The 72089-nt window shown below is 37.3% G+C and overlaps 3 protein-coding genes across 4 annotated transcripts; all 3 read right to left on the bottom strand.

The window, feature by feature from the left end:
- Positions 1 to 37418: 37418 nt before the first annotated feature.
- On the bottom strand, positions 37419 to 41109 carry LOC113311577. The gene is made up of 3 exons (XM_026560404.1): positions 40489 to 41109; positions 38541 to 40365; positions 37419 to 38437 (listed from the first exon to the last, which is right to left on the bottom strand). Exons 1-3 carry the CDS (start codon positions 41107 to 41109, stop codon positions 37419 to 37421), a joined length of 3465 nt encoding a protein of 1154 aa, XP_026416189.1.
- Positions 41110 to 56311: 15202 nt separating this feature from the next.
- On the bottom strand, positions 56312 to 60226 carry LOC113310317 (protein disulfide isomerase-like 1-4). The gene is made up of 12 exons (XM_026558938.1): positions 59577 to 60226; positions 59210 to 59339; positions 58438 to 58603; positions 58222 to 58340; positions 58024 to 58104; positions 57838 to 57924; positions 57654 to 57728; positions 57424 to 57492; positions 57259 to 57339; positions 57023 to 57157; positions 56790 to 56846; positions 56312 to 56678 (listed from the first exon to the last, which is right to left on the bottom strand). The coding sequence occupies exons 1-12, from the start codon at positions 60161 to 60163 to the stop codon at positions 56526 to 56528; spliced, it is 1740 nt and encodes a 579-aa protein (XP_026414723.1). The 5' UTR covers positions 60164 to 60226; the 3' UTR covers positions 56312 to 56525.
- A 2343-nt stretch (positions 60227 to 62569) lies between these two features.
- Positions 62570 to 66275, bottom strand: LOC113308811 (110 kDa U5 small nuclear ribonucleoprotein component CLO-like). Of its 2 annotated transcripts, none has more exons than XM_026557264.1 (2): positions 66145 to 66275; positions 62570 to 65701 (listed from the first exon to the last, which is right to left on the bottom strand). In XM_026557264.1, exons 1-2 carry the CDS (start codon positions 66182 to 66184, stop codon positions 62724 to 62726), a joined length of 3018 nt encoding a protein of 1005 aa, XP_026413049.1. In that variant the 5' UTR covers positions 66185 to 66275; the 3' UTR covers positions 62570 to 62723. The 2 variants fall into 2 exon arrangements, with proteins under 2 accessions (XP_026413049.1, XP_026413050.1); XM_026557265.1 differs by having other exon boundaries at positions 62570 to 65299.
- Between the last annotated feature and the right edge of the window lie 5814 nt (positions 66276 to 72089).

Below are 72089 nucleotides of genomic sequence, written 5' to 3'. Positions count from 1 at the left end.
CTTTTTTATCTAGATTGAGTCTGACTGTCTAGTTGATTCTCTAGAAAGTATATTGGAGTTTTTCCATATAGATTTCTAAGCGAATTATTGGGTGTGGTTGTTGTACCCCCGCTTTTTCAATTGTTGTGTTTAACATGACATTTTCAGCATCTCATATGTTGTCATGGTATATTGATTCTAAATTTTCTAGTACCATGTATAGGTGTTTTGTTGCTTATATTGTTGGATGGAAATGAAATTGAAAGTGTTCAAAGGTGATAGGTGTTGTAAAAAACCTAGATTTATATCTATTGTTTATGCTTTCTTTGCGAGTTTCTTGTAAATTATGAATCTTATGTTTGCTTTTGAGTGTTATAGGTACTATGGAGTCATTATGAGCAAAATAAAGGAGAAAACGTCCATTTGGAGTGAAAAAGGGAAAAAGCATCATTTCATGTGCAATTGCTACTGGGAGCAGAGCGGAGCCAAGCTGGCGATATGAGATAAACACTGCAACTTAGTCTAGATAAGCAACGAACTGGCATCTTGGCATCCAATATATACTTAAGGGTGCATAAATCATCCTTGATTACCCCTTATCTACTTCACTTGGGTGGATATATACACTTCCATTCCTACAAAATACCTAAAATTCAGAGAAAAACAATTTCTCTCATCATCACCTACTTTGCCTGAAACCGAGATGGCGGCTCCTGTAGAACTAAAGAGAGGAGTGTGGCTGTTATTACAGCCGATCAAGAAAGAGAGGAAGATCTGAGAAAGGAATAGAAAATCCAGTGAAGCTATGTTGCTGTCATAGATTGATTGATAAAGAAATTCAGTTGGTGGAGGAATTTAAGGGTTTGAGATGAATCAGAAGTATAGGTTTGTCTCAGGTTCAGGGTTACATTGAGAATCAGTTGGTATTACTCTGAATTGAAGAAATTAATTCAAGGGTTTGTTGGTGTTGAAGAACTGAAGTTGAAACTGTAGGAATCGATAGGTTGTACAAGAAATTGGGTTTCTGTGGTATATGAGATTGAATTGGTGGTTTTGATTTCAGATGGGGGTTATGAGAAGAAGGCAATTACAGTGATGAATGAGGGTTTGAAGAGTTTGCAGGTGCTGCAATGAAGCCGAGATGAATGGAATTAGATGTATGTTTAGGTTATGGAGTTGCTGGTGGTGCTACTGATTCAAGAAGGTCGGTTAACTTGGATTTGAAATTCCAGTGGAATCAGCACTGAAGAACAAGGAGATGGTGTTGTTGGATGGCCTGAGAATCAGTTAGAAGTACAAATGGTGTTTGAGTTGAGGGTGAATGTGTTGCAGAAGCTACAACCCTGGGAAACTTAGGTTTCAGTCAGATTTGAATTTGCCAGAGATTGGTTTGGAGTTGATGTTGTCTTAATGGATGTGGTTGCTGAAATGGATCTGTTACGGTTTGTTACAAATGAACCTTACAGTTATGTTGGTGGATTTAGTTCAGCCGAGAAGCGCAGGAAGTGCAGTTGCAGTTTCTATTGCAGGTGAACATAAGATTCAAATGTAAATGGAGTTGTTTCCATGGAATTGTGATGATTGAGATAATGGGTATTGGTGGTACCTGAGATGGAGGCAGGCAGAGAAACTCAGGGTGAATTGTGTGAAAATGCTGATGCAATGGCTGAGTCAAAGCAGCTAAACTTGATATTGCAGAGAGAGAAAATGGAACTGAAGGTTCTGGTGCTGAGTTTGGTTGAACGGGTTGTGGTTATGCAATGGAAATGGGGTTCTTGCTTCACATAAGTTGGTTGTGAAGTTAAGTCAGAGCTACTGCAATGAGATGGATGTAAGATGAATGCAGAGTAGTTTGAAGCTGCCAATGGGGGTAACAGCTGATTTATAGGCGCAGCTGGAGTTTTGAGTTAATACTTGTCTTGACGATGTTTTGCAGTTCAAGCTGGTTGTGTGCTTGCATAGAATGAACTGAGTTGGATGTGCAGGCATTGTAGCATTGCAGCTGGAGCAGGAAAGAAGTGATAATGTGAAGAGCCAAGAAGAATCAACAGTGGGTTGCAGTGGATTGTTTGGAGTTGGATCCAAGTTGCAGGTGTCTTTGTGCCTTGACTGAAGTTTCAGAGAAGGAATGAAGTTGTGGGTTGATTGTTAGTAGATGGAATTGCAATGGATATGCTGCAATGAAGTGAAGTGGTTATGTAAAGACTGAGAAGAGGAGATTCTTGTGGTGCTGACATACAGAGAATGGTATTGCAGATACAGTTCAGATGGCGGGAAGTTATGCAGTGTTGATCTGAGGCTATTGGAAAATCTTAGATGAATGTGTAGGATGTTGCAGGTGGAGTTATAGTCAGATGATAAATGATGGTGTTTCTGCCATGTATGACTGAGCTGCAGTAGGATATGCAGGTATAGTGGTATGCAGGTGATGGTACTGTACTGTAGCATCTGGGATTGGCAGTTGAACATGGTGTTGTTGCCTATTCATCATGTATGAATGGTTGGAACTGATGATGATGAATGAATTGAATTGGCTTAATTGCAAGAAGCTACTGCAATGGATTGGTGGGTTAAGACTACATAAGGGAGGCAGCGTAGCTGAGTTAATTTGCATCAGTGATGAAGCGCAATCATGGTGCAACATCAGGTTGTGGCCTGTGCAGCACAGCTCTGGTTGTGCAAGACTATGGCCTAGAACCAAGTCAACTGAGTTAGCCTCTGACTCAGATTTGATGACTCTCTGACTCACCCGACTCTGACTCTCCATTGACTCAGTTGACTCGATCGTTTGACCGGTGACCGGGTGGACTTTTCCGGTCACCTGAGCTACTTTCCGGTCAACTTCCGGCCGATGATACCGGTTTCCCGGTGACCACTTTTGGGGCATATTTTCTACATGGGTATTCCTTACGTATGGGCTTGGTGGACATCTTTGTATTGGACTTTGGTCTTTGAAGACCTAGTTTTGGAAAGAGGAAAAGCTACAAAAAGAGAAAGTTTCTACTTCTTGACGGATGACATATTTTCTACTTGGAGTATTGGAGCGCGGAGACTAGGGTTTGCTTTTGTTTATTTTTCATCTTCTTCATTGCATTTTTTATTATGATTATGATGAACTCAAAAGGTATGAGTAGCTAAACAAATAATATTGGTTATGGGATAAAGTTGATTTCTCAAATGTGATATTTGCATCTATGAATTAATTTTATCTCCACTTTATTGTTTATGATTCATGGTTTATATTGTCATATGATTTGATTGTTTGTTTGCTTGAGTCCGGAATCAATCCGATTTGCATTCATTTCTAAAGTTATATTAGGGTTTTCAATATGAAAAAGTTGTTTATCCCTGATTCTAAGTAGCATAATTGTGGGTAGTGCTTGTAGTGATATATCCTACTAGTCACAAATGAATCATAACCTTGGTTAAATTGAATTAGTGCTTTTACACGTTTGAGTGCCTTGATTAGTCTTATTCCATAGAACTTAGTGCTTTTAGGGAGTTAAACTTAATTGTGCTTTTACACTTTAGGTTGCTTTCTAGGAAGAATTCACTTATGCATCTTTTAATGTGGTTGTGATGAAATCAGGGAATTAACGAGACATACTTGCGATCAAGGTATCCTAGGACTTTTAGTAAAAGAGAGTAAAATATCAATTCTAGTCATTGATGAAAATACATGTTTGTGAATGATACTATCCCGTGACCAATATGTTCTTCTATTGATTATTCCACTTATTCACTTTGCTGTCAATTATTTTTATTGCTTTGATAAGCAAAAATCCCCCCCCCCCCCGGTTACTTAAGAATCTGAAAATTGCATAACAACAATTGCCTCTCTGTGGAAACGAACTCTTTCTTATCACATAATTCATTTATTTTAGTTAAGTAAGAAAGTGAAATAAGTTTTGACGCATACGACTGCGATCAAATTTTGGCGCCGCTGCCGGGGAGGCATACGGCTTGTTATTAAGTTTTTAGTTTCTTATCATCATTTCTGCTTCCATATTTGCTTTTTGTTTCTTGTGTTTTTTCTCACTTGTTTGCGAGAATTGTTTTCAGGTACCTAATCCCTGGCTTCTAAAGATTGGAACTATCCAAGGTGCAGGATGGCTACTCGAAGAGGCACAATACTCCAACCAAATCAAGATACAACGGAAGAACAAGAGTTAGAAGTGGAAGAAGAGTTACAACTAGAAGAAGAACAAGAGGTTCCATTTGTAGAAGAACCACTAGTTGAAGAAGAAGAAGAAGAAGCAATGGGTGATGCAAATCGTACACTCAGGGACTTGGCTTCTCATAGGCTTGATGCACAACGGTGGTGTATTGAGACAAACTCAACCTTCGAGATCAAGCCGGGGTTGCTTAGAGAGTTACCAAAGTTCCATGGAATGGTGAATGAAGACCCAAACAAGCATCTTATGGAATTTCATGCCATTGTCAAGGCCATTCTTCCAGCGGAGACTGATGCCGATGGTGCAATGTTGAAAGTTTTTCCATTTTCTATGCCGGACAGCGCTAAGGATTGGTTGTACTGTTTGCCATCTGGAAGTGTCACTACATGGAATGGGTTGAAGAAACTCTTTCTAGAGAGGTATTTTCCTGCGTTAAAGGCTACCCAAATTCACAAAGAGATATGTGGGATAAAGCAAAATGTTGGAGAATTTTTGTATGAATGTTGGGAGCGATACAAGAGATTGGTGTCAAGATTTCCACACCACCAATTTAGTAACGCTATGATAATACAATACTTCTACGAAGGTCTCCAATCAAGTGATAGATATCTTCTTGATGCAGCGGGTGGTGGTGCACTAGTGAACAAGACTGGCCCAAGCTACCGAGTTGATTGAAAGCATGGCTGCAAACTCGCAACAATTCTACACAAGAGGTGAACCAATGGTTAGGCGAGTGCGTGAAGTTACGGATTCATCATCACACCGTGATTAGAGTATGGATAATATGGAGAAAATGATGGAAAAGATGGCTGCAGTTATTTTACCTTCATATGGTGAAGAGTTGGAGCAAGCTAGTGCGGTCTTTCCAAATCAACAAAGATGGTATGATCCCTATTCCAACACTTACAATCCAGGATGGATAGATCATCCAAATTTCATCTATGCCAACAAGCAAAGTGCAGTCCAAAAACCTACTTTCAACCGTCCGAGTGGATTTCAACCGCAACAACAACAATTTCATCAACCGCAACCACAACAATCAATGCAAAATCAAGGTTCTGATATCGATGTAAAGCTTCAAACTATGATGCAAGGCATTTCTACTATGTTTAAAGAAAGTCAGCAGGAAACTAAGAGTGCTATCAAGGATTTGCAGACACAAATGGGCTCCATGGCGATGGACATAAAAAAATTGAAGGCAAAAAATAGTGGGAAACTCCCTTATCAACCCATTAACCCAAAATAGGGTGTCAATGCTATTACGTTGAGAAGTGATACACAACTTGTGCAACCCAAGGTTACTGATTCGGGCAAGGTGGAAATACCAAAGGAACCGGTTTTGGAGGAAAAGAGGGATGAAATTCCACAACACCCGAGGTACATATTCTTAACTGTAAAACTATGGTTTCCACTTATGTTCCTCCTTTACCTTTCCGTCGCAGATTTGCAAACTCCAAGAAGGCGGAACTAAAAAAGGAGATTTTAGACGTTCTTAAAAAGATCCATGTGAACATACCACTCATTGATGCTATCAAGAAAGTTCCCAAGTATGCAAAAGTGTTGAAGGACTTGTGTACCAATAAGCAAAATCTCAAAGGTAATGAAGTTAAGTGTGGGGGAGAATGCTTCGGCAATCTTACAACACAAACTCCCACTGAAATGTAAGGATCCCGGTAGCTTTGACATTCCAGTCACAATTAGTAACACCACATTTAACAAAGATATGTTGGATTTAGGTGTATCCGTTAATGTTATGCCTGCATCTATGTACAATTCACTTGAGTTAGGTCCTCTTAAAAAGGATGGAATTGTATTGCAATTAGCTGACCGCTCTAATGTCTACCCAATGGGTATTGTTGAGGATGTTCTTGTGCAGGTTAATCAACTTGTATTTCCAGCTGACTTTTGCGTGTTAGAGATGAATGAAGGGTCACCGGACTCGTAGCTTCCATTGTTACTTGGGCGTCCCTTCATGAAAACGGCGAAAACCATTATTGATGTGGACAAGGGAACGCTAACTATGGAGTTTGATGGAGAAAAAATACGTTTCAACATTTTCGAGACGATGAGATATCCTAGTGATGTCCACTGTTGTTTGTCCATTGATGTTATGGATACATTGGCACAACAAGTATTCGAATTGAATGGTGATTATGCTTTGGAAACTGTTTTAACTACATCCATGGATAACGGTGTAGATTGTGGTAATGAAGTCAAGGAAGCCCTTGGTGATCTTAATTCACTACAAGGATGCCCGGAAACTCATAATATCTATTTTATTTCTTTATCATGCAGTGATGAAATGCCTGTACCTTCAATTGTTAAATCTCCAAAGTTAGAATTGAAACCTCTTCCCAATCACCTAAAGTACATGTACTTGGGTGACAAGGAGGACTTACCTGTGATTGTTTCTAACAAGCTTAGTGAATTACAAGAGAAAAACTTCTAAGGGTGCTAAGGAAGTACAAGACGGCCATAGGATGGACAATTGCTGATATCAAGGGTATAAGCGCTACCGTGTGTATGCACAAAATCCGTTTGGAGGACGTTGCAAAGCTTACAAGGGAAGTGCAAGTCGTTTGAACCCTCCCATGATGGAAGTTGTGAAAAAGGAGATACTAAAGATTTTGGACATGGGTGATCTACTCCATATCCGATAGCAAGTGGGTGAGCCCGGTACAAGTAGTACCAAAGAAATCAGGTGTGACGGTGGTGGAGAATGATTAAAACGAACTTGTCCCAACTCGTGTGAAAACCGGTTGGAGGGTTTGTATTGATTACAGGAAATTGAATGCCACCACTATGAAGGATCATTTTTCATTTCCTTTTATTGATGAAATGCTTGAATGTTTAGCTGGACACTCTTACTATTGCTTCCTTGATGGCTATTCAGGTTACAATCAGATTGTGATAGCACCAGAGGATCAAGAGAAAACCACTTTCACTTGTCCTTTCGATACTTTTGCTTATAGAAGGATGTCTTTTGGCTTGTGCAATACTCCAGCTACCTTTCAAAGGTGTATGGTAAGTATCTTTTCAGAATATTTTGAAAACATAATTGAAGTGTTCATGGACGATTTTAGTGTATTTGGTGATTCATTTGACCTTTGCTTGCACAACTTGTCATTAATCCTTGAACGATGTGTTGAAACAAACCTTGTGCTGAATTGGGAGAAGTGCCATTTCATGGTAACTCATGGCATAATTTTAGGCCACATAATATCTTCTAAAGGCTTGGAAGTCGATAAATTTAAAATCGACCTTATTCGTGCTTTAACCCCTCCCACTACGGTGAGGGAGATACGCTCTTTTCTTGGTCATGCAGGTTTTTATCGTAGATTTATCAAGGAATTTTCTAAGATAGGATCACCACTTTGCAACTTATTGCAAAAAGATGTGGTTTTTAACTTTGATGAAAAGTGTGTGGCGGCATTTAATCGTTTGAAAGAACTTTTGATTTCAACCCCTATCATTAAACCACCGGATTGGAGCAAGCATTTTGATCTCATGTGTGATGCAAGTGACTATGCGGTTGGTGCGGTGCTTGGGAAACGTGTGGGGAAGATACCTCATGCTATTTATTATGCTTCTATAACGTTAAATGAGGCCCAACAAAACTACACAACCACTGAAAAAGAGTTGTTAGCTATTGTTTTTGCTTTGGAAAAGTTTCTCTCTTATCTAATTGGTACAAAAGTTGTTGTCTTTTCCGATCATGCAGCACTTAGGTACTTGCTAATGAAGAAAGAAGCGAAATCGAGGCTTATACGATGGATCTTACTCTTGCAAGAGTTTGATATTGAAGTCAAGGACAAGAAAGGAATTAAGAACACCGTTGCGGATCATTTGAGCCGTCTTGTTGTGGAGAAGGAAGCTATCCCATTGCGTGAAAGTTTCCCGGATGAGCAACTATTCTCAATTGCCTTTGGAGAACCATGGTATGCTGACATTGTGAACTACTTGGTGTCTAAACAAATCCTAAAGAACTTGTCTCGTGCTGAGAGGGAAAAACTTAAGAAGTTGGGAAACCAATACATATGGGATGATCCATACTTATGGAAACATTGTAGTGACCAAGTAATAAGAAGGTATGTTCCCGAATCCGATTTTAACTCTATCTTGTCTTTTTGTCACTCCTATGCTTGAGGAGGTTATTTTGGGAGTAAGAGAACCACTCATAAGGTACTTGAAAGCGGTTTCTATTGGCCAACCTTGTTCAAGGATGCATATATATTTTGTACAACTTGTAATAGGTGCCAAAGAACAGGCAATTTAGGTGCCCGAAATCAAATGCCACAAACCTTTATTCAATTTATTAAAGTTTTCGATGTATGGGGTATTGATTTTATGGGTCCTTTTGTCAACTCTCATGGGAATTTTTATATCTTACTTGATGATGATTATGTCTCGAAATGGGTGGAAGCTAAGGCCACCCCAACTAATGATTCTAAAGTGGTTTCAGATTTTTTGCAAGCTAATATCTTTGCAAGGTTTGGAATTCCAAGAGCCATAATTAGCGATGGGGGTTCTCACTTTAAAAACAGGATCTTACAAACCTTGTTGAAGAAGTACAATGTGTCGCACAAGATTGCAACACCTTATCATCCCCAAACAAATGGACAAGCTGAGGTTTCAAACCGGGAGGTGAAATCCATTCTAGAGAATATGGTGAATCCAACAAGGAAAGATTGGAGCGGGCGACTTAATGATGCTTTGTGGGCTTATAGAACCGCATACAAGACACCTATCGGGATGTCTCCCTTTAGGCTTGTGTATGGTAAACCTTGTCATTTACCCGTTGAAATTGAGCATAAGGCGTTTTGGGATATTAAACAATGCAATATGGAGATGAATGGGGCTGGAAAGCAAAGGAAGTTACAACTCCAAGAGCTCGAGGAGCTTCGCAATGATGCATTTGAAAGCTCGCGCATTTACAAGGAAAAGACGAAAGCATTTCATGATAACATGATTTCTGTGAAACAATTTTGCATTGGGCAGAAAGTGCTTTTGTGTAATTTTCGCTTGCATTTATTTCCGGGTAAATTAAGGTCACGATGGATCATACCTTTTATTGTTACTAATGTGTTTTCTCATGGTGCTATAGAAATTCGTAGCATAGCTACAAGAAAGGTACTTAAAGTTAATGGGCACCGGTTGAAACCATATTATGAGAATTTCACTTCCGAAGTGGTGGAAGGAGCTAATTTTGTGGATGCACTCCCTCTGGAGGAGTCATAGAAAGCAAGGAGATAGTCGGGATGACGACTTTAAACCAAGCGCTAAATGGGAGGCAACCCATAGAATGAGTATTTCTTGTCTTGTTTTTAGCTTTTTCTTGTCTTGCATTTACTTTTTCTGATTTCTTGTCACATTATCATGTAGGATTTACCACCTTGACTTTCTTTGGATGAATCAATTTACATTGAGGATAATGTAAAGTTTAAGTGTGGGGGAGTGGTTAAGCATTTGCATTAATTTTTCATGAAATTTTTAACCTTTGTGTAAAATAGTGAATAAAAAGCTCCAAATTGTAGTTAGTTTAGAGTCACATAGTATACATGTCGCTAAGATTACATCGAGATTCTCAGAAGAGTGACTGAACTTAGAGATGACCGAGAACATGATAGGGTTTCTTACTTGTATGAGAGTTAAAGTTGGATTTAACCATTCCAGTGGAAAATGAGGTGCAGACTGAATTCAGTATTAGAGTAGTGGTCCCCTATAGTGGAGACTACCCATGTTACATCATGAGAGGCACCGACCTTCACTTCTTTGTACCTGTCTAAATATGTGCTTTTAGAGTGTGTGTCACCGTACGTAAACTCCGGGTAGAATGGTGAGCTACCCAACCTCCCACCAATAGAAGCACTATTTTGATCTCTTGAGTGTTATTTTATCAATCATGATGGTGACATCGAATTGCTAACTTACATACCACTTTTAATCTTGTTCGCAGTTAGCACTATCCACTTTATCTCTCTCTACACCAACATATCCATAGAAACACCATCATCATCAAAAAAAGGAGCATCACAAATTCGAAGGAAAGTTGAAGACGTTCAAGGTTTACAAGCAAAAGTACAGAAATGAGCAGATTTCAGATTCAAGTATAGCAACAAGACAAGGAGCACAATTTTTACATGTTGAAGACTATTGTACAAGAGCGAATATTATCAAGATCAGAATTCAAGAAGTTTATGATATCGAAACATACAAGTTGTGAAGAATACTTACACCATGGCCTTTGTACTTGCATTTTTATTTTATCTTTATTTTGTATTTGTATTATTTTCTCATGTCTCAGAAAAAAAAAAAGACAAGAGAAATTTTTTATTAGCTTCATCATTAGTTTCCATATTTTGTTTATTTTCATTTTGTATTTACTTTATTTATCTTGCATTTTAAAAAAAAGAGAAAAAAGAAAAAGAAAAAAATCATTGCATCATATTTTGGTTTGTTTAGTTCGTTTTTGGTTTTGTGTTCATTCAATAAAGCCAATGGAAGAAGAAATATCCATAATGAAGTTTCAAGCAACAAGGAATTAGAGGAATGTTGTTGCAGGAAATCCTACACTACACCCTTCATATGATTTCATTGTTGATCAGCTCATTTTAGGTTTACACTCTCAATTTTATTAATTCAATTTTGAATATTCTTACAAGAAAGATAAAGAAGTCAAGAATGATCTCTGCTCTGAACTTTCTCTCTCCTATTTACTTGTTTCTTACTCAAAAAAGATCTCTCCTCTCTTTACAACTCGAATGACTATTTATAGGGAAATATATAGTGGATGACAGCTAATCTGTCCTTTATTTTCGGGCATGGTTTGTGACATTCTCTCAACCTTACAGATGTTAATTTCTCAAACTCTCTAATCTTTGCAAGACTATCACATCTTTCTCGTGACCTTAGATGACGTCATTTATTTTATCATTTCTGAAACTTTTCTGCGACGCTGTTATGCCGTGTCATTGATAACTTCGCTGAAACATTGTCATTGCGAAATTCTGATCCTACATCTTGCCTCTTCTCATATCTTCTCTGCAAAGTAGAGGATAATGTGAGAAATGCCGCAGCTGCTTATCTTTTCATATTCCACATTTATCACACGTACTCTCTCTTCCATTTATTTCTTGACACGTCTTCTGTAACCGCTACTTTTCAACCGCTCACGTCTCTTCGTCTTAATGGTGTTTATTTCTTCGAGTAAAAAATTTTCTTTATATACTCTTCTTACCCCCTTTTCTTTTTACTTTCTCTTCTATTTTTATTCTCTCATCTCTGCAACTCTGTTATTCTTCTGCAAATTCTGTTGCTGTAAGTTTTTCTTCCTTCAATCCTTTTACTTCCCATACATTCCCATACTCTATATTCAAACATGGCTCCAAGTGTTCATATATATGAGAAGAATTAACAAGATGTCCAAAAAGATCTTGCTGATAAAGGTTTCACACTCTCCACCATTCCTGGTGATAATGCCAAATCAATTCTTTCTGTCAAGCTTTTCTCTAATCAATATTGTGATGATCAATCAATCATAATTTCGCTAGGTCAGATTCTCGCAGGTCTCCCTATTCATCTTTATAATCCATATCTTCCTTTATTTTATGAAATTCTCGCTCATTCGGGATTTTCGCGAGCCATCTTCCAACTAAGTGGGGACTGCATCCATCTGATGCTAGAGTTCGCTAATCGTGGTGCTGGTAAAGGATATCTTTACTCCAAATAACTTAGAGATCCAAAATTCGCAAACCTAGAGATAGTTGCTGAGAAGTATACAGTGGCGAATTTCTTTGAGAACTACGAACTTATCTCCATGAAGAAAGAGAATACTCGCTGGGGTATTCGATTAAAAAGGAAAGATAATATTGATGAAGCCAAAATTCTTATGCAAGATATTGACTGGCATTCTGGTAAAAACACAACTCCTCAACAATCCAAAGATGATAAATGGTGTGTTTTCCTTTAATGCTAAAGGGACCCTACATTGCTGGATCAAACGTTCTTCTTGCGAATCTCGCTGCATATCAACCTTGGGTTTTCTCTTAGCCTGAGAAGGAAAAATAGGTATGTTTCTCCCCTTTAAATCATTTTATATTTCTTTATTTATTTTTTCTATTCTGTTCGCTAACTCTTGCGACATTCCGCAGATCCAAAAACTGAAAGATAGTTATAACAGGACTGGAAATCTAGTACTCTGTTAGCTCTTCGCTCATACACAGATGAGGTAAAAAAAATTCTCTTATGAATTTAGATAATACTGTTGCTTCCATGCTCCATTTTCTTATTTCTATCTGTGTGTGAAGATTATTGATGAGGTAGAAAAATATGTTGATGCTGCGAAGATTGGTGATAAAGGTAAAGGTGCTCTTCGCAGGGAAAAATCAACTGGTCCTCCTCCAAAGAAAAGAAAAGTTCGTTCTTCTTCTCCTTCAAATGTTACTCCTAACGAAAATTCCGAAAGTGACAAGGGTGATGAGGATAACGATGATCTTGCTGCAACTGAAGATTCTCCACCTGAATCTTCTATGTCTAAGCTTTCTGGCCTCTTTTCTGATTCTCTACAAGGAATGGGAGATAGACAATTCGCAAATAACTGCAAAGCTCTCGCTACCCTTTGTGATGTCCCTTTACTAGATGGTGATAGCTCTCTTCGTGGAGTCTCTAGATCAGTGACTCCCGACTTCTTGCATTCTCTCAATAGTCTGGTATATCCTTTTACTTCTTCATTGTTATATCTCAAAATCTCTTTCTATACTTATATTTTTTATAACTTTTCGCAGGATGGAAAAGCTTCTTTTGCTGTTGCCTCAGATCTAGAGGGAAGACGCGAAAATCTTGAAAAGAAGAATCTTCAATTTCGCAAAAAGAATGAAGAATTAGAAGCTGAAGTTAAAGGTCTTCGCGAGAAAAATAGACACTTAGAAATTGATTCTTCCTCGTATAAGAACAAAATTTCTAGTCTTCAACAAGCTAATAATCAGCTTTATGGTATGTTACTTTTATGTTTTCTCTTTATTCATTCAATCTGTTGTTTTATCTTATTTAAATGATCATTTTTGCAGACATTTATGGTCTTTATGATGAAGCTACCCTTCTTCGCTCATTTCCTAATACCTTGGATAATGATACCCTTCTTGAACGTCTTAACAATTCCTTAAATAGCTTCTCAAATGATAGAATTTCATCTCTTTCTCTAGATGAACTTAGATCGAAACTTCACCTCTTAGAAATTGATCATAGATCCAGTTTAGGCTTAGCCAACAGATTTAAGCGTCTCCTTATTGATTCCAAAGAGAAAACCAATGAGTTAAGAACCAAAATTAGCGGTCTCATAGATTATAAAGATCGTATTTCTGATCAAGGTGCCAAGGCTTTGGAGAAATTCCAAGAGGCTCTCCTTGAAGTTCAACTTGAGCGAGATAAAGATAACCGCAAGAGTATTGAACTCTGCGAAAGGGAAAATCAAATTCTTTCTCGTCTTCTCATAAGTAGTGAGGATGAATTTGTCTGGGCTGCGAAAATTTTAGATGATGCTAGAAAAGATTTAGGCGTAAATGTTAGTCTCCAAGTTGAACATACAACCTTAATTAGAGATATGATTTCTGACAGAGAAGGTTGCTAATTGCTCTTCTTTACTAATCTTTTGCTTCTTATGAATTTTCATCAAGTTAATAATTGTTTGTATTTTGTTTGCAGATTCTGAAAATAAATATAGTGAAAATATTGAAGAACTTGAAGCTGAAAAGGAGGAACTCGCAAAGAATCTTTCTTCTCGCAACGACAAATATTCTAGATTAAAGAATCAAATCAAGATCACCATTGCGAATTTTAAGAATGACGCTATGCATTTTCGCAATCAAACCATCCAAATGGTTTGTGATGATCATAATATCCCACATTCTGATTATCCTTGTCTTTTAGAATAAATCCCACAGAATACTCCCAGTTTGATTATCTCTGATAGTGAAGCTGAGGATGAAGAATCTGATAGTGATGGAAGTTCTGATGGTGATGAAGATTCTGACGCAGATGAAGAAGGAAACAAATCTGATGAAGATAATGAAGTATTATCCAAGAAATAGTCTTTACTTATTTCTTTGATTCTTTGTAATACTTGTACATTTATTTCTTCTTTCTGTATATTTGTGTTTCTTTCATTTTGACCTGCGTAAATTAAAACAATTCTTCTTTGCAATATAGTTAATCAATATAATCATTAATTATTGAATTTTTGAGTAAATCTCTCATATGGAGACAAATAACATTTTCTAATTTCATACATTCCCATACTTGCCTCTGTTATTTGAATCCAAATGAGAGATTGCATAATAAAATTCTTATTGTATAATTTCGCAACCTTTTGCGAAATGAATTTTGTTTCTTTTCAAAATTTCATTCCTGTGTGGTCTTATTTTTCCTTCCTAATTAAAGGTCTTATTATGCCACCTCTTGTCATTGCAATAAAATCGCATGACGTCCTTGCACTTTCATGCAAAAACCCATTGATCTTGCCTTAACTTTTTCTTATGTATTATGGCCTCTTCAGGAATGTTGCGATAATATGACAGCCCTAAATATATTGATCTCGTCTTATCTTTTTCGAAAAATATATTTAGTCCTGTCATATTATCGCAACATTCCTGAAGAGGCCATAATACATAAGAAAAAGTTAAGGCAAGATCAATGGGTTTTTGCATGAAAGTGCAAGGACGTCTTGCGATTTTGTCGCAATGACAAGAGGTGGCATAATAAGACCTTTAATTAGGAAGGCAAAATAAGACCACACAGGAATGAAATTTTGAAAAGAAACAAAATTCATTTCGCAAAAGGTTGCGAAATTATACAATAAGAAAAAATTTATGCAATCTCTCATTTGGATTCAAATAACAGAGGCAAGTATGGGAATGTATGAAATTAGAAAATGTTATTTGTATCCATATGAGAGATTTACTCAAAAATTCAATAATTAATGATTATATTGATTAACTATATTGCAAAGAAGAATTGTTTTAATTTACGCAGGTCAAAATGAAAGAAACACAAATATACAGAAAGAAGAAATAAATGTACAAGTATTACAAAGAATCAAAGAAATAAGTAAAGACTATTTCTTGGATAATACTTCATTATCTTCATCAGATTTGTTTCCTTCTTCATCTGCGTCAGAATCTTCATCACCATCAGAACTTCCATCACTATCAGATTCTTCATCCTCAGCTTCACTATCAGAGATAATCAAACTGGGAGTATTCTGTGGGATTTCTTCTAAAAGACAAGGATAATCAGAATGTGGGATATTATGATCATCACAAACCATTTGGATGGTTTGATTGCAAAAATGCATAGCGTCATTCTTAAAATTCGCAATGGTGATCTTGATTTGATTCTTTAATCTAGAATATTTGTCGTTGCGAGAAGAAAGATTCTTTGCGAGTTCCTCCTTTTCAGCTTCAAGTTCTTCAATCTTTTCACTATATTTATTTTCATAATCTGCAAAAAAAAAGACAAACAATTATTAACTTGATGAAAATTCATAAGAAGCAAAAGATTAGTAAAGAAGAGCAATTAGCAACCTTCTCTGTCAGAAATCATATCTCTAATCAAGGATGTATGTTCAACTTGGAGACTAACATTTACGCCTAAATCTTTTCTAGCATCATCTAAAATTTTCGCAGCCCAGACAAATTCATCCTCACTACTTATGAGAAGACGAGAAAGAATTTGATTTTCCCTTTCGCAGAGTTCAATATTCTTGCGGTTAGCTTCATGTCGCTCAAGTTGAACTTCAAGGAGAGCCTCTTGGAATTTCGCCAAAGCCTTGGCACCTTGATCAGAAATACGATCTTTATCATTTATGAGACCGCTAATTTTGGTTCTTAACTCATTGGTTTTCTCTTTGGAATCAATAAGGAGACGCTTAAATCTGTTGGCTAAGCCTAAACTGGATCTATGATCAATTTCTAAGAGGTGAAATTTCGATCTAAGTTCATCTAGAGAAAGAGATGAAATTATATCATTTGAGAAGCTATTTAAGGAATTGTTAAGACGAAGGGTATCATTATCCAAGGCATTAGGAAATGAGCGAAGAAGGGTAGCTTCATCAGAAAGACCATAAATGTCTGCAAAAATGATCATTTAGATAAGATAAAACAACAGATTGAATGAATAAAGAGAAAAGATAAAAGTAACATACCATAAAGCTGATTATTAGCTTGTTGAAGACTGGAAATTTTGTTCTTATACGAGTAAGAATCAATTTCTAAGTGTCTATTTTTCTCGCAAAGACCTTTAACTTCAGCTTCTAATTCTTCATTCTTTTTGCGAAATTGAAGATTCTTCTTTTCAAGATTTTCGCGTCTTCTCTCTAGATCTGAGGCAACAGCAAAAGAAGCTTTTCCATCCTGCGAAAAGATATAAAAAATATTAGTATAGAAAGAGATTATAACAATGAAGAAGTAAAAGGATAAAAGTATACCAGACTATTGAGAGAATGCAAGAAGTCGGGAGTCACTGATCTAGAGACTCCACAAAGAGAGCTATCATCATCTAGTAAAGGGACATCACAAAGGGTAGCGAGCTTTGAAGTTATTTGCGAATTGGCTATCTCTCATTCCTTGTAGAGAATCAGAAAAGAAGGCAGAAAGCTTTGACATAGAAGATTCAGGTGGAAAATCTTCAGTTGCAGCAAGATCATCGTTATCCTCATCACCCTTGTCACTTTCGGAATTTTTGTTAGGAGGAACATTTGAAGGAGAAGAAGAACGAACTTTTCTTTTCTTTGGAGGAGGACCAGTTGATTTTTCCCAGCGAAGAGCACCTTTACCTTTATCACCAATCTTCGCAGCATCAACAGATTTTTCTACCTCAGCAATAATCTTCACATACAGAAAGAAATAAGAAAAGGGAGCATGGAAGCAACAGTATTATCTAAAGTCATAAGAGAATTTTTTTTACCTCATCTGTGTATGAGCGAATATCTAACAGAGTACTAGATTTCCTAGTCCTGTTAGAACTATTTTTCAGTTTTTGGGTCTGCGGAATATCGCAAGAGTTAGCGAACAGAATAGAAAAAATCAATTAAGAAATATAAAATGAGTTAAAGGGGAGAAACATACCTCTTTTTCCTTCTCAGTCCAAGAGAAAACCCAAGGTTGATATGCAGCGAGATTCGCAGGAAGAACGTTTGATCCAGCAATGTAGGGTCCCTTTAGCATTAAAGGAAAAACACACCATTTATCATCATAAATACGATCAGAAATACGATAAGTTTTAGGTTTATGTTTCGGATCATTCTCATAGAATTTTGGATCTCTAAGTTCTTTGAAGTAAAGAGATCCTTTACCAGCACCACGATTAGCGAACTTTAGCATCAGACGGATGCAGTCCCCACTTAGTTGGAAGATGGCATTAGTAAAGAAATTCTTATTCAATTGTCTGTTGATTTCTTTGAGTTTCTCTCACATGTAAAATTCTTATTCCTTCCTCTTGATTTCCTTCGCCATCTTGGATATTTTGTCCCTGACTTTGTCCGTTCTCTTGATTTCTTCCAATTTGCTCATCATCAAAAGTTTCATTTTGTGGAACATAACGATCATCAGTTTTTTCTCTATTTTCGTGATATTGTTCATTAGGATTTGATATTTCTTCTTGAATATTATTTCCAGCATTGATTGTGGGTGAATTTCGGCTCATTTCTATTCTAGTCGATCTTGAATATGATTTTGTAATACTTCTCGATCTTCTATTCTGTAGTCTTATATTCTCCATCCTTAATTCGTGATTTTGCCTTGTTAAATTTGCACGTTCTTCTGCCTCAGCTCTTCTTTCTTCATGTATTATTCGTCTCAATGTTTCTAATGCTCCAATTTCCTCACCTCCATGAATTATTCCTTCATCTACTTTTTGATTTCTCTCTTCCTGTCTGTGATTTCTGTTTTGTTGCTCTTCTTCTATTTCTTCTGCTGAATTTGATCGCCAAGTGTGTATGCTCACCCTGTCATAATCTGTATTCCTCTCTTGAACTAGTGTTCGTTGAATTATCGGTTGAATTTGAATTTCCCTACTATTTCTCATTCTAGTATATTCTCCCATTTCACTTCTTTCTCTTCCAGCAATTCTTTTACTTCTTCTAATAGTAATCGGTTGTTCAGATGTATTTCTTCTTCTAGCCATTTCTTCAACGCTAACAGTATTGCAAGAAATTATGAAAAATTCTTAATCAATCACTTTAAATTTTCACAAATCTCAATATCAATCTTTAGCTTTTTTCTAGAATAATCTTCAACTCCTCACTGTTTCTAGTGCCATTATGTAGTTGCAGGAAATCCTACACTACACCCTTCATATGATTTCATTGTTGATCAGCTCATTTTAGGTTTACAATCTCAATTTTATTAATTCAATTTTGAATATTCTTACAAGAAAGATAAAGAAGTCAAGAATGATCTCTGCTCTGAACTTTCTCTCTCCTATTTACTTGTTTCTTACACAAAAAAGATCTCTCCTCTCTTTACAACTCGAGTAACTATTTATAGGGAAATACATAGTGGATGACAGCTAATTTGTCCTTTATTTTTGGGTATGGTTTGCGACATTCTCGCAACCTTACAGATGTTAATTTCGCAAACTCTCTAATCTTCGCAAGACTATCACATGTTTCTCGTGACCTTAGATGACGTCATTTATTCTATCATTTCTGAAATTATTCTGCGACGCTGTTATGCTGTGTCATTGATAACTTCGCTGAAACATTATCATTGCGAAATTCTGATCCTACAAGGAAAGAGTTACATTGTCAAGATTCTACGAAGTTCAAGATTTCATCATCAAGAGTTGAAGACCGAAGACGAATATGAAGACAAGGATTGAAGACCGAAGACGTTTCTATGGATGCTGTGAGAGTGGTGTTAACTGCACGCCGAACGGATAACGAGGTAAGTAAGCATATTCCCACCTTCGTTAAGTGGTTGATTTTCTTTCTTAGAGATCGTCAGAAAAAAAAAGTTTTCAAAATGAATAAAAGATGTGGGTTTTCAAAACAATTCGAAGGGTTTTGCCTTCCTACCATTCAACGTGTCGCATGATTCTCTCTTCACTCCTACCTGGACACATGTGTGACCCATAAAAAGTTATTTATTATTGAGATCAACTTCATAAAACCCTTTCTTGTGAGGCAGAGTCGAGACTTTTGATCACTCCGAACCCGAATTTCTTTCGATAAGGGATGGTTATTTCTCTCTCAACTTTTAAGGATGATATTGTGTTCATTTATGTATCTAACTTCTTATGACTAGTGTGCAGAATATTTATGTATTCTTAGCGCATTGGATGCTATCATTACGGAGAACTAGTAAGTTGGAAAAGTAGGTTTTGTGGGTATATCTCTAGTAAACCCTCATGAGATGAAGTTGTATGTATCCTTTAGCATAAATTTTGTTTGATTTTCTCGAGGACTAGCAAAGTCTAAGTGTAGGGGAATCTGATAGATGTTGTAAAACACCTAGATTTATATCTATTGTTTATGCTTTCTTTGCGAGTTTCTTGTAAATTATGAATCTTATGTTTGCTTTTGAGTGTTATAGGTAATATGGTGTCATTATGAGCAAAAGAAAGGAGAAAACGTCCATTTGGAGCGAAAAAGGTCAAAAGAATCATTTCATGTGCAATTGCTACTGGAAGCGGAGACGAGCCAAGCCGGCGATAGGAGACAAACACTGCAGCTTAGTCTAGAGAAGCAACGGACTGGCATCTTGGCATCCAATATATACTTAAGGGTGCATAAATCATCCTTGATTACCCCTTATCTACTTCACTTGGGTGGATATATCCACTTCCATTCCTACACAATACCTAAAATTCAGAGAAAAACAATTTCTCTCATCATCACCTACTTTGCCTGAAACCGAGATGGCGGCTCCTTTAGAACTAAAGAGAAGAGTGTGGCTGCTATTACTGCCGATCGAGAAAGAGAAGAAGATATGAGAAAGGAAAAGAAATTCCAGAGAAGCTCTGCTGCTGTCATAGATTGATTGATGAAGAATTCAGCTGGTGAAGGAATTTAAGGGTTTGAGATGAATTAGAAGTATGGGTTTGTCTCAGGTTCAGGGTTACATCGAGAATCAGTTGGTATTACTCTGAATTGAAGAAATGGATTCAAGGGTTTGTTGGTGTTGAAGAACTGAAGTTGAAAATGTTGGAATCGGTGGGTTGTACAAGAAATTGGGTTTCTGTGGTATATGAGATTGAATTGGTGGTTTTGATTTCAGGTGGGGGTTATGAGAAGAAGGCAATTACAGTGATAAATGAGGGTTTGAAGAGTTTGATGGTGCTGCAATGAAGCCGAGATGAATGGAATTAGATGTATGTTTAGGTTATGGAGTAGCTGGTGGTGCTACTGATTCAACAAGGTGGGTTAACTTGGATTTGAAATTCCAGTGGAATCAGCATTGAAGAACAAGGAGATGGTGTTGTTGGCTGGCCTGAGAATCAGTTAGAAGTACAAATGGTGTTTGAGTTGATGGTGAATGTGTTGCAGAAGATACAACCCTGGGAAACTTGGGTTTCAGTCAGATTTGAATTTGCCAGAGATTGGTTTGGAGTTGATGTTGTCTCAATGGATGTGGTTGCTGAAATGGATCTGTTAGGGTTTGTTACAAATGAACCTTACAGATATGTTGGTGGATTTAGTTCAGCCGAGAAGCGCAGGAAGTGCAGTTGCAGCTGTTATTGCAGGTGAACATAAGATTCAACTGTAAATGGAGTTGCTTCCATGGAATTGTGATGATTGAGCTAATGGGTATTGGTGGTACCTGAGATGGAGGCAGGCAGAGAAACTCAGGTTGAATGTGTGTGAAGATGCTGATGCAATGGCTGAGTCAAAGCAGCTAAACTTGATATTGCAGATAGAGAAAATGGAACTGAAGGTTCTGGTGTTGAGTTTGGTTGAACGGGTTGTGGTCGTGCTATGGAAATCGGGGTCTTGCTTCACAAAAGTTTGTTATGATGTTAAGTCAGAGCTACTGCAATGGAAATGGATGTAGGATGAATGCAGAGTAGTCTGATGCTGCCAATGGGGGTAACAGCTGGTTTATAAGCAGCTGGAGTTTTGATTTAATGCTTGGCTTGAGGCTGTGTTGCAATTCAAGCTGGTTGTGTGCTTGCAGAGAATGAACTGTGTTAGAGCATAGCTCGGTCAACCTCGCATGCGTTGCTATATCAAACATGTTTGTCAATGTTAGTGATCAAAACTATAAAGTCTTGATTTCTATCCTATTAGCTAAGTCTCGGACTAGGATAGGAAAAGTGTAGTTGAGCTCAAGGACTTCATGGTGATTCAACGACAACGACGAAGATCTACACCAAGGAACCGTGGAACTTCATGAACAAAAAGGTATGTGAAGACTTGAACTTATCTATCACTCAAAAGTCTATATATTCTTCTTCTACTTCTTTTGAGACAAAAGTCGTATGCTATATAGACTAGATCATATACACTTGATATTTCGAGATGAGTATTCATTGCTTATCTTTTACTCGAAATCATGTGTTGGTAAAGCGTTTCGCTTTGATCAGGTTTATCTTCACCTAGTGACGAAAGTTATGAAAGTTTCAATCACTTTGGAAATTGATCTGATGAGAAAGGTTTGTTTTTATTCACGACTGAATATCGCCCTGTGAGAATGTTTCAATGATTGAAATGATAGTTTAGCTTATATAACCATGTATTCCTTGAACCAAAGTTTTCGAACTTTGTTGATCAAGAGAAATCGGTAGGATTGTGGAATTGGCTTGCCAAGTCCGCAAACACAGTCTGCAGACTCAGTCCGCGAACTGATGGAAGTACTCGACCGAGAATTTCTGTTGGGATTTCCAAAACTCGTTTGTGTGCTAAGTCCGCGAACCCAGTCCGCGAACTGGCAGAAGTTCTCGACCCGAGAATTTCGGATGAGTTTGGAAAACTCAACCGATTAACTTAAGTTCGCGAACTTCTTTGTGAGCTTAAGAGGTTATGATCTAAAGATGTGCTCCGAACATGAAACATTAATTATTAAGGAATGCTTTATGCAAACCGTGGCTATAATGTTCATGAGTCGATTCTAATCGAATCGAATCATCTTTGCTTCAATTGTGTCTTGTGTAGTTACATAAGATCTCATAGAAATTGAACAACTCTTAACTAGTTCATTTGAGTCAATTGAACTAGTTATGGTGAAGAAGAACATGATTAATATGAGATGCTCATATGGTTGACCTTTTGGGTTATCATGTTGAACCAACATACGTGTACTCGTTTGGGCATGGTTTTCTCAAACCCAGTAAACGTGTACCCAAGTGTGTGTGAAAAGCTATGCCTTTCGATCTAACGGTTGAGAGATAGTGGCTTGAATCTAAATCAGGTTTTCATCTAACGGTGGATAGAGTTTGCTTTGTACCTAAGGCAAAACCCTGATTTGAAAGGCTATATATAGGAGACATGTAGCAAGAGAAAAAATTAATCCCCACACGTCTGTGTGCTACTAGTGCGCTCGCTAGATTCGTTCTCCATTAACTCTTGAGTTTCTTCTCTAAACTCGAGTTAACAACTTAAAGACTTCATTGGGATTGTGAAGCCAAACCGATACTACTTTTATCGTAGTTGTGTGATCTGATCTTGCATCTTCTATCGTACGAGTACAATCGATTGATTGGCTTGAGATCATGAGAGTTCTCCGATAGGCAAGATAAAGAAGTCACAAACATCTTTGTCTCACTATTTGTGATTCCTCGACAATCCGCTTGTGTAGTCAGGAAGGATTGTAGAGAGGAGATTGATTAATCTAGGATGTTCTTCGGGAATATAAGACCGGATTATCAATTGGTTCATGTTACCTTGATTTTATATCTAAAGACGGAACAAAACCTAGGGTTTATCTGTGGCAGACAGATTTATCCTTTCAATAGACTTTTCTGTGTGAGACAGATTTGTTTATTATCAAGTCTGTGATTTTGGGTTGCAGCAACTCTTAGTTGTGGGTGAGATCAGCTAAAGGAATCAAGTACGCAATGTCCTGCTGGGATCAGAGGCGTAGGAGTACAACTGTACCTTGTATCAGTGGAGATTGGTAGGGGTTCAACTATAGATCAGTCCGAAGTTAGTTTGCAGTAGGCTAGTGTCTGTAGCGGCTTAATACAGTGTGTATTCAATCTGGATTAGGTCCCAGGGTTTTTCTGAATTTGGGTTTCCTCGTTAACAAAACTTCTGGTGTCTGTGTTATTTCTTTTCCGCATTATATTTTATATAATAGAAATAATACAGGTTGTGCGTTAAGATCATCAACTTCTCTAATCCAACTTTTGGTTGTTGATTGTAGTTGATTGATCCTTGGACATTGGTCTTTGGTACCGTCCAATTTATTCCTTGTATTTGATAAATACTTGCTATTGATTTTATCTTGAGTAGAAATCAAATCAAGAGAGAGATAATAACTCCTTGAGATACTTTTTATCTAGATTGAGTCTGACTGTCTAGTTGATTCTCTAGCAAAGTATTTCGGAGTTAGTCCATACTGATTGTTAAGCGAAATATTGGGTGGTGTTATTTGACCCCCGTTATTTCAATTGGTATCAGAGCAGGCAAACACATTAAAGACCTCATCAGTCTGTGTTTGTAGCGATCTAACTCTATGGACAGAGGTGATATCTTTATTAACGTACCACCAGTCTTCGATGACTCAAACTATTTATGGGAAATTGCTATGCGAGATTTTCTTCAATCACGTGATTTTCAATCATGGGTGTATGTAGTAAATGGCTATAATGCGCCCGTTGTTGCAGCCGGAAACAGAATTGTTCTCAAGAATATTGGTGAATATAATGTTGCCGAGATTCTTGCTGCAAAGCAGAATTCTGAAGGGTTGAATACTATCATACATGCCATTGCCCCAAGTCTTCAACACCATGTGTCTAATTTCACTAGGTCTAAAGATGCTTGGGATATCTTAGAGACCGTATTTGAAGAAAACTCTAGTGAAAAGGAATCTAGGATTCAAAACCTTAATTCCGATTGGGAGAACCTTTGTATGGCAGATGAAGAAACATTTTATGAGTTTAATCACAAAGTGTCTGAAATTGTTAATGCATCTTTTACATTGGGTAAGACTATTTCTGAATAGGACATTGTGATGAAAATTCCCAGATCGCTGGCATCTAGATAAGAGTATAAGAAGCATGCCATCGTTGAGGGGAATAACCTTAATAATCTCTCCAGAAACACCTTGGTTGGGAATCTTAAGATATTTGACCATGATCATACATCCAAAGTCGTTAAGGATGTTTCATTTAAAGCACAGAAGAACACTAAAGTACTTGCCAAAAGTAAAAGTGTTCATGTCTCTGAGGATGATCAGTCTGAGAATGATTATTCAGATGAAGACCTTGACAAGTCGGTCTCCTTGATCACAAGACAGTTTAGGGATCTTCTATTGAAGATAAGTAAACGGTTTTCAAGAGACAAACCTAGGTCATAAGACAAACCTCACGGTCGCGTACCTCCTAAGGATGCTGACGAGGCTGATGACGAGGACATGCCTCAGTGCTTTAAGTGTAAGGGTTTTGACCATTTTGCTAACAAATGCCCAAATCGTAGAAAATACACTGTGAGCAAAGGTCTAACTTTAACACTTGATGAAATGTCTGAAACCTATGATTCCGATGAAGATAGGAAATCAAGTGTAGGGCTTCTTGGTGAAAACATCGATTTTGATACTTGTGGCAATACATATATCAACCTCAATGGGTTCAGGGAAGAAGGAAACCCAATCAATATGGAGGATTCGATTGATTTATCCTATGGAAACTCTGATCGTGATGTTTCAGGATCTACTATATATTTAGCTGCTGTCGCACCACAGATGCCTGAATATTATCCAAGATTGACGTGCTCGTTTTTTTCGATGAAGGGCCACGAACTATCAAGATGTTACAAGTACAAGCATCAAATGAGGCACACTAACAAACTTCAACGAAGAGCAGATCGATTAGCAAGAAAGTTGGAACTTGCTCAGAAGACCGCCAATGTATGTAGGATCTTATCTTCATCAAAGAAGTTGGTTTCCAGGGATAGAATTAGACCATTTGAAAAGAAAGTATGGTCAAATTGTTTTGATAGACAGAATCCTGAAGATTCCTCTCTTGAGGAAAGTGGTGGACAATTTGTTATTCACCACAGCACAAATTAATTGTGTTGTTGTGCAAATCTTGTCTCATGTGCCTGATCGAAAGAGACAAGATCGCAAACGTGCAGGCTTGTAGAAAAGCTTTTCCTTAGGGTTGTTGTTTTTGTCTATCAAACAAAAGGGTTATTATCGACATTTCTACTCTTTATAGGGTTTAGAGTTGAGAGACCACAAACCTGTTTATAGGTTTCGAACCCTACATTCCTTTTTCCTACTTGATATCCTTTTTATCTCTAGACCTGATGAGATTGTGAATTCCATCCACAAAAATCAGCTGGTTATAACTGTTCTCAAAGTATGTCTATGGAGATAAATTATGTCAACATGATTGTTAATCCATCAATCAAGGAAAAATAAAAATCTCCTATAACTCTGTCCCGAAAAAGAAAAAGGCGGAATACAAGAAATCCAAAGGCAGTGTCTTCTAACTCTCAGAAATTTTCTGATGTTCTTGATGAGTTGAAGGAAGTAAGAAAGGAGATTCGTGAAATAAAGGCTTTTGTGTCAAAGTCCTTAGAAATTCAGAGAGCCCTGGTACGACATAGTCAGCCAAGACAGTTCGTTGATATAAACTCCTATCTTCGTGAACCGTATGTTCCAATGGTTGTTGACAACAAGGAGTTCGGGAATGATGTTGAATTTCTCAAAGGCATTGTCTCCTAGGATGTCTTCTTTTTTGGATTAGTTGGAAGAATAACTAGTGCTTTGAATAGCGATGATTGTGACTACGCATAGCTATTTTTGTTTTCATTCTCTTATGTTATTTTTAGGTTTATTGGTATTAAATTCTAAAAATATTTGGAGGGTGATTATTATTGCAGTATTTTCTTGGTTTGTTATATTGCAATATTTTTATGGGATATGTATTGTTTGCGTCCGTGAACTTGAAGGTCTCATATTTTGTCAAAAATAAAGTCGTTCATGAATCGGTATTCTTATTGATGAAAGAACGAATGTACTTTTGACATATACACAAAAGTTATGCCTATGCAATCATGTATTTGATAGAAAATAGGATTAAATCTTTTGTGTGACAAGGATAAAGTCTATTATAGTGTTATGCATATAATGATGCACAAATAGAATAGATTCTTGTATGTTATCCATGGTATTGATCTTCATTGATCCATCTTGCTATGTTTTACCGTAAAGGCTCCATTGTGTGTCTTATGTTGAGCACCTTACAACTAAGTCGATTAACCTTGGCTTTGTTGGTTGTTCCGTAAGATTCTATATGTTGAGCATTATGAACTAAATTAATCATCCTTCGTTATTTAGTTTGTACTCTATAAGTTTTCCTTCTTATGTTGAGTACATGTATGGTTAAGATGGTCATGTTCCATGATAATCTTAGTCGGGGTTCCATAATCTTTTATGTTAAGCCCAAAATAATTAAATTGATTACTTCGGTGATTAGTTTGGTTGTTTGCATTCCAATTGGATTAATTATAGGATCTCTTGTAATTAATCTAGTTAAGTTTTCATATATTCCACAAGCTATTGTGTTGAGTGTATGAACGGCTACACTATCATGTTTTATTGGTTAATGTAGTCACGTATTCCGTAAGGTTTTCCTTATGTTGAGTGCTTGAACGGTTAAGTTAGTCACCTCCATATGATTAACTTAGTCGTAGCCTGTTGCTCCGTGAGTTTACTTATGTTGAGCACTTTCAATTAAATTGATCACTTTTGTGGTTTTGATTTAATTGCGTATTCCAATTAGAATATTCATGGGTTTACTTGTGAGTATTTTGATTGAGTTTTGGATATAAGAAATCATTCACATGGTTTTTAGTGTCCAAATAAAAATCCTTCTTTTCTTTTGAAATTAAGCTCGCTCTTGTTGTTCCTTTGGGAATGACATCAAATGGGGGAGAGTTCTTTTGAACTTGTGCTTAATGGTAATATCTTGCGGGGAGTGCGGCTGTGGAATTTTATAGGGGTTATCTTGCGTCTTAAAACTCCTTGATGAATGTTGTTAGCTTAGGCTATAAGATTGCATCTAAATTAAGATGATATTTTGTCTTTCTTTTGGTCATGAAATGTCTCTTGTGGAAATTTCATTATGAACCCGTTCTTGTACCTTTGCCAATTTTATTGACAAAAAGGGGAGAAATATTATAGTTCACACTACAAATACATATGGTTTTCGGATCATTGTGTAAGGGGGAGTGGTTTCCATGATTGAGATGGAGTATTGACTAAGGGGGAGTGATACATATCACCATAGTATAATTGTTAAAGTCGTAATGCAATTGGACTTTGATGTTCATAATAATACTATGACATTGTATAATAATGATCGAGAATCTCGATTTCTCTCATTCTTATTGCTACGGATCTTCAACAACGTTGATACTAAACTTACAAACTTTGGGATCATTGGAGTACTTGGAAGGACGAAGATTTCAAGGAACGTTGAAGATTGGACTATGGAATAGGAGCCACTAAAGTTTATCTTTTTTGTATTCCATATATATTAATAGTTTTGTCACTAAAATTGACAAAGGGGGAGATTGTTAGAGAATAGCTCGGTCAACCTCGCATGCGTTGCTATATCAAGCATGTTTGTCAACGTTAGTGATCAAAACTATAAATTCTTGATTTCTATCATATTAGCTAAGTCTCGGACTAGGATAGGAAAAGTGTAGTTGAGCTCAAGGACTTCATGGTGATTCAACGACAACGACGAAGATCTACACCAAGGAACCGTGGAACTTCATCAACAAAAAGGTATGTGAAGACTTGAACTTATCTATCACTCGAAAGTCTATCTATTCTTCTCCTACTTCTTATGAGACAAAAGTCGTATGCGATATAGACTAGATCATATACACTTGATATTTCGAGATGAATATTTATTGCTTATCTTTTACTCGAAATCATGTGTTGGTAAAGATTTTCGCTTTGATCAGGTTTATCTTCACCTAGTGACGAAAGTCATGAAAGTTTCAATCACTTTGGAAATTTCTCTGACGAGAAAGGTCTGTTGTTCTTCACGACTGAATATCGCTCTCTGAGAATGTTTCAATGATTGAAATGAGAGTTTAGATTATATAACCATGTATTCCTTGAACCGAAGTTTTCGAACTTTGTTGATCAACAGAAATCGGTAGGATTCTGGAATTGGCTTGCCAAGTCCGCAAACCCAGTCCGCAGACTCAGTCCGTGAACTGACGGAAGTTCTCGACCGAGAATTTCTGCTGGGATTTCCAAAATTCGTTTGTATGCTAAGTCCGCGAACTGGCGGAAGTTCTCGACTCGAGAATTTCTGCTGAGTTTGGAAAACTCAACCGATTAACTTAAGTACGCGAACTTTTTTGTGAGCTTAAGAGGTTATGATCTAAAGATGTGATCTGAGCATGAAACATTAATTATTAAGGAATGCTTTATGGAAACCGTGGCTATAATGCTCATGAGCCGATTATAATCGAATCGAATCATCTTTGCTTCAATTGTGTCTTGTGTAGTTACATAAGATCTCATAGCAATTGAACAACTCTTAACTAGTTCATTTGAGTCAATTGAACTAGTTATGGTGAAGAAGAACATGATTAATATGAGATGCTCATATGGTTGACCTTTTGGATTATCATGTTGAACCAACATACGTGTACTCGTTTGGGAATGGTTTTCTCAAACCCAGTAAACGTGTACCCAAGTGTGTGTGACAAGCTATGTCTTTCGATCTAACGATTGAGAGATATTGGCTTGATTCTAAATCAGGTTTTCATCTAACGGTGGATAGAGTTTGCTTTGTACCTAAGGCAAAACCCTAATTTGAAAGGTTATAAATATGAGACATCTAGCAAGAGCAAAACTTAATCCCCATACGTCTGTGTGCTACTAGTGTGCTCGCTAGAGTCGATCTCCATTAACTCTTGAGTTTCTTCTCTAAACTCGAATTAACGACTTAAAGACTTCATTGGGATTGTGAAGCCAGACCGATACTACTTTTATCATAGTTGTGTGATATGATATTGCATCTTCTATCGTACGAGTACAATCGATTGATTGGCTTGAGATCGTGAGAGTTCTCCGATAGTCAAGATAAAGAAGTCACAAACATCTTCGTCTCACTGGTTGTGATTCCTTGGCAATCCGCTTGTGTAGTCAGGAAGGATTGTAGAGAGGTGATTGATTAATCTAGGTTGTTCTTCGGGAATATAAGACCGGATTATCAATTGGTTCCTGTTACCTTTATTTTATATTTAAAGACGGAACAAAACCTAGGGTTTATCTGTGGGAGACAGATTTATCCTTTTGATAGGCTTTTCTGTGTGAGACAGATTCGTTTATTATTAAGTCTGTGATTTTGGGTTGCAGCAACTCTTAGTTGTGGGTGAGATCAGCTAAGGGAATCAAGTACGCAGTGTCCTGCTGGGATCATAGGCGTAGGAGTACAAATGTACCTTGTATCAGTGGGATATTGGTAGGGGTTCAACTATAGATCAGTCCGAAGTTAGTTTGCAGTAGGCTAGTGTTTGTATCGTCTTAATAAAGTGTGTATTCAATCTGTACTAGGTCCCAGGGTTTTTCTGAATTTGGGTTTCCTCGTTAACAAAACTTCTGGTGTCTGTGTTATTTCTTTTCCGCATTATATTTTATATAATAGAAATAATACAGGTTGTGCGTTAAGATCATCAACTTCTCTAATCCAACTTTTGGTTGTTGATTATAGTTGATTGATCCTTGGACATTGATCTTTGGTACCGTCCAAGTTATTCCTTGTATTGGATAAAAACTTGCTATTGATTTTAGCTTGAGTAGAAATAAAATCAAGAGAGAGATAATAACTCCTTGAGATACTTTTTATCTAGATTGAGTCTGACTATCTAGTTGATTTTATAGCAAAGTATTTCGGAGTTAGTCCATACAGATTGCTAAGCGAAATATTGGGTGGTGTTGTTTGACCCCCGCTTTTTCAATTGGTATCAGAGCAGGAAAACACGTTAAAGACCTCATCAGTCTGTGTTTGTAGTGATCTAACTCTATGGACAGAGGTGATATCTCTATTCACGTACCACCAGTCTTCGATGTCTCAAACTACTTATGGTGGAAAATTGCTATGCGAGCTTTTCTTCAATCGCGTGATTTTCAATCATGGGTGTTTGTAGTCAATGGCTATGATGCGCCCGTTGTTGCAGCCGGAAACAGAACTGTTCTCAAGAATATTGGTGAATATAATGCTGCCGAGATTCTTGCTGCAAAGCAGAATTATGAAGGTTTGAATACTATTATACATGCCATTTCCCCAAGTCTTCAACACCATGGGTCTAATTTCACTAGGTCTAAAGATGCTTGGGATATCTTAGAAACCGTATTTGAAGGAAACTCTAGTGAAAAGGAAGCTAGGATTCAAAACCTTAATTCCGATTGGGAGAACCTTTGTATGGCAGATGAAGAAACATTTATGAGTTTAATCATAAAGTGTCTAAAATTATTAATGCATCTTTTGCATTGGGTAAGACTATTCCTGAAAAGGACATTGTGATGAAAATTCTCAGATTGCTGGCATCTAGATACGAGTCTAAGAAGCATGCCATCGTTGAGGAGAATAACCTTAATAATATCTCAAGAAACACCTTGGTTGGGAATCTTAAGATCTTTGACCATGAGCATACATCCAAAGTCGGTAAGGATGTTGCCTTTAAAGCACAGAAGAGCACTAAAGTACTTGCCAAAATTAAAAGTGTTCATGTCTGTGAGGATGATCAGTCTGAGAATGATTTTTCAGATGAAGACCTTGACAAGTCGGTGTCCTTGATCACAAGACAGTTTAGGGATCTTCTGTTGAAGAGAAGTAAAGGGTTTTCAAGAGACAAACCTAGGTCATCAGACAAACCTCACGATCGTGTACCTCGTTAACAAAACTTCTGGTGTCTGTGTTATTTATTTTCTGCATTATATTTTATATAATAGAAATAATATAGGTTGTGTGTTAAGATCATCAACTTCTCAAATCCAAATTTTGGTTGTTGATTGTAGTTGATTGATCCTTGGACATTGGTCTTTGGTACCGTCCAAGTTATTCCTTGTATTTGATAAAGACTCGCTATTGATTTTAGCTTGAGTAGAAATCAAATCAAGAGAGAGATAATAACTCCTTGAGATACTTTTTATCTTGATTGAGTCTGACTGTCTAGTTTATTCTCTAGTAAATTATTTCGGAGTTAGTACATACAGATTGCTAAGCGAAATATTGGTTGGTGTTGTTAGACCCCCGCTTTTTCAAACTGAGTTGGTTGTGCAGGCGTTGTAGCATTGCAGCTGGATCAGGGAAGAAGTGATGTTGTGAAGAGCCAAGAAGAATCAATAATGGGTTGCAGTGGATTGTTTGGAGTTGGATCCAAGTTGCAGGTGTATTTGTGCCTTGACTGAAGTTGCAGAGAAGGAATGAAGTTTTGGGTTGATTGTTGGCAGCTGGAATTGCAATGGAGATGTTGCAATACAGTGAAGTGGTTATGTAAAGACTGAGAAGAAGAGATTCTTGTGGTGCTGACCTACAGAGAATGGTATTGCAGTTACAGTTCAGATGGCGGGAAGTTATGCAGTGTTGATCTGGGGTATTGGAAACTGTTAGATGAATGTGTAGGATGTTGCAGGTGGAGTTATAGTCAGATGAGAAATGATGGTGCTGCTGCCATGTATGACTGAGCTGCAGTAGGAGATGCAGGTAGAGTGGTATGCTGGTGATGGTACTGTAGCATCTGGGATTGGCATTTGAACATGGTGTTGGTGCCTGTTCATCATGTATGAATGGTTGGAATTGATGATGATGAATGGATTGAATTGGATGAATTGCAAGAAGCTACTGCAATGGATTGGTGGGTTAATACTACATAAGGTAGGCAGCGCAGCTTAGTTAATTTGCAGCAGCGATGAAGCGCAATCATGGTGCAGCATCAGGTTGTGGCCTGTGCAGCACAACTCTGGTTGTGCAAGACTATGGCATAGAGCCAAGTCAGCTGAGTTAGCCTCTGACTCAGATTTGATGACTCCCTGACTCACCCGACTCCGACTCTCCATTGACTCAGCTGACTCGAATGTTTGATCGGTGACCGGGTGGACTTTGCCGGTCACCTGAGCTACTTTTCGGTCAACTTCCGGTCGGTGATACCAGTTTTCCGGCGACCACTTTTGGGGCATATTTTCTACATGGGTATTCCTCACGTATGGGCTTGGTGGACATCTTTGTATTGGACTTTGGGATTTGAAGACCTAGTTTTTGAAAGAGGAAAAGCTACAAAAAGAGAAAGTTTCTACTTCTTGAGGGAGGACGTATTTTCTACTTGGAGTATTGGAGAGCGGTGACTAGGGTTTGCTTTCGTTTATTTTTCATCTTCTTCATTTCATTTTTGATTATGATTATGATGAACTCAAAAGATATGAGTAGCTAAACAAATAATATTGGTTATGGGATAAAGTTGATTTCTCAAATGTGATATTTACATCTATGAATTAGTTTTGTCTCAATTTTATTGTTTATGATTCATGGTTTATATTGTCATATGATTTGATTGTTTGTTTGGTTGAGTCCGGAATCAATCCGATTTGCATTCATTTCTAAAGCTATATTAGGGTTTTCAATACGAAAAATTTGTTTATCCATGATTCCAAGTAGCATAATTGTGGGTAGTGCTTGTAGTGATATATCCTACTAGTCACAAATGAATCATAACCTTGGTTAAATTGAATTAGTGCTTTTACACGTTTGATGGCCTTGATTAGTCTTATTCCATAGAACTTAGTGCTTTTAGGGAGTTAAACTTAATTGTGCCTTTACACTTTAGGTTGCTTTCTAGGAAGAATTCACTTATGCATCTTTTAATGTGGTTGTGATGAAATCAGGGAATTAACGGGATATACTTGCGATCAACGTATCCTAGGACTTTTAATAAATGAGAGATTAAAATATCAATTCTAGTCATTGATGAAAATACATGTTTGTGAATGATACTATCCTGTGACCAATATCTTCTTCTATTCATTATTCTATTTATTCACTTTGCTTTCAATTATTTTTATTGCATTGATAAACAAAAATCCCCCCCCCCCCCGGTTACTTAAGAATCTGAAAATTGATAACAACAATTGCCTCTCTGTGGAAACGAACTCTTTCTTATCACATACTTCATTTATTTAATTAAGTAAGAAAGTGAAATTATTTTTGATGCATACGACTGCGATCAAAAGGCCGCAATCTTATATATCTTTTGTTATTTGATAAATGCTTCCAAAGTGATACTTTGATAGGATACAAAAGTACATATTTCTGTATGAAAAGACTGCATTTTGAATCTGATTTGTATGTCTAAACCCAGAGGTTAATCATACAGACGTTATCCTTAATGAACAAGATGATTTAGTCATGTGTAGTAAATGATTTTTCTGTTGAACCCCAGCGGTTTATCAGATTTTTTATTCATTTTGTATGAGTAGATCAATCTTGAACTTCAATTCAAGATATTTCGGTAGGTTTTAACTTTACGCGAAGGCGAAGTGACGATAATATCAAGCCTTTCTGAAGTTTATAGAGTTGTCTGAGAAACATTTTCTGTTAATTTTGAACCTTTCACAAGTTAAAGGATAGTATTAAAGCTTGAGTGAATCAAGTTACAAGTGAGAAATGCAAGTGGAATGTTCATGGAGATATACCTAATGTTGTCTGAGAAACATTTTATGTTGACGAGAAGGTTAAAGAGTTATTGAAGAGAAGGTTAAAGAATTGATGGAGGACGCCAGTTTGCAGTTTATGAGTTCCGTGTCACCATGTGAAGACTCCATCGATGCCTCCAGAACTTTGTCGATAGCTGAAACATCACAACAACAAAGATTTATGAATCATCATTAGAATGGTACTAAGTTTTTGTACAACGACGGAAAGATAGTATGGTAATTATATATGTAAAGGAAAAAAGAAACAAAGCCATCCTTGCAAGTGCTACAGGAATCAGTCCCAGGTACAAATGGAGACGGTTGAACATATTTTAGACACTTCAAAAAGTACGACCTTGATAAGTTCAAAGCATCACGAAGTCAGTCGGAAGTTGGATTATAACTTCTTCAATTCCTTGATGTATGACTGTAATCAAATTTTATATTTCACACCTCCAACATCAGTAAGTGCATCTATTGTTTCTCATCTCAAAGATTTCGACATTTGAAAGTATCATTTCTCTTTTACCTTGTGCCTTTTCTTGTGTTACGCATTTTCTGCTTGTGAATATGGTAATGCAAACATGTTTTAGGTTTGTAGGTAAGATCTATAAGTTTAGTCATATGCATCTTTAGGTCTCACTAATATTATAAATCCGTTATGTGGTTATTGTAGAGGTTAGTGGGAGTAATGTTCCTATTTTTTTGTTGCAGTGTACAATTCAGTGATTGTGTTTTTGCCGGTGTCGATCTCTTTTGAGATCACAAAGTTAAATCCTCAAGTAGTGTTTTCGGTTTGAGCATGAAGTGAAGTTCATTTTCATACCTTAGAGGTATGAAGGATCCCTTTGAGATCATAAAGTGTCCTTGTCATTGAGATTAAAGTTTAGATCAATGTGTAACCTTAAGTTTGTAGACATCCTGAAACTATGTAGGTCCGTAAAGTTTAGCTAAGGATAATGACATAACCAATGCATCTTCTAAATGGTGTTTGTGTCTCTATGGTCCCAAAATAGCATTCCATTTTATCAAGCTTCACTTATACATGATATATTGCACATTAATTAAGATTTTTTTCTTTCTAAAATGGATACCCACCTACAATTTTTTTCGTTACTAATCTGAAAGTTCTTTCGATAAATATTTTTTAAAATGAAATAAAAATTATTTTTTTCTTAACCAAGTGGGAGAATGTTAGAATTTTTTATGGTTTAGCAGCAAATCATGTTTAGTTTAATAAAATCGTATTAGCCTAATCTTAATCAAGTGTGTGTGTTAGGTTTAGATCATGTACTAAAGGAAAAACTTTTTGTTTTGTGGGATGTGTACGTAAGGCCAAGTATATCAACTTAATCCATAAATTGGACATATTATTTTATTATATTCAATCAAGGGATGTGTCTCCCCCTCATAATGGTTGCGTGTGTGACACATGTCTATACAGTTGGAGGTGGACTCCTTTCTAGCCTTATTTAAAGCATGTTTTTGTATTAGAAAGATAAGAAAACGGAAGTGGATGAAGACCTTCCCTCATAAGAGGTTTAATCTAGAGTTTATGTTGTGAGTGATTGTATATAGAGAACTACAATCTAAGATTATCAGTACTTAGTATAAAGGTATCAACAAGCTATTTTTCTACTGTTTCCAAGAGTAACTATAGGTATATGTTGTTAACTATTATCTATTCTTCAATAAGGTAATTAAAGACAGGTATACCTATACTATATTTTTTCCTTTTTTTTATCATATATTGATTGTGTCATACCTAATCTTAAGTATGTAGTATGTAGTAGTTGTATGTAATCATGATAAAGGTAAAGCATGTTTTATGTGTTTTTATTCATGTTGATGTTTTCTGGCTTATAACTCTATGCTTATGATCCTAAGCATAAAGTAAGTAATTTGTATCAGCATATGTTATAGCTAGTAATCCGATTTGGTTAAGCATGCTTAATTAGTAGCTATGAAAGTTTATCTTAAATATAATTAGAGGATGATATGATAACAAAAAGAGCATCACTTGGTGTTAGTACAATATTTTGTTTCATGACTATTGGTTTTGGATTTTTGTTAGAGAGGAGCAAAAACGGATCTGAGGAGAACAAAAATCGTGGTCAACTCGGTAATTAGTACCTATTTAGTGTATTTTTGTAACTCGGACCAAAATACCTTTATTTGCGCACATTTTCTTCACATGCTCACAATCCAAATCATCCATTAACCTAATGTAGAGAAAAAAAATTCACAATTCAAATCTTCTCCGCCAACACGGCTGAAGTAGACAATGGAGTAAATGGTCAGGTCTTCGTTAACTAATGTTTTAATAAGTCCATTTATCTTAGCTAAATAAAGATTTGAGATTCCATATTTATCGTGGTTAAATGCATATTTGAAATTCAAAAAATAAGTGAAAAGAACAGAGCCAGCATACCATAAGGATCTATCATGACTTATCTTCACCTAGTCTTTGCCCTATTCAATTTCCTTGATAGAGCTTAATCTTGGGATTTGTTTAATCTTTCATGAAAATCTTTAATCGTTGTCAGAATAATCTCCATTAATACTCATTCCCTAGACAATTTCGTAATCAACCACTCCTTCCTCTCTTGAAGGTTTTGTTTTTCCTTGGTCGCCATCGCCTCTCATTTTTACTAAGAATTCTATAGTCCCAAAGTCTTCTTTATCCATTGTATATCTCTTCTGATTTATGTAGATCTAAGGTTAGTGGTAGAGTTTAAGATGGTGATGAAGGTTTTGAGTAACAACTTTGAGTTTTACTTAAAAGGCGATAGTGCATGTATTTAGTAAAGGTTAATTTAGACTAAAGTAAAAATATACAATGAAAAAGGTCCGACTCAGCGAGTCGAGTACGAGTTTCGCTCTCCTCGAATCCGTTTTTTCTCTCCCACTAACAAAAATCTTGGTTTTGAAGTGGTTTTCAGCGTAAGGTTAGTTGTTCTGGTAAAACTATGAAGGTTTACCTCTTTATTTGGCTTAGAAAATACTAAAAACCACTTAGAACTTCGCATTGAATTAACCTTTCCATCCTGCAGAAAACCCTAACAAAAAGAAAAATCAATCAAAACCCTAAACCCTAAAAATGGTTACTATCAAGAAAAAACCTAATATGAGATCGAGAAATAAATGAAAAAAGGTGAACTAGTATCATCAGTTAGCAAGAAGAAAAACTCTAAGAAAAATCTAGAGATAAAAAAGGTGAAAGAAATACCTTGCGAGATTTGGAGGAGGGGAGAAGTTATTTTTCTAAATGACGACTTTCTCTTTTTTTTTTTTTACTCGGTCAAAAATGGATTGAGCAAAAAGCTAAAAAGCAAAACAGGGGGAGTTCAGACTAGCACTCAGCCGAAAACAAGCTAACCGCCAGAGAGAACTAATTGAAACGAAAATAACTTTGGCCAGACCATTCTAAAGGCAGAATGAAACCCGGGCGACCCTCATAAAATTCAAAGATATCTTCAGCCAGCAAACAAGCTCGCTTGGCTAAAGCATCAGCAGAAAAATTTATCTCTCTATAGCTATGGATATAACGAATATTGGAGAAAAACTTCTTGGCCACTCTCCATTTCTGTCTCAGCTGCCAGGGAAATTCATCCTTCTCAAAGGATTGGATACAACTCATCGAATCAGAACGAATGTAAATGTTGGTGGCCTTCCAGATCTTAGCTAACAACGCACCATAAATGATTGCACAGGCCTCTGCATAGAAGTTGGTTTGCCAGCCTAGACCAACACAAAGAACGCCAAGCACCGTTGAATTAGCATCCCGAAACATAACCCCTGCACCAGATTGACCCGGATTACCCATTGACGCACCATCGCAGCAAATCATTATCTCATCGGGATTTGGAGGAAACCATCTAATCTCAAGAGGGATAGAGAGCTTGCAAGACCTGTGTTGGACCCGTAAATAGTTCAAAATCCTCAAATCTTCTACAGTGTTGAACATATGACCCTTCATTCTAATTGAGTTGTCGCGAATCATTTGGTAAACCCGACCCTTAAAACCAAGCCAATGAATTGGTGCATTCTCAAAGTATGCCTTGTTACGAGTCTTCCACAGCTCCATGACAATAGCAAGATTTGTGACCAACCAAAAATCCTTAATCATCCTACTACGACCTTTTGCAGCCTGGTAAGAACTTACTAGATCCTCGTTCGGCTGGATACTGAAGATACCAGCAGCCCAAGCCCAGATCCTCCTAGCAAAACCGCAGTGCCAAGTAATATGGCTTAAGGTCTCACAATTCTTGCGGCATAAGCGGCACATTGAGGCCAAACTTCTCCCAGTCTTCTTAATGATGTTGTCATCAGTTGCACAGCATTGCTTGGTCCATATCTTCCAGTACTGCACACCCAAAGAAGGATGCACCACCTTTCTCGAGAACAGAGCTGCACAGGGATGGATATCAGTTGGGGATTTGATAGCTGCCTTAGCAGATTTGACCGAAAAAAACACATTTTTTATCCAGGTCCCAAATATTATAATCATCACCCCCAGCAATAATTAGCAAGTTATCCACATCAATGTTACAACGAAGCATCAAATTTCTTGTAGCTTGAGGGATTGCGCAAATACCATCGGCAATAATATCGCACACTTTTGCCTGAAAATCCTTAGGCGCTTTGGAAGAAATGCAAAGCTTCTTGGCAATCGAAAAATCACCACACCAATTATCAAAGAAAAGGGAGGAGTTCTCACCATTGCCTATGATTGATCTTGTGTGTTTTTGCAAAAAATTGAAAAGCAATCTAATACCTGGAAAGACAGACGAACCCAGCTTGTAGTCAATCAATTTGCCATTACTCTTGAAGTATTTAGCTTTCAGAAACCTTGCCCAAATCTTGTCAGAATCTCTTATGGAGACCCAAAGCTTCATAAGCATTGCTTTGTTGACATCTAACAGCTTTTTGAGACCAAGCCCTCCTTCACTCTTCTTGCAACACAAGCTGTCATAACAAACTGTGAAGTATTTACGCTTCTCCGCATCTCCAGAACAAAGGAAATTTCTAATGGCCTTCTCAACTTGCTTGATGTACATACATGGCCATTTATAAACAGCCATGGAATGAATAATATAGCTCGAAATCACAGCCTTAATCAGCACCAGTCTAGCCTGAAAAAAGAGGAGCTGACCTTTCCAACCCGCAAGCTTGTCCCTGATCTTCTCCACCACCTGACGAACATGAATGATCCTAACAATGCCAGGCTTTAGCTGAATACCAAGGTATCTGTCAGGGAAGTAGGCTCTCCTCATTCCCAAAAAATTTGAAATTGCCACAACTCTCGAGTTAGATCCACCTCCATAGTAAAATTGACTCTTGGAAAAATTCACACACTGGCCAGAGGCCCTTTTGTACATGCCCAAAATAGTAACAAGATTTTGAAGACTTTGCGGATTGCCCCTGCAGAAAATAAGTATGGCATCCGCAAAAAGCAGATGAGAAGGAGCAATACCCTTCTTTCTGACCATATAGTGCATACTACGACGAGCAAAGAGCTTGGACAGATTACGGCCCAGAACATCTTCAATAAGAACAAAAATCAGAGGAGAAAGAGTATCCCCTTGACTTAAACCTCTATAGATGCTAAAGAAACCTTCCGGGCTACCATTCACCATGATCGAAATTTTGGCTGAGTTGAGAATGCTAAGAATCCAAGCACACCAGTTGTCAGAAAAACCATATTGGCGTAAAACTTCAGCAATAAACTCCCAGCTCACTGTGTTAAAAGATTGAGCAATATCAAGTTTGAGGCCAATATTACCATACCTTCTGCTACTACTAATCTCATTGATCATCTCGGAAGCCAAAGCAATGTTTTCATGAATGTTTCTACCTTTCATAAAAGCCACTTGCTCCTCCAAAATCAAATTGTTAAGCACAGAGCTCATCCTTGAAGCCATTATCTTCGTGATGATTTTGAAAAATAAATTGCCCAAGCCAATTGGCCTAAAGTCTTTAATAGCATCAGATTTGCTATTCTTAGGGATGAGCACAATGAAACTTGAGTTGATTCCATTAGGAATTTTCCGCATCTCCCAGCAACTGACAATAGCCTTGCAAAGGTCTGCAGAAATTGTATCCCAGCATATTCTGTAGAAATTCTCAGAGAAGCCATCAGGGCCAGGCGCAGAGTCAACACCCAAATCGAACACAGCAGCTCTAATCTCTTCCAAATTTGGGATGGCATCCATGAGAATACTCTCCTGAGAAGAAATACGCTCATGATCAAAATCAAAAAGCTTTGAATCGATACAAGTATCCCCACCATTGAACTTATCCTTGTAATGATTGACAAGAAAATCTTTAATGTTATCCTGCAAAAACAAATTAGAGTTAGTAGAAACTTTGAGCTCCGAGATAGTGTTTTGGCTTCTCCTCATGCGAATGCTATTGTGAAAAAATCTACTGTTTTAGTCCCCTTCTTCCATCCAAGTAACTCTCGACTTCACACGAAGCATAGAAGCCAGGTCCATCCTCACATCATCAGCTGCTTTCTTGGCATCGGCCACCCTAGTGAATTGTAATTCATCAGCTGGATCAAAATCAAGCAGGTCCATTTCTGCGTCCAGCTTAAGCTCAGCTTGTTTCAATCTAAACTGGACATCTCCAAACACCGTTCTGTTCCAAAATTTCAACACATCTTTAAGTCTTCTAAGCTTGCTGGCAAAGACAAAAGGAGGGGCACCAACCATACTCAAATTCCAGGTATCTTTAACCAAGATCATAAAACTTGGATGCGACATCCACATTTTCTGAATTCTAAAAGGAGCTCTTTTCGGTCTTGGACTTTGAAAAGAAAAACCAATAAGAGGAGAATGATCAGAGCAGATTCTAGGCAAGGCCTTACATCTCCAATTCTCATATTTGAAGAACCAAGCATCATTGACCACGGCTCTATCATGTTTGTAAACAATTCTTCTACTACCTTTCTGGCGGGTAGACCAGGTATATTTCTTTCCCAAAGAGTCTACCTCCACCAAACTATTATCTGAAATCCAACTTCTGAATTCATTCATATAAACCTCTTTGATTGGAATTCCACCCTTCTTTTCTTCCATGCGTAACACACAATTGAAATCGCCCAAAACCAGCCAAGGAAGCGAAGTAGAGCCCAAATCCAATTGACGCTACAACATTTTCCTTGTGACTGGGTTGTAAGAAGCATGAACTGCTGTAATAAAATTACCCTCCACTTCAATGGAAATAGCCTGTTTGGAAGAAGAGAGAATGACCGGTCTTGTTAACGAAGTCTTCCACATAACCCAAAGATTTCCTTTATCATCACCAGCCTCATTCGTAACAACATCCTCAGAGAAGTCGACCGATCTCAAAGATCTGACAAAACGAGCAGTGAAGAAAACCTGCGCCTCTGCAATACAAATAATATCTGGTTTGTGAAAATTATGAAGCTCTTTTAACTTGGCCTTTGCACCATCTTTAGCCAAGCCTTGAGAATTCCAAAAGAAGACACGCATTAAATAACCAAGTTTGTAGAAGGGCTTGCCGAACCCTTTTCCTCCCCCTTGCCATAATTGTTAGCTTGCTTGCTAGTTTTTTTCTTCGTTACAGCTTTGTTTGGCTTCTTGTTAGCCAGATTTGCTAAATTCTTTTTCCCTGCCAGATCTTTTTTGACTCTATCTTCCTCATCTTTGGTAGCCCCCAACTCCAAAACTGCAGTCTCATCTTCCACCAAGCTGGTCGCACTACTAGATTGTAGAACAGGTTGTAAGGTATCTGAATCAATTGTCACCCCATCAGCATCAATCAAGAAAATAGGCTCGGAAGGTTTGATAGGAGAAACCCTTCTAGCTGTTTTAGCAGGGGAGCTAAAACCTACACCAATATGCTCTATCAGAGAATCTGCATCTGTTGTGACTGCAATCTCAGTAGCTGGAACAACAACGTCTTGTATTTCAGAACTCCTTGGCTCAGGATGGTGATTCTTCTCAGTGATTAATCTTCTCACGTTCTGAAGCTTAGCTAAAGCCTAACCCTGCTCTGTTTTAGCTCACTCTGCAGCTCTTGCCAAGTTAATCGCCTTCCTCTTCTGTTCCTCATGGAAGACAAAGAGTAATTATTCCTCTTTATCTAAGTTTGAAGCATCATCTCCCTTATTGTTCTCACCATCATCACTTGAAGCGTCTGGCAAAGACTCAGCATCTGCATCTACAGCAACATCATCTACAACAACCTCATCTACAACAACATCATCTACAGCACCAACCTGCACTTGCTGAGTTGCAGTATCAACGACCTGGTCTTTCTGAGCTGTAGTATCAACAATTTCTACTTCATCCCCATTGGAGATAGCAGAGTCACTAGGGAAAAGCGTATGTATCCCTTCAAAACCCACATCAGTAGCTTGTTTTTTAGTGATTTCAGTCATCTTATCTTTTTCCTGCCAATTTGACTTCGTGTACTCCTTCTTTTTCCAAACATTTTTCAGCTCATCCAATTCAATTTTCAGAGCTGCTCTCTTCACCTGATCTGTTTCTTGGTCATACATCCTCTTCAAGTCCTTATACTTCTTGTTTCTGCAATTTTCTTCCACATTCCCAATTGATTTGCAATGTTCACAGAAATCAGGTTTGTTATAGATCTCATAATCAACATAGAAACCCTTAGGCAACTCCTCATCATCTATGATAATATTACCAAGCGGTTTGGATAAGTCTATATCAATGATCACAACAGCAAAGTACCCATATTCGTGCTTTAGAGTTCTAGGATCGACAGCAACTGGCTTGCCAAGACCCCGAGCAATTCTGAACAGAATTTCTTCCTCCCAGTATTCAAGATGCAGATATGGGAAACGAACCCAAACAGCAGCTCTTGAATTCTTTTCAGACTCCGGGTGGAACATGGGAGTCCATGGCAACACCTTCAGCAGTTGATTTTTAACCTTCCAAGGACCTTCATAGCTGACACGCTTACGATCTGCCTCATTGAACAGCTTGATAATGAAATATCCTCTTACCCATGGGATGAACTGAACTTGGCAAGTTAGACTCCATTGATTACACAAGATCTGCTTAGCTTCCTCAAATTGCAGACTAAGGGTTCTGAAATTGAAGCGACCCACAAGACTATATTTCCAAACTTCTTTAGAACGAGAACTTAAATCTTTTGGAATTTTAATTACAATCTCACCTGTTGAGGAACGAACAGGGGGGTATGATAGTGAATCTGCATCTATAGATGACATCTCATGGCTTCTTTTCTTTACTATGGTAGCATATGAGCGAATACCCACATCAGATCTGCCTCCATTGTTGCCTCCATTGATGGATCTGTTGTCTATTTCGGGTAAACCACCATTGTTTGGAATGTTTGCTACAGTAGCAGCTGGGTTTTTCAAATTTTGCTGGGTGAAATCTTTTCTTGTTCTCGACTTGGAACATGAACGATTCTTTTGATGATTAAAGTTAGTATTCGTATGAGGTTTCACTCGTATATCAGGTGGTAAAGATCGAAAATGTTCCTCCATGGGAGACACAAAAAGTGCAGAAAAAAGAACGAGGAAGAAGAGAGAACAGGAGAGAGAAAGTCGGACCAAACCCTTAAATGACGACTTTCTCATTTAACTAAAGAAGGGGAGAAAAATAATAGTAAGCATGTCGGGTCGTTTCAAAAGGCGGTTCAAATGATAGAGACGACGAGCTGAATAAAAAGCGTGTCGGGCCGTTTTCGAAAGGCGAGTTAGACGATAAAGAACGACAAGCTGACTCGAAAAAATCCATTAGACATGCCAACATACATGTAGATATGAGATTTGGTCCTTTTTTTTCCTGTTCTCTCCCCAGCGAAAACATTTTATGAATTAAAGATGCTTGAGAATAAGAATTGGAAAAAACAAATGTACTAGTGAAATTGAAACAACCAATCTATAATTAAAACTATGGAAATCCAAATCAATAACATGAGAAATTGAAACAGCCGATATATAATTAAAACTATTGAAAGACATAATCAACAACTAAAACACCCTTCACTTTGGGTCTAAGACGTGGTTGAATTTGAGAATACTTAGTTATAGCAAGAAGAATGAAGAGGTTTTGGCCTCTGTTTATCTTTGTTCCTTAACCCTAGTCAAAAGGTTGTTACTTATATAGTGGTATCGATTGTAGTTACAACAACCTAACCCTCGGCAAGCACTTCCAAGTTCCTAGAATACTCGACCAGGTCTAGTCAGACCACAAAATGCAGTCAAACCATAATTAATCCGAGAGAAAAATCTTATTTAGTAGTCAAAAACTAAGCTTTAAATTGAAAGAATAGTGAGATTCTCGAGCACCAGCAGCAGACTTGATCTTTTCTTCATTGGTAATTAATCACAATCATTTATTGCAACGATATTACATAACGATTACAATGATATTGCAGAACAAGACAATGACAAAACCCTGCAATCCATTCATTCCTCCACACTAGGTTCATGAGAACAACACTATACAAAGGGAAAAAACTATTTTCCAAGATGACACCATAGTTTTCAATTTTCTCCGGTCATTGTTTATGGTGTTTACTTTGTTAATTTTTGTAACCTTCAATATTAGTTGTAGGATGATCGTTGTCGTATGCATCAAAAATAAATTACTTTCTCGCTACTCAAAATATAAAATATAGCAAGGGCAAGAAAGGAATGTTCCCACAGAGATATCTTGGTTGTCAGTATGTTTCGGTTTCCTATATAAAATAATGGGGATTTTCTGATTTGTATAAAGTAAACTAATATAAAAGCAAATAAAGAAAAATAATCAAATCAAACAAGGAAAGATATTGGTTAAGGATTTCGTTTTCAGTTACAAACATGTTCTTGTCTTAATAATTAGAATTGATATTTAATCCCTCATTATCAAAGGCCCTAGGATATTTTGACAGCAAGAATATCCCGCTAATCTCCTCTTGTCATCGACAAACACATTAAAAGATACGACCTAATCAAGTTTCCTCTTGAATTCTATCTAAGTGAACAACCCAATGTGTGAAAGCACTAATCAAGTTTAATTCCCTAGATGCATTAAGTTGTATCAAATCAGGTCAATCAAAGCAATCGAACGTGTAAAAGCACTAATCCGATTTAACAAAGGTCTTAAATCACTTGCTATTACTAGGATGCATCACTACAAGCAATAACCACAATTATGCTACTTTGGTTCAAGGTATACCACTTTTGCGTATAATACTAAACTAGCAATAGATGTCCATGCAGGTTCAATCAATTGGCCACTCAACTAAACAAGCAATCAAATCATACATGGAGATAATTCTAGTGAACCATGATCGATAATTATGAGACAAAACTAATTTATTGAACAAGAAACATGCTTTGCGAAATCAAATTAATCCATAACCAATAATAAAATTAACTACTCATGTTAGCGGGGTTCATAACAAGAAAAAAAATAAAAGCTTTCATGTTTCTAAACCCTAGAATAAAAGTAGCAGCCAAAGATATAAGATCCCCCTCTCCAGGAGAGAAGAGTTTCTTTTTATATGCCTCTTGTGATCCCCACTTCTAAAACTTAAAAACTAGGTCGTAGTCCAAATTACTGAATCACCTCATTCGACTGTTGTTGCCTGGCCCAATACCACCCACTTCCTTGAGCCCACAATTAAGAGCCCATCAGGTCCATCACTTGATATGCATGTCAGTTTTGTGGAACTGACAAGCTAACTCGCCTTGTTCTTGCTTCACCAGGATCATGGGTAACTCAATTCTCCAGCCATGTTGGCGCTACATCCTTGGCCAATTCCATTGCTACACCATCTGAGCCTTTGGAAACTTCTGAAATATCAGTTAATCCGGATTCGAAACACAGCCCAATAGACCATCCAAATGTGACTGCAATTCTGTCGAAGCAATAGCTTCCGCATCTCCACTTCATTGCAGCATAACCTGCAATCTTCTCCTCAAGCCATTCTCCACATCTTCACAATTTGAAATCAATATACCACTGCCTGCGACTCCATATCCGCCATCGCTTCTCAGCTTCTAGAAGATTCAACAGTACCAACCTAACATTCATCTACACAATCATTCATCACCATATCCTCTTCTTATCTGCATCAGTTCTCATCTGTCATAGCAGCAGCAACAACATCATTCTTTCCTGCAGATCATTGCACGACATACTCAAACCACAACAATCTCTGTAACATCTCAGCTCCATTGTCTCAACATCATTACAACTGCCACTACCACTGCACCTGTAGATTCACCCAATAATTCACAGTACCACCACCTGCATCTTTAGTTGTACCAGTTGCACACTTCACAGCTCCACCATCACTTCCCTGCAATCCCTGGAAAGCGACATCTATTTCACATCTCAGGTCATAACCTTGTCAGTCTTGTATCTCCATTTCAGTTGCAAAGCAACATCACTTTCCATAGTTATCCTTCCATTTCTGTAGCTCACTGCAACCATTTCTTAAGCTCAGGCACTCAACTCAGCTTCAGTGACCAAAACCACCAATTACCACCTGCAACAACCTCAACTGCATCTCAATCTCAATACCATGAACAGCATCTATTCCTCCTCTCTATAGCATCATCACAACAACCTCCAATTCTAATAAGCAGCACCATTTGAGACTACAATTGTACCACCACCTGAACTTCCATATCTCCAATCTCAGTAAGCCCTTGAAAATCATCACTTCCACCGTACTGCTAAACAACCTCCCTTGAGTTTGGACTGCATAGCACAACCAATTTTAGAAGAAAACCCAAGTCTCAAATAACTCAACTGCTCCATCTTCATCATCTTTCAGTCACCGCCATCAATGGTAGAAACCATCTCAATTCCCGCTTGCAAACCATCTGCAGCTTCACCTGTTAATCCTAACATGCATCTAGCCTGCAATATTGAGTTCTCAGACTCAGGCCGTAACTGAAAACATATTCATTCTACCAGCAACGTCTTCTCCTCTGCCTTGATCAATCTCTCGATTTCAACCGGAAATCGGCTCAGACCTTCCAACCAATTTCTCCTCTCTCAGTTCCATGACCAACAATCTTCTCAAATTCATCAATCTGTTCCCAACCTGGCTGTCTAATAAATTCAAACGAAACCCATCTTTCATCTTCCTTTACAACTTCTAAACCACCCTTTATTCGATTCTTCCATCAACATAAACCTAATTTCTCTGAAACCCCAAACCCATCATCTCTGAACTTGTAATCACAACAACAATATTAAGAGCTTCTTCTCCTCTCAACCTCGTTCAGACACAACTTCATCTTCTCGATCTCTCAATGAATTCTGAATAGCAGCAACTCACAAATGAAATTGGGGACGTGTGAAAGTCTCTCGAGTTGTTTTAGGTAATAACAATGGGACGTCTATCAACACCCACAAGTGTTTCAGCAATTCTTCTTAAACTCCAGTATCCTCAGATGAGCTCCCGATATCGTTCACCCGTGAAATGACCTTTTGCCCTTATCGCTTCAAATGAGCGTTTTCTCCATCTTTTTCGTAGGATGACTCCATTGCACCTATATAACTCAAAAACACACATAAAATACATAATTTTCATAAAAACTTGCAAAGAAAGCATAAATAATAGATAAATATCAAGGTGTTTATGACACCTATCATAAGATGTTTTCAGAATTTCTTAACGATTGTTGATTTATTGATTTCAATTTCGGGAAGAAAAAGTTTCAGTTTTGGGAAGAAAATGATGATGAACAAGTTTCACTTACGGTTCTTCATTGAGTCAACATCATTTACAAATACCATTTCCTAATCTAAGGGAAACTTTGTAACGAATAATTTCACATGAAACTCCTAATATGTAACTATTCAAATACCAAATTAAGATTAATTATATATTAACAAAAAAAATGTTAATTGATGTACTTATTTTTTAGTTAATATTTGAAAGAAAAAGTGAGCCAATTGCGTTTGACTATTGACTATTCGATTTGTTTTCCCGCATATCCTAAAATACAAAACAGGTTGGTTTTCAATACACGGGCAAAACACAAGTTAAAAACAATAATGCATGTATAAAAAGGTTTAAATTAATAATAATGAATATATATATAAGAAACATTATTCTCTATAGATTTAGACCACTGTCTGTACTCCCTCAGTCTCTCTAGGATATACTCGTTAAATTGATCGTGGTGTCTCAAAGTATTGGTTTATGTTTGTTTATAATACAATTATTGGCTTATGTTTGTTTTATAGTACAATTATTGGCTTATGTTTTTTTATAATACAACAAGGATGCACTTTTTCTGAAGGTTTGTTGTTGATAATGATGATTACAAAGATGGATTAAAGCAAAACGGAGCAGATGAATACAACAATAAGCCATAATAATGCTTTCTGTATCCCAAATTTTGAGAAAATAAGGAATGAAATTGTTATATTCTCAAAAATATTCCATCATTTTTCAAGACACTAGTGTATTCTCCACAATATCCAACTTATTTTCCATTACCAGGCTTTAATAGTGATAGGGACATTATGAGAGCCAAGATGAGGGACTGATGAATTCCCTAGTTCCCATTTCTCTGCAGTGTTACAACTTACAACCAAGTAAAATAGGAGAAGAAGCATAGAAAGAACAAAGAATTACATTACTAATCTAATTAAAAAAAATATTACCTCTATTAAGAGGAAATTCCATATTTTGTTGTAACTTTTTCATTAAAGTTCTAAAAGCTCAAAAACAAGTAAAGAATTCAAAAGTGAAAAACTATCAACTATTGTGTATACCCTCAATACAACCCTTATAATTTATCTTTTACATCCTTGGCGTTGCTTTCGGTAGTCTTAGATGCAGCTGGGGCGACTTCAGGTTTTTGTAGCTTGAAAAGAATGGAAGCATGTTTCTGAATCTTTTTTTGGTCTTCAATATTAGTTGTAAGATGTATCATTGTAGGGTTTCTTAATGATTGTTGATTTATTGATTTCAACTTCGAGAAGAAAAAGTTTTAGTTTTGGGAAGAAAATGATGATGAACAAGTTTCAGTTGCGGTTCTTCAGTGAGTCAACATTATTTACAAATACCATTTCCTAGTCTGAGGGAAACTTTGTAATGAAACATTCCACAAAGAACTACTAATATGTAATATTCAAATACCAAATAAAGATTAATTATATATCAAAAAATATGTTAATTGATGTAATTATTTTTAATTAATATTCGAAAGAAATTTGAGCTAGATAGTTATGTTGGACTATTTGATTTGTTCTCCTTCATATTCTAAAAAAATAGGTTGGTTTTCAACACACGGGTAAAATGCAACTTAAAAACAATAATGTGTGTAAAAAGATATTTAAATTAATAATAATAACTATGTGTAAGAAACCTTATTCCCTCAAGATTTAGACCACCGTTTGTTCTCCCTCCATCTAAAACTATAATAATTATATTAATAATTATTGGCTTATATTTAAAATACGATTTACTTATTTATCTTTAGTATCTGTATTATTTTGAATGTTGTATTTGTTATCTTGAAGGAGAAGTATATTCGTGAAAGGTAAAACAAGAAGAAAAAAATGAAAACCAATTGTCACATTGTTGTTATTTCTTAATCTTTTTGCGGAAAAGCATACAAGTCAATTAATCTTAGTAAGATGCAGAGATTATTTAGTTACGCTACTTTTAAACACATAGTGAAACACCAGTTACTATATTATTAAGAATATACATTGTTTTTTTTTTGTACACCCAAAACAGTTATTAAGAATTCAGCATTACACATTAATGAAGAAACAAATCAAAACTGAAAAAAAATATTGAGATTAACATTTTTTTTCTAATTAAGTCATTTAGATTATCTTTCTTGGAGATAAACTACCGAAAATATGATTGTTTTTATATAAATGGAATATAACGTAAAAATTTAATATACTAACTTAAGATAAAATTGGAACGTAAGGTAAAATTTAGGTGACATTTTTCCAATATTAAGTTGTTAAAGGGCTCATGGTTTTGTTATTTGATTTACCATAAAATTAGTTTTCAACGCCTTATTAATCAGAAGTTTCAATGGCTTCCATTAACCTATAGGTGTTAGTGATGGAGTTGTGTGGTGATGGTGGGTTTAAAGCTTATGTTAGGTCAGCGGGAGTATTTAGTAGGATAATTTGGATCTGAGTTCGAACTTACATACAATTTTCGCTTTCCTCGAGTTCCTTTTTGCTCCCCTTCTAACAAAAATCATAATAGAAGTTTAAAATTATGTAATTATTATTTGTGTTCTGTTAACTTGTGCATCCATGCAAAATTTGCATTGTCAAATACAAGATAACATCATTTCTATTATTTTTTTTAAATATTGTTTACAACTTCCAACGACAATGATTAGTTCTTATCTTGTTCATGGATGCACAAGTTAACAAAAATCTAACAATTTCACACATAGAATTGAATCCTTTTTTCTTCTTTCCCTATATTGTTGTCTCTTCTTTGTTTCATAAAAACATGAATAATATATACCCGTTTACTCTACAGTTAGATGAGGATTGAATTTTTAATGTTATACATCTTAACAACGCGAATTAATTGAATTGAAAAGACACGCAAAAATGTTATATAAGGCTTATAAATGTTGTTCAATTAATGATAGCCCACAATACAAATATTGTCCTTCCAGATAATAATTTTTTTTTGCTGCCCTGGACTGGAGCCCAGGTTGCTAGGCTTCAGAGTCGGACCTGATTCAGTTGTCCAAAGTCTTACGAAAATAGCCAGCATGGAATCCATTATTTGCGGCTTTCTTAAATAGTTTTAGTAGTGAATCTAAACAACTTTGACACGAAGATAATATACTTTTGTTGTATGTTTTAGCAAAATACACTTCACTGAGAATTTTTCACCACCGAGGATTTTCCCGCACGTCGGCCTTCATATATATCGGTCTTAAGAACTACCTCTATGATGTGTCCAATTGTGTCAATGGAAGGACGCAATACAACCCAATGGACAACCTCCAAGTGTTTTAAGCATGCATGTATGCATGTCTGGAAACTGAGTAACTCCAGAACCTGCAAATTAATAAGTAGAAGAATTTGCATTCACTTGGTGCTGAACAGAAAACCTTAGACCAAAGAATTCAGAAGACAAATTCCACGGGATAATATTGCGAGACAGTGTGTAGGATGCAAGGTAATTTTTTCAAACTTATGGAACCATCTTGTGAAGGGGAATTACTTACGGGTTGAGACATTTTCACAAGGTACACAATTCCCAGCACGAACAAAATAAAGAAACGTACAAAGAAAGCAAGGTAGGACATAAACATCGTAATACCCACATTCAATAATTGGAATTTGAAGCCAAAGGATCTGTGTTCAGCAAAAACGGGCGAATTAAAGATGCAACGACAACAACCAGGAAATTTATGATCATTGCTTGTAAAGAGTCGAGCTTACTCAAATTCCGCTCGCTGTATCTTACAAAAACAATAAATAAAGCAAGAAACCAAACCAAGAGTTGGTATTGATTAAAAGGCTAATATTGATACGGTAGGATTCATTTATAATCTTATAACTGGAAATTTGGAAACTAGATTTAACCAGTTTGAGAATTGGATGATATACACAAATACTAGAATTGATATCTCTGCAGCTGGAAATTTCAGAGTAATTTTTGAAGTAGTAGTATTTGCTTCATATAATGCTGCTATACAGACTGTTGTACTCTTTGTTGAAGAATATTTGAAGAAAAGGTTAAGGTTTTTTTGGATTTTAGGTGAAAGAAATTGGAATTGTATTTCTGGGTGACTTAGTGGGGATTAGGTAAAGAACAAAAAGCCCTAATCAGAGATGATAAGTTGGTGAAGGAAACATGGATGTGGGTTTTCTTAAGGTTTGTTGTTGATCATTATGATTACAAGGATGGATTGCAGCAAAACGGAGCTGATACACATAGGAAGAAGAAGCCATAATGCTTTCTGCTCCCCAAATTTTGATAAAAGAAATTACTATGTTTTCTCAAAATTATTTCATATTTTTCCAAGACATTGTTGTATTCTCCAGAATCTCCACCTTATTTGCCACTACCATGCTTTTAATAGTGATAGGGGACATTATGGGAGCCAAGATGAGTGATTGATGAATCCTAGTTCTCATTTCTATGTGGTGTTACAACTTACAATCAGGTAAAATATGAGAGGAAGCATAGGTAAAAAAAAAGAATTACATTACTTCTATAATAAAAGAGAAAATTTCGTATTTTATTGTAACTTTTTCTTTACAGTTCTAAAAACTTAAAAACAAGTAAAAAATTCAAAAGTGAAAAACCATCGACTATTGTGTATATCTGTCTACTTAAACTTACTTTTTGGTTTTCTCTATTTCCCATCCCACGTAATTTTTATCCCAATTACCCTAAGCGCCACCCATTTCAAATTTCATATATCCTAAATCTCATCTCTTGACTTTTTATTTACATCCAATAAGAAAATCACCCTAAAACTAACCAAAAAAAGACCTAGGTAAATCAATCTCCATCTTCGCCACTGCACTATCTCTTCTACTCCATATCCATGATTATCACCACCTTTAGTGAAAATAGAGAAAGAAAAAATTTGGTGTATGATATTGGATAGATATTAAAAATGGTGGGCGAGGTAGACTAGGGAATCATATTATTTAGGAATAGTTGGAACATATATTGTGATTTACACCATACCAATTAAATCATACACTAATTTGGAAGCATGTGTTATTTGTTTGGAAAATTGGTACCCCGAGCGCAGCGGGAATCAGGATCACAAAGGGAAATTGGTGATTTGGACCAAAAATGGAGAAATAAGAAGAGAGACAGAAGATAAATAAGCACAGACAACCACAACACAAGATATACGTGGTTCACCTTTACAGGCTACATCTACGGCCAACACCACCTGAAAAACTTTCATCGAATCAAAGACCATTACATGCTCTTTCCACAACCCCAGACAAGACCCAAAGATTAAACAAGACATACCCGAGAACACCATTGAGGAACCCATAGAAACTAACTCTCTAAACCATTTGTCAAACCAGCCTCGTGTCTTCTCTTCTATACCGTCTTCACAGTTGCTAGTAAAAGAGGAGAAACATGGAAACACTAGAAACTTGGTTTGGGGCAAATCCCTAAACCCTAAACACTAGAATACCAAAATCCTCCCTCTACAAGTTTTTCTCTCACACTGATATTGACCTTGTGGGACCAAAATCCTAAGCACAAAGATTTACCACTCTTCTAGGTTGGATTTCTACATACCTACAATTCTAGTCATATATATATAGAACACAAACTTGACCACCAAGTATTAGTCTCCTATTAGGAATAAACTCTTTCCTAATAATATTCCCACTCCAATTAGGGAATCCACCTCAATATGGAACGGACCTAATAGGAAACACACGGTTTTCCTAACAATCTCCACCTCGGATGATGCTATCAAGCATGAGACGATCACATGAAATTACCTCCATCTTCCACCAGAGTTGTTCACCATCTATATATATCTGCAGAATTACTTTTGAAGCTCAAATCTGAACTTCCATATTCGTAGAACCATCTTTTCAAACAAAACACCATGACATTGATAAAAGTCTTCAATACATCTTCATTGTGAAGAACACTTGTGAAATTGATCATGTTTCACAAACACCATGAAAATATTCAATCACCATCAATGAATCCTTGCACAGATTTCACCGTTGATCCCCAAGAGAACCATCCAGAAGAATCACCTTTAGCTTCACCTAACCAGTAAGCTAACAACATATTGAACTATAACCCAGAAAGGAAAAATTAGCTTCAATATCATACTCCAGCACATGTCAAGATTACCGTGTATCTGAAACAAACCATCAGATATCTCCACTGTGATTAACATGCTTAATCCTTTAAGAGATTCTCAAAGCCATCACCAATCTGACATACTTTTTACCACCATCACACCCAAGATACTCGCTTAGAATATATACCGCGTTAATGCCCATATTACCGTGGTACATGCTTTCGAGATCGGCCACATTCTTGATATTACGTGCAAGCCATCAAGAATACTTTAACATAGACTAAGAACACAAATCCATAACATCTCGCGCATAACTTCGAAGCGTTGCTGGACTTGCTTCTACATGAGACCTCACAACCCCAACCTTTCTTCAAACTTTGTAACCCATTCTTTATAGTGTATGGTCACTAACACCTTTCAAGAAGTATATATGTATTCCACCTCATTCAACCTTAATCCGCATTCCATACTACATCATAAAACCAAACGAAGAACATAAACTTCTACCAAGTTGAACCTCTCTGATTTGTAAATCACATCACAAATCCATGTTTGTGTAAACAACGGCTGAAACATTATCTTCAAAAAATAAATTTCTCTACCCGAACAATAAACTATCGTTCAATCCCAGGTTTAATCACACCAGCATGTACTTGCTCTGATACCAACTATTGGGAAAATTGGCACCCCGAGCGCAGCGGAAATCAGGATCACAAAGGGAAATTGGTGATTTGGACCAAACATGGAGAAATAAGAAGAGAGACAGAAGATAAAGAAGCACAGACAACCACAACACAAGATATACGTGGTTCACCTTTACAGGCTACATCTACGGCCAACACCACCTGAAAAACTTCCATTGAATCAAAGATTATTACATGCTCTTTCCACAACCTCAGACAAGACCCAAAGAGTAAACAAGACATACCCGAGAATACCATTGAGGAACCCATAGAAACCAAGTCTCTAAAACATTCGACAAACCATCCTCGTGTCTTCTCTTCTACACCGTCTTCACAATTGCTAGTAACAAAGGAGAAACATGGAAACACTAGAAACTTGGTTTTGGGCAAAGCCCCAAACCCTGAACACTAGAACACCAAAATTCTCTCTCTACAAGTTTTTCTCTCACACCGAGATTGACCTTGTGGGACCAAAATCCTAAGCACAAGGATTTACCACTCTTCTAGGTTGGATCTCTACAAACCTAAAATTCTATTTATATATATAGAGAACACAAACTTGATCACCAAGTATTAATCTCCTATTAGGAATAAACTCGTTCCTAATAATATGTCCACTTCAATTAGGGAATCCACCTCAATGTGGAACAGACCTAATAGGAAACACACGGTTTTCCTAACATTATTAAATCATACACTAATTTGGAAGCATGTTCCATTAACTAGAGCCAAAACCAAAAACCAAAACCAAAGCTATTTTCCAGTAGCAAGTACCAGGTCGAGCAGAGATAAACCGCGTAACGATCTTATCTCCAAAAATGCGACAAAAATTTTTACACCGGCCGTCAGCCTGGCAAGACGCAACCCACCTATTGGTAAGAGTAATCCTTAACACATCCCGTGTCGTGTTGTGATGAACAGGGAGTTGGCACACCGCTCTAGTAGGGTTTACGTATTCACGATCGTTAAAATAGTATTCTCACTTTATTCCTGCCCAAAAGACATAGCAAGTCTGCCAACTAGTGGTATAGCAAGTTCGCATGCTGAGGGTATGACCGTCTTCAAAGTGGACCCTGGCAAATGACCCGTATCCATGAACAAAAATCCGTGGATACGGCTAACCGCCCAAAAGGGCAACCGTCAGATGCTAAATCAACGGTTTTAACGCTCAACATAGTTGGGTAATCGAGTCTGGTTTGTTGGATTACCTTTGGACAGGTGCCATTAACTAGAGCATCTGCTAATATCTTTTAAGATAATTTTAAGTAAACCCTATTGTATATATATGGATACTAAAAACGATGTGATTTGATTAGCATATTCCTGGCACATACAGTAGTTCAAACTATTAACTAGAGCATCTTTTAAGATAATTTTAAGTAAACCCTACTGTACTAAGACTGTGTGATTTGATTAGCATATTCTGGCACATACAGTAGTTCAAGTGCAATTGGTATTGTCACTCCAATTAGATGATCATATTCTTAAGATTACCCTGCTCTTGTGATTAATTAAGTTAATTAATCAACCCTAAACCTTGTTCACAAAATGGATTGAATAAAATTAGCATAATCTGATTGAACTAGCACTGAGATATTTTCTCCTAGTTTTTCATTAATGGATCTTCCATAAAAATGGTTTACTAATTAATTGCCTATAGAACTATAATAATTAATTAGAATCTAAATTATGGTTTCTAACTTGACCGTTGTTAGTTTTGTTTAATGGAAAAGAGGGATTCAATGATTCGTGAATAAGAAGACAAAAAACGGTCATAATGTTCATAGTCAGAGTTATTTTGACTTTAATGGGTCGTGCAAAGGAAAAATTTGAACTGGAAAGTAAATTGATTTTAACAATTGTGAAAGGAATGGGATATAAGAAAAACCTACAATTTTTTTTCCGCTCTTTCTAAACTGATAAACTAATAACACATTTATTAGCGTACATTTAAAACCTTTTTAACAGGAAAAGGTCAGATAAACTAGTGTACACACTAAACAGTTGGTTACCCTCAGTATAACCCTTACAATTCATCTTTCACATCATTGATGCTGCTTTCGGTAGTCTTAGATGCAGCTGTGGCATCTTCAGGTTTTTGTAGCTTGAAATGAATGGAAGCATGTTTCTTAATGTACTTGTAGAATGCCACGACTGTTCTGTCAACCTCGACATTAAGCTGCCCAAATCCCAACAGAAAGAAGAAAAAAAAACAATTATAAAAAGGCAAGCTCAAAGTGTAACACTCAGTAAGAATTTATGCAATAAAAAGTAAAAATAATTTACTTACAGGATCAAAGCTCTTGTTTCCAGCAGGGAAGAAAAGAATAGTGGGGAAACCATCAGACTGAGAAAAACAGGTAGTGAGTTAGAAAAATTCATACATATTACTCCAAATGTGTGAGAGCAAAAAAAACATCAAAGTTGCTATTCTAGCTGTCTAGCATGCTTAAACTTTAGTTTAATTACTAACTTAGAGACGAGAGAACTTTATAATGAATAATGATAACCCGAGAAGCAAACCTTGGCCCTAGGGTGCTCATTCGTGGTACCATCCATTTTTGCTATGACTAGTGAATCAATACCACGAAGATGCTTTGCTAGCTTGTTGTAAATGGGCTCCAGAGTTTGGCAGTGACCACACCATGGTGCATAAATCTGGTGCAAAAGCCAAAGATATTGCATCACATCACAATCAAGATAGCAGAAGACTACTACATGGTCCTGAGATATCGGGTTCATGGATGCTGAGTACAAACCTCAAGAAGAACATCCTTTGATTCATCCAACACTACAGCATCGAAGTTATCTCCAACCACAATTTTCACATCCCCATCGTTCTGTGACGATCCAAATAGATAAGCGAACTCAGGTCAGATATATGAGTTGGAGAGTTAAGCAGAAACAAAAAGTTCTGCACTTACTGTTTCTGGAATTGGATCAGATTTAAAGAAAGGCTTAAGCTTGTCTGCAAGGAAATCCTCCCCGAATGCCTGAGAGAGATAAATAATAGATATATTACGTTAACATTGAGTCTACAAAATCTATTACGTTACAGACCTGATGAGAGAGTAAATTTTGCTTGCTTTATTACTAAAATCATATTGGACATGGCAAAAATAAAAAGAAAGAAGGGAAGAAAATCACTTCTAACCTTAATACTGGCTTGGGTAACTTCACCGTCAAGGAAAAACTTCTTTCCATCTTCGTTTCCAGTGTATGCAAGAACCTGAAAACCATGAACACCGCTACAGTTAACTTTTCAAACATCTTGACTTCCAACTTAATGAACTAATCATACTAGAAATATGAAACAATTAAGAAAGCAGAAAAATTACTTTGGGACCATCTCCAGAGACGCCGAAATAATCCGAAACTGGTTTACCAACATCTTCGTTGTCCATTTCCACATATACAAAGATAAGCTGCAAAAACCCAAAGATAAACCATAATTTAATACACAGGTAACATGATCTAATCTCTACCTACTACGGAAGGCAAAAGGTACAAATCACTGAAGCTACCTTTCCCTTGAAAAGTTTTGCTGCTTCCTGAAGTGCTGGAAGATACTTCTCTGCATCCTTTGATGCAGCAAAGAGCAAAACCTGGATACAGAAGTTGAAGCCACGTTCAAGTCGATAAAAAGGTTAATCCCTCAAATGAGAGAAAATGATGTTAGAACTATATCATAATAATGACACATTCATAGTCATTGTTATTACTTGATTCTTAATGGGATTCTCGAAAATCATGGGAGCAGTTTCCCTGGTAAAATTGTTCACAAGTGGAAGTTTGTTTTCAAAAACAAACTCAGATATCGCAGCTGTTGTGAACTTGCCATCTACAAAGAGGAAAATACAACAGAATTAACTGATGTTTGCTCAATATAATAATTGAAGCAATAAGTTGCACAGGTAGAAACAAGTAAGAGAACTAACTGTAGTTGCTTATTTTCTCAGCCTCCTTCTTCAGCAAAACCAAAGCAGGGCGCTTGGCCTTGGGATCGATGTGGAATACTTTTGCTACATCAGGATTGTTTGTTTGATAGAAGTTGACATCATCTTCAAGTTTTGATGCAGAAGAAAGCTCATTACTGTCAGAACCCTGCGCCGTTGAAAAGAAATCAAATTAACTGTAAAATGACTGATAGAGTGTGAATTTGAGTTTATAACAAGGAGAACATGTAAGGACCTAACTAATATACAACCCCCAAGAAAAATCTACTACTAGCTTATCAGTTTCAAACATCAACTCGTAAAAGACGGTCGAACAACATAAAATGACATGTCGTAACAAAGTTTTCTTTATAGCGGAAAAGACTTCGAAAACTGTGTGCCTAGCTGGGTGAAACCAAACAAACATGGTTGCCATCTTTCGAACAACCTCAGATTTACATATTCTGAAAGCTTTCATCAAAATGATCTTAAATACACCAAAATAACAGCAACAAGCGACAAGTTTCATTACCATAGAAGAAAACAGGAAACCATTATTTGCCTAAAGGAAAGTGGATTATTTCAATGACTTTTTATGCATCGAGAAAACCAATTATGGGATCCGTTTTATAAAAAACCGATATGACATAAATCTCATCTCAGATTGAGAAACCATAGTTCTATTTCAAAAGAAAGCAATAGACCATTAAACATATTAAACAAGCAATAAGATACTTAGCATCTCAAGTCTAGCAACATACAAATAAGTACTTACCACCAACGAATCGAAGAAACCCAAAACAAGTTTCTCCTCTGCGCCCAAAATAGTCTCAGCCTCTTCAACTGTGGTAACATTTTTAACTCCTGGTCCTGTTTTCTTCTTGATCCATGACACAATACCCTCCCTGCATAATTTGATAATCTAATTCAATGTTTGTTTGTAAACATACTTTTGATGTAATTTCGATGACAATCTATCCATGAAATCGATCATTTGGGCCCTAAACAAAATTGCAAGAAAATCTACAAGTCTGGGGGAAAAATCTCTACCAAAAACTAGTAAAATTAATGCATATTACACTAAAAATGATATCAGAAACACAAAATCTAAATGAAATTTTCATAAGATTGGATATACTTACTTAGTACGTTGACCAGGATAAGACTTATGAACACCATCAATAAAGAAGAAGACAGTAGGAAATCCCTCAACATTATATTTCTGAGCTAATTCATTCTCTTCAGTAGCATCAACTTTAGCAAGAACAACTCCTTCATCTTTCAATTCAGTAGCAGCAGTTGCATACTCAGGTGCAAGTGATTGACAATGTCCACACCATGGTGCATAAAATTCAACCATGACATACTTATTCTTCTCAATAAACTCACTGAAATTCCCTTGTTTCAATACCACAACATCTTTCTCATCTGCATCCACTTTAAATGGGTCTTCATCTGATGCAGCAGCATCAGGATCTACTGAATCTTCAAAATCATCATAATTCTCAAAATCATCTTCTCCTTCATCACCACTTGATTCACCATGTTCATGACCATGATGGTGATCATGAGCTTCATCTGATTTATCACCTTCAGTTTCTAATAAGAATTTGAGATCTTCATCTAGATCTTCTTCATCTTTTTTGGTCTCTTCTGTTGAAGAAACAACGTTGAAGATTAGCAGAGCTGAGATTGTCAGAAACAGAAGAAATCTAGTGGTTTTTCCCATTTTTTTGGTCTGAAAATTTTCTTTCTAGCTAGGGTTTTAGTTTCAGAGATCTGGTTTTTTCTGTTTATCTGAAGATCGTTTTATAAGATGGTCCAGTCAGGTCTTGAAGATCGTGACAGAATAACAACAGTTACAGATCAGCTTCCGATTTAAACTATTCGTGTCATTATGACCGTTGAGATTGAAATGAATCGTTGACCTGTGAATCTCGAGGAAGTGCTCGTTTTATTGTGCGTCTTTCGTGTATGTATGAGGCGTGTGCGAATTCGTGGACAATCTTTAACGAATGTATATTTCACATTTCAATATTTATTTTTGATTTAATTTGAGGAATTATGTAACGAGTACCGTGATTCTGAACATGGAGGATAATGGGTCATCATTTAAATAATCAACCAATCAGAAATTAATGAGAAATATACACTCGTTAGAGGAGTGTGAACAAATTTGGACTCCTACGAGCCATGAGGAAACCAAAATGGCAGTGACTTGATACGTGGCGAGATGTTATTTGTTGGAAATGATGTGTACCTGTGAGTTTACGAGTAGGATTTGGACACGTGTGATTAATGTGTCACATTACTTAAGCAGATAATCATATTCATTGACCAAGATGATTAAAATTTAATATTCGTGATCAAGGTGAGGTATTTTATCTTAATTTGAATTATTGTTCGTGGGAACGATGATCTTGGGGAGCATTATTTGAATACTGTGGACGAAGAAAAATTCTACCGGACACTACTTGGTCATTTGGTATATTTTGATTAAACAAAAGAGTATCTATTGTGTATATACTCTACGAGGACTTCTTTTATTGTTGACTTGGTCACTTAACATGTCCAAATGAGGTAGTATCTACCACTCTTTTCAGGTACGAGGGTAGGGAATTGATGAATCATACGATCGTAACACTTTAAATTTCGATAAATGAGGCATCCTGGTCCGATATGAGAGTGATTGGTGAACAGGCATGCACCCGTAACAGATGGGTTCGGTTATTGCCAGTCTACCAAGAAGTACACAATTGTTAGAATTTACTACAGGAAAAGAGGGGTGGGAGATGTCCCACATCTTGTTTGTTTGCAGCTGACTCGCCGTCTGGATCTGAGTCAATTTCTGACTCGGGCCGAGTCAGCAGTCAGACCGTTTGTTTTGCATTTTGAGTCAGATCTGACTCGACCTATGTGAGACATAACCCCTGACTCGGACCCATTTGAGTCAGGTAACAAAATACCCCTGACTCACGGGACCAAACCACTGACTCACGTTTTTTGAGTCAGATCTGACTCAAAACAAACATATTGAGTCAGATCCAGATGAGTCAGATGATTTGACTGAGATCCAGATGACTCAGATCCAGACGACTCAGATGAGTCAGGAGTAAACAAACATATTGCTAGTTCATACAATTGGTTGTCGTGAGTGGAGAAACGTAGGAACTATGCATCACGATTTACGTTCGTCCTGCGGTGTTTTTGCTAATGGAGTTCTGCATTGGTTGAATTCTGACGTACGAGAGCATAAGGTTTTTGGCTTCGATTTGGAAGATGAGAAGATTCGGCTGCTGCCAATGCCGCCTCGTGAACCGTTTGGCAATAACCGGCTCAAGTTGCTGGGAGGTAATTTGTGTTTTGTTTGCAGAGATTTTGATGATTGCATAGAAATATGGGCATTCAAGAGAAATAATAATAACGCGGAATCGCACCGTCAGACATCGGCCGGCTACTATGACGACAATTCATGGAGTTGGATCAAGGAGTTCAGTATAGAGTCGATGGATGTTCATCTCTTTGAGCCATTTGCAGTTACAAGGAGCAATCAAGTTCTATTATGGCACGGACACAATACTCTTTATAGCTATGACCCTGAAGCTTCAACTTTAAACAAAATATGGGACCATATTATGGATAACGGTAGGCGCTGCTCAAGCATTGAAGTTATTCCACACACAAACAGTTTTATTTCCCTGAAGGATCGTGGAGAAAGTGGTGATAAAAGCTGCATTATGGATAACGGTATGCGCTGCTCAAGCATTGAAGTTATTCCACACACAAACAGCTTTATTTCTCTGAAAGATCATGGAGAAAGTGGTGATAAAAGCTGCAAATACAAAACAAGAGGGTATACTAAACAGGCTATAAGGAAAAGGTATCCTATCGAACCAAAATCCATAGAGCCTATGAAAGTTGGTACGCTCGCATGATATCTGCTGGTTTTGAGTGAATGTTTAGGCTCGCTTGTCATGCATCCAGTGGCGGATCTTTCTTCGGCCGACTTTGTTCAACTAAATGTTTAGGCTAAGCATATTTAAGTTTTTTGTTTAGTGGTAAATGAAGTTTACTCTAAATTTCTAAGAGTTGAAATCTTTATGATTATTAAAAGATAGTTTCTGAAATTATGTTATAATTTTCTTTCTCCAGCAAATTTCTTTTGTTTCAAATCCGCTTCTAGGAGTAAAGAACAATAACAAAAAGAAAAACGATAACGATAAACTAAGGAGAAAAAACAAACCAGGCGTCCAGTAAAATGAACGTCGAGTATTCGTAGGAAATGAACCTCACAGCATTTGCTGATGAAGATCAGCTGCCTCCTGAGCGAATTCCACCATCATGGCCTCGTCAAAGAACTTGCTGATGCTGACATCCTCGCTCATTCCCTTGCGACGCCTTGTCTTAACCATGAACTCTCGTGCAAGGTGCTGAATGGGTGCCGGCTCAAGAGGTCTAAGCACAATACTCTTGTCAAGGGGATCACCAGGTACTATAGCCCAGTGATCGAAAACAGAGAGACAGAAAGCCTGACCTTGAGTGTGGTACCTCAAGTCAGTCTCAAATCCGAAGGACTCGATTGCCGGCAGAAATGCCTTCACAATGTAAGCTGGCGTACCAGGCTGAGGAACATCAGCTGTAACATGACCACGTCGACGAGATAACACTGAATAGATGGCAGATACACAATCTATTGGGGTTTGTATCTCAACATAGTATACAGGTTCCATTAGACGTGGGCTTGCCATGAGGAAAGACGAATATGCAACTCGCCGAGCTGTCGGAATAATCTGACCAGAGCCTCGATGTATGGGTTCAGGAGCAATCTTAGCATCAACAATATTGAACTTCACATTTCTGATAGGTTCGTCACAGAGAGGTCCCTCACGTGCACCCCATTGGAACCCTTGGACAATGGAATCTTTGACAGCATTCAACAAGCTCTTATCAACTTCACTGAATAAGGTATCATCTAAGAGGATGTTGGATCCCTGCTTATCTGGCCCGAAGGCCCAAACAGATTTTGCTGCAAGAGGATCCCACTTATATGTGTCTTTGAAGAAGACGCCAAGTCTCTTCTGAGGCCAATCAATGCTTACAACACCATTTTCAATATCCTCCGCCAATCCCTTTTCTAAGGGCTCAGCAATCATGGTTAGCTTGCTCTTTTTGTTGGGTGTTTCGGCGAAACATTTCATCGAAGAGGACTCCACCACTGTCTCGCAGAATGAGACAACAGGATCTGCCACCTTGACTTCCACTTCAGAATAGAGATCCCTAAGGTCCTTCATGATACAATCCAAATATAACTCCCCAGTACCCAATATAGTATGCTCACCAGACTCTTCAACTTTAGTGATGGCGAGAGGATAGCTTTTGCTGATCTTTCTAAGACCTTCGACCATTTTGGGTAACTCACTAGGGTTCAAAGGCTCTACGGCTGTCTTAACCACAGGAAGGGTATTGAATCTAAGAGGTCTGAATATATCTACATCTTCATCATAATCCGCATGACAAAGGGTTGCAGTCTTCATAATCGAAGCATCAACACCTTCAATGAGTACCCAAGAACCTGCAGGAGCTTTGCTTACAGGTATCCGATAACGAGCTTGATAAATCCACAACTTGGTAACTTCTTTTATAGTCATATCCTCTTCATCATCTGGTGAATAACCTTCTCCCAGTACACGTAGAGTCTGTCCCGTCTGAATCTCACCACTATAAACTCTACCAAGAACATCAAAGACACTGCAATCTGATTTGGGGTAAAGTTTGGTCACATTAACCATTAGAGGTCCAGATGGATCACAACTCTCCATTGAGTCAAAAACCGCCGAATCTCGAAGCCCGCTATATATATGGTCTACTTTACTCGCTGCAGCTTCCTTGGCAGAAGGGATGTGCTGAACTAGCATATCAGTAAAACCCGTGGCAGATCCAAAAACTGAGCTACAAGCCAGCCTTAGCAAAGGCCTGACATTCAGCTCGTATGCAGCATTTGGAAGCTTAACACCAAGCTCCTCAAGAGTTGCCTCCACACTCCTCTTGTGCTCTCCGATTACTTGGCTATAGATCTTGTAAAGAGGTTCAAGGATGAACTGCACAAACGACCTATCTCCCCCATTAACAGGAGGTTTCCTCTCGAACACCCTAGTATTAGGATGATAATATCTATCTCCCCAGAGTCGTGATGCAAATTTTGAAGCATCAAATGGAACACCATGAAGCTTAACATACAACTTGGCAAATGACTGCAGAGTGAAGGACCAACCAGCGCTTGCACTTGCGAAACAAACATTACCAGCTGATGGATCAATGGTCTGCACAGCTCCAGCAGTTGACGAGACAGCAGTGATGTGGTTATTGACCACTTCCAATATATTTCTCAATTTGTGGTAAGCATCATTCGGTGGCAGTTTAAGTTCTGTTATAAGCCTATCAACCTTATTGATAACAAGAACAATAGGAAGCCTTTCTTGGATTGCATGACGTATAGCCCTCTCTGTGTTTACCATAACTCCTTCAGCAGCATCAACAATTAACACAGCTCCATCAGCAAGTCTAAGAGCAGCAGTCATCTCATCAGAGAATTGAACATGACCAGGAGTATCCATTATATTACACAAGTAAGACTTGGCTTTACTATCCTCAAGAACAAGTGACATGGGAACAGCTTTAATCGAAATCCTTCTCTCTTGTTCATCAATCCTAGTATCAGTATACCTCATATGTTTCTCAATATCAGAATGAAAAGTCGAAATATTATGTGTTTGTTCGACTAACATATCCATAAAAACTGTTTTACCATGTTGAAGATGACCAACAAGAGCAACGTTTCGAACTAATGACGGATTGGACATTAAACCTACAAGAAATTGAGTTGAAACATAAGTAGAAGAATCTTTAACACCAACTTCAAACTTAATATTTCTAACAGGTTTAACAATTGGTTGTTCAAGTGGTTGCTCATCTTCATCCATTACTAGGGTTTCAACATCTTCACCATAAACTTCTTCGGCAGTCGGATAATATTTTTTATCTTCAGCAAGTACAATTTGGTTATCCATATCAACATCATTAAAAGCCGCAGTAACCCAACCATTAGAAGTCTCTATATTTTCTTCATCATCAGAATTAGGTTGTTGTACTTCTAAGGGTTTATCAGAAAGAGTTTCATCATCTTCTCCTTCTCCATCAGATTCGATTTCTGGTCCAATGTAGTTTCCAAACTCATCATACAAACTATCATCCATAGCTACTTCAAACCCTAGAAAATTAGGTCACTTGTGAAAGAGGTATTAATCAAGCTAGAGAAACGAATGGTAATCTATCCTAATTCGTTCACTTGTGAAAGAGATATTAATCAAGTTAAAGAAACAAACGGTAAACCTATCCTAATTCGTTGATACAACTTCAACAAACTTCTGAAAGAATACAACTTCAATAAATTTTATCAATCAATGGACTGCTACAATAATCAGCTGGACAGACTTAAATAGACATGGAAAAAGAAAACCCAACTTGTGCGCCAATTTTTGGCAATATCATGATTTCCCTAAATATCGAAAGTATACTCAAAATAAAACTCTATGTACAAGGAAGTAACTTGTGCTACACACCGGGTGTTACTCTTTTGCCTATGTTAGCAAAATAAAATAAAAAGGTAATGGAGAGCAAACGCAAAAACTTAAAACGGAGCTGCAGACTTACAAAATTTTGCTGAAGGGGCTCTTGATGACAAAGTCGCCATCCACTAAGATTCCATGCTTGAAGCACCGGAAGGTAGACTGGTAACCTTAGATAACTGATAAGGATATTGTAGTTGCTCTACAATGTCATAAAATCGCAGTAGGTACTTAGAACCAACCCAGATAAGATTGGTAGATATTCAACTTTAACAATATCTCATACCGTGTTTTGGGGACAAACTATCAAGAACCTGTATTAACGGACATCCAACTCAAAACCAATTGGCAATGAATGGAGAGGCCCAAAGGATTATAAACCGCAGGATCTTAGAAACCCGGACAATGTGGGACTAATAATCTCAACACGCCCCCTCACGTGTAGCATCGTTGGGTCTAACACGTGGAACAATAAATCGGGTAACGCGGAGTAAAGGTGCGGTCATTTGACTCGACACAAATAGCATGCTCTGATACCATGTTAGAATACGGGCATCCAACTCAAAACCAATTGGCAATGAGTGGAGAGACCCAAAGGATTATAAACCGCAGGATCTTAGAAACCCATACAATGTGGGACTAATAATCTCAACAGAACCCAAGAAAAATCGGATCGAAGTTATTGATGTGATCACTTTTAGCTTGTAAAGTGATCGGGAGAAAAAATGTAATATTTCAACCCTTACACCACCACATGCCTCATAATGCTTCGCGTTCAAAGCCCACTTCCAAGGTAAGTTCTTTTGGTTCCTTCCTGTATATGTAGAATGTTGTTCTAAGCTATTCAGGTTCATCTTCCCCTTCCAGTGCCTTGCAAGTACACCGCCCATGACATCAATCAATTACTGGGAACATCTTGTTGGAACAAAGGAGAATATTTGGTTTCTCTATTTATGATTGGCTTACACTGCAAGAAAATATTCTCTAGATATGTTGTTATCTATACGAATATGTGGCATGTATAGGATATATATATATATATATACACTTCTTGTAAAACCTCCATTGATAATAAGAAACCCTAATCATTCTTCTCCCGTGGACGTAGGCTATAGCCGAACCACGTTAAACTGTGTTTCTTCTTTAATCTGTTTTAGTTAACTGCATAACATCTTATGCATAACCAATATTGACTGCATAACATCTTATGCATACTGCATAACATCTTATGCATACCAACATGGTATCAGGGGATCGTTAACGATCCTGGCCGTTTCTCTGTAATCAAGTTTTTTGTTTCTCTGTGTGTTTACTATGGCACAATCAGATCATAATACTAGTTTGCGTTTAACCTCTGTCTTGCTAAATGATGTCAATTATGTAAGCTGGTCTAGGGCTGCTGCTCTTGCTCTTGGGGGTAAAAGAAAATCTGGGTATATTGGTGAGAATAGTACCTGTCCAGATGCTAAGGATCCAAAGTATGAAGATTGGATTGTTGATGATCAACTTGTTCGCACGTGGCTTCTTTAGTCGATGGAACCACATATTTCGGAAATCTTCTCGTTCTCAGAATCTGCAAAGGATTTGTGGAAGTATGTTGCTAGTCTGTATGGCTTACGGAATAATGTTGCTCGGGTGTTTGAGCTGAAACGTGAGATTACTGAGGCTGCACAAGGTACGAAAAGTTTTACTGAGCATTTTGGTTATTTAAAAAAGAAGTGGGATTAACTGGATACATATCGTCCTCATACAACTGATGCCAAAATTCTCTTGAAGAGGGTTGAGGAGGATAAAATCTTTGATGTGCTCAGTAGCCTCAAACCAGAGTATGAATCTCTTAGAAGCACTATTCTCATGAGTGCTGAACTGCCAAGTCTGTCTAATGTTTGTGCGACTGTGCAGCGTGAAGAGACGCGTAAGAAAGTTATGAATCCTAATTCTAAAAGCATTGTAGACCTGGATGCAGCTGAATCAAGTGCTCTTATGAGCTCCAAAGATGATAAACGACGAGCCATGCCATTTGATAAGGACAAGAATTCTCGTGCTAAGGGTAAGAGAGAAGTTTTTCATTGTGATCATTGTAATAAAACTGGTCACACCAAGGATCGCTGTTGGGATATTTATCCTCATCTTAAAGCTACTTTTGACAAAAATAAGCTTGCTCGAGCTGCTGTAGCTGACAATTCATCCTTTACCATAGACCAATTGAAGGATTTCTTTAACCAGTTGGGTAATAAGACTGAGCGCAAGGCCAACCATACTTCAGGTAACCTACTAGCCTTTCTTACTACGCCTGTTTCCAACCGCCAAGTTTGGATTATTGATTCAGGAGCTACAGATCATATGGAAAATGATCCTTCGTCAGTTCATGCATTTATTCGCAGCTCTCATAAAAATGTGTCAGTTGCTAATGGCTCTACTGCTCCTGTGATGGGCAGTGGGAAAGTGCATTTTTTTCCAGATTGTCCGCCATCTAATGCACTTGTTGTTCCATCGTTTCCTACTCAGTTGTTATCTGTTGGTCAAATCACTAATTCTCTGAATTTTGATGTTACATTTACCCCTACCTCGGTCATCTTTCAGGATCGAAAGACGAAGAATACGATTGGTAGAGGCATCTTTTCTCATGGATTGTACCTGTTACGTTCTAGTGACATGGCATGTCTCACTCAAAGATCTACTCCGCAGTTCCTTTATCATAAAAGACTTGGACATCCTTCTAGTCGTGTTTTGTCTAGGATTTTTCCCACATTTTCTGTCCAGACTCAAGTCTGTGATGTTTGTCAGTTTTCTAAACAATCTCGTTTTCCATTTCCTAATTCTGTGACTCGTGCTACAATGCCTTTTGAATTAATTCATTCTGATTTATGGGGCCCTGCTCCAATTGATGCTTATGATGGGTATAAGTATTTTGTTATCTTTATAGATGATTGGTCACGTGCTACATGGATCTATTTACTCAAATCCAAAACTGAAGTTTCATCTGTATTTGCGAATTTCATTGTATGATACGCAACCAATTTGATGCACAGGTTAAAATCTTTAGATCAGATAATGGCACTGAGTTTGTCAAAGGCACTCTTCCAGGTTATTTGCGTAGTCATGGTATTATCCATCAAACTAGATGTGTTGGTACTTCACAGCAAAATGGTGTTGCTGAACTGAAACTACGTCATATTCTGGAAACTACTCGTGCTCTTATGATTCAGATGCATGTTCCAAAGAAATTATGGTCTCATGGTTCTCTGACGGCCACTTATTTGATCAATCGTCTTCCTAGTCGTGTGCTTGAGTTCAAATATCCATTAGAGGTTTTGAAACATCATCAGCCTGGCATTTCTCATCTCAGAGTTTTCGGTTGTGTCTGTTACGTACATTTACAGGCAAAGCATCGTGATAAACTGGATTCACGGGCAACTAAATGTGTGTTCTTTGGTTATTCATCTACAAAGAAAGGTTATATTTGTTATCATCCACCCACTAGAAAGCTACAGATTTCTCGTGATGTTGTATTTGATGAAGCAGTGGCTTACTTTCAGTGTGATTCTGGCAGTCGGTCTCAGGGGGAGTGTTACACAGATTTGGCACCACTTCCAGTTATTACTGAGATACCTACTGCAACAGATTCCCACAGAGATAATGGTGGTGGGGTAGAGTTGGTGGACTTACCTAATGCAGTGTTGGATGTGCATAATGAAGCAGTTCATGAAGAATCTTCAGACAATAATGTTAGTGTTATTGATGATAATACAGGATTACAAGATGTGCCGCATCAAGTTCCAGAATCTGAGGTTATGGTTCAACAAGATCATCAACCAGTGGTACCAATTTTCAGAACCTCAAGTCGTGAGAAGAAGGCTCCGGAGAAATACAAAGACTTCTTTACATATCATTCCACTGCGTATCCTATACAAGCACATTTAACTTATGATCATGTAGGTTCTTCACACTCTGCATTTCTAAGTGCTATATCTAGTCATCAAGAACCTAGAAACTACAATGAAGCAAAGTCTAATCAAAAATGGAGGGCACCAATGGATAATGAGTTACAGGCCTTAGATGTAAATAATACATACAGTATTGTCAAGTTGCCTCCCGGAAAGAAGACTGTTGGATGTAGGTGGGTGTACAAAATTAAATACAGAAGTGATGGAACTGTTGAGCGTTATAAGGCAAGATTAGTGGCAAGAGGTTTTACTCAGAGATATGGAGAAGACTACACAGAAACCTTTGCACCAGTTGCAAAGATGAATACTTTTCGTGTTCTCATGTCTCTTGCAGTTCATAAAGATTGGAAATTGTTTCAAATGGATGTGAAGAATGCATTCTTACAAGGTGATCTAGAAGAAGAGGTATATATGAGTATACCACCTGGACACCCTCGAGAAGGAGAGAGCAATATGGTTTGCAAACTTAAGAAGGCAATATATGGTTTAAAGCAATCACCACGTGCATGGTATGCAAAGCTAAGTTCAGTACTCATCCAGAATAAGTTCAAAAGGAGCTCTGCCGATTCTTCCTTGTTTATTAAAAGAAATAATCTTGGTATAACTATAGTTCTAGTGTATGTTGATGACCTTGTGATTACAGGAGACAATCAACAAGAAATTAGAAATCTTAAAGCAATGCTTCATTCCAGATTTGACATCAAGGATTTAGGGATACTGAAGTATTTCCTGGGATTAGAAGTTGCTTACTCAAAGAAAGGTATTTTTCTGAATCAAAGAAAATATGTGTTGGACCTGCTGAAGGCTACAGGAAAAATAGGAGTAAAGCCTTGTGGTACTCCTACAGAAATTGGCAACAAACTTGATAATGATGGTGATGTGTTAAGTGATATTGGGTCATATCAAAGGTTAGTAGGCAAGTTAATTTATCTCACTGTTACCAGACCTGACATAGCACATGCAGTAAGCTTAGTCAGTCGTTATATGCATACACCTCGTGTTAAACATCTAAATGCAGTAACTAGGATTCTACAGTATTTAAAAGGATCACCAGGAAGAGGAGTTTTGATGACAAAGAATGAAGCCTATTCAATTTCGAGCTACTGTATAACAACATATTCAGATGTTGATTATGCTGGATGTCCAGTTGATCGTAAATCAACAACAGGGTACTGCATATTCTTTGGTGGTAATCTGGTTACATGGAGAAGCAAGAAACAAAATGTTGTTTCTCGATCAAGTGTTGAAGCAGAATACAGAGCCATGGCTTCAACAACTTGTGAGATTGTTTGGCTGCGAGCATTACTTAAAGATTTGGGTTTTCTGTCACCTCAGCCAGCTAAGAGGTTTTGTGACAATCAAGCAGCGATACAAATCGCATCAAATCCCACCTTTCATGAGCGTACAAAGCACATAGAAGTGGATTGTCATTTTGTTAGAGAGAAGGTATTGGCCAAAGTAATATGCACTCCCTTCGTTCGTAGTCATCAACAACTGGCAGATGTTTTTACTAAGGGTTTACCTGTCAAGCAATTCAATGGAATTCTATCCAAGTTGGGCTCCATTGATATCTTCGCACCAACTTGAGGGGGAGTGTTGGAACAAAGGAGAATATTTGGTTTCTCTATTTATGATTGGCTTACACTGCAAGAAAATATTCTCTAGATATGTTGCTATCTATACGAATATGTGGGATGTATAGGATATATATATACACTTCTTGTAAAACCTCCATTGATAATAAGAAACCCTAATCATTCTTCTCTCGTGGACGTAGGCTATAGCCGAACCACGTTAAACTGTGTTTCTTCTTTAATCTGTTTTAGTTAACTGCATAACATCTTATGCATAACCAATATTAACTGCATAACATCTTATGCATACCAACACATCTTTTTTTTTCTCTGGCCTTCCTACAACATGCAACCTGCTAAGGTTTACAAAGATTTAAGATCTTTTAGATGCCAGTGCATAGAGCGCGTGCACACCTTCCCCTCAATGCAGATGAATACGATCTTTTCACCGTCGCGATCTGACATCAAAGGTACATATAAGAAGCTAGAAAGATTTTTTTTTTCTTTTT

This window comes from Papaver somniferum, chromosome 9 (assembly GCF_003573695.1).
Source record: "Papaver somniferum cultivar HN1 chromosome 9, ASM357369v1, whole genome shotgun sequence".
Classification (NCBI taxonomy): Eukaryota; Viridiplantae; Streptophyta; class Magnoliopsida; order Ranunculales; family Papaveraceae; genus Papaver; species Papaver somniferum.
Note: the sequence above shows the minus strand (reverse complement) of the source record. Positions and strands in the feature narration are given on the sequence as shown.

Bases quoted from the DNA above. Each gene is read 5' to 3' on its own strand.
- LOC113311577 (XM_026560404.1), bottom strand. From the start codon at position 41,109: ATGGAAGAAAAGAAGGGTGGAATTCCAATCAAAGAGGTTTATATGAAT. The intron at 40,366-40,488 runs GTTACTTGGATG...TTGTTTTTGCAG, and splicing joins TGCTTCGTGTGAAGTCGAGA to GATAACATTAAAGATTTTCT. The intron at 38,438-38,540 runs GTGATGATTATA...ATCCCTGTGCAG, and splicing joins CTTGCTAATTATTGCTGGGG to CTCTGTTCTCGAGAAAGGTG.
- LOC113308811 (XM_026557264.1), bottom strand. From the start codon at position 66,184: ATGGCGACTTTGTCATCAAGAGCCCCTTCAGCAAAATTTT. The intron at 65,702-66,144 runs GTAAGTCTGCAG...CTAATTTTCTAG, and splicing joins AGCCCCTTCAGCAAAATTTT to GGTTTGAAGTAGCTATGGAT.
- LOC113310317 (XM_026558938.1), bottom strand. From the start codon at position 60,163: ATGGGAAAAACCACTAGATTTCTTCTGTTTCTGACAATCTCAGCTCTG. The intron at 58,604-59,209 runs GTAAGTACTTAT...TCAACGGCGCAG, and splicing joins GTTTCTTCGATTCGTTGGTG to GGTTCTGACAGTAATGAGCT. The intron at 57,493-57,653 runs GTTAGAAGTGAT...TATCTCTCTCAG, and splicing joins TTACCCAAGCCAGTATTAAG to GCATTCGGGGAGGATTTCCT.